Source organism: Lissotriton vulgaris, chromosome 6 (genome assembly GCF_964263255.1).
Source record: "Lissotriton vulgaris chromosome 6, aLisVul1.2, whole genome shotgun sequence".
Lineage (NCBI taxonomy): Eukaryota > Metazoa > Chordata > Amphibia > Caudata > Salamandridae > Lissotriton > Lissotriton vulgaris.
This window is the reverse complement of record NC_141694.1, coordinates 519,663,021-519,735,109: the sequence shown is the minus strand read 5'-3', so window position 1 is coordinate 519,735,109 and position 72,089 is coordinate 519,663,021.

The window sequence follows — 72,089 nt, the reverse complement described above, 5'->3', positions numbered from 1 at the left end:
TATGTGTTAATTAGTTCAATTAAAATTACATCAATTTAATAATATTAATTGTTATTAATTGATTAATTGATATTTATATTAATTGTGTTTTTTTGTATGTGTACTGTGTTGTGTGTTAAAGGGGGAGTAGTGTGTGAAGTAATTTTTACCCCCATGCTATCCAATGCTTTCCCTACAGTTGCACCCTCTGGAATGGGAATAGTAAATTTTACCCCTACGCTATCCAACGCTTTCCCTACTGTTGCATCCTCTGGAGTGGGAATAGTAATTTTTACCCCTACGCTATCCAACGCTTTCCCTACTGTTGCACCCTCTGGAGTGGGAATAGTAATTTTCACCCCTATGCTATCCAACATTGTCCCTACTGTTGCACCCTCTGGAGTGGGAATAGTTATTTAAACCCCTACGCTATCCAACGCTTTCCCTACTGTTGCACCCTCTGGAGTGGGAATAGTAATTTTCACCCCTACGCTATCCAACATTTTCCCTACTGTTGCACCCTCTGGAGTAGGGATAGTAATTTTCACCCCTACGCTATCCAACGCTTTCCCTACTGTTGCACCCTCTGGAGTGGGAATAGTAATTTTTACCCCTACGCTATCCAACCCTTTCCCTATTGTTGCACCCTCTGGAGTGGGAATAGTAATTTAAACCCCTACGCTATCCAACGTTTTTCCTACTGTTGCACCCTCTGGAGTGGGAATAGTAATTTTTACCCCTACGCTATCTAACGCTTTCCCTACTGTTGCACCCTCTGGAGTGGGAATAGTAATTTAAACCCCTACGCTATCCAACGCTTTCCCTACTGTTGCACTCTCTGGAGTGGGAATAGAAATTTTTACCCCTACGCTATCCAACACTTTCCCTACAGTTGCACCCTCTGGAGTGGGAATAGTAATATTTACCCTTACGCTATCCAACATTTTCCCTACTGTTGCACCCTCTGGAGTGGGAATAGTAATTTTAACCCCTACGCTATCCAACGCTTTCCCTACTGTTGCACCCTCTGGAGTGGGAATAGTAATTTAAACCCCTACGCTTTCCAACGCTTTCCCTACTGTTGCACCCTCTGGAGTGGGAATATTAATTTTTACCCCTACGCTATCCCACGCTTTCCCTACTGTTGCACCCTCTGGAGTGGGAATAGTAATTTTTACCCCTACGCTATCCAACGCTTTCCCTACTGTTGCACCCTCTGGAGTGGGAATAGAAATGTTTACCCCTACACTATCCAACGCTTTTCCTACTGTTGCAATATGTGGAGTAAGTATATATATTAATTTATATGTAGACTTTTTAATTAATTTTAAATATATATGTATTAGTTATTATTGTTTAAATATGTTTAAATGTTTTTATTTAATATTTGTAAAATTATATGTATTTTTAAATTATTTTTACATTATTATTAATACATTTAAAAAAACAATATTTTTATTTCGATATTTTTGTACTACGATATTTTTTTTCCGATATTTTTGTACTTACCTTTATAAGATATAACTCCGATATTTTTGATGTCGATATTTTTGTGTCAATATTTTTGTATGTAGATATTTTGTCTGTCGATATTATGTCAGACATTCCTATAGTATATGTTATTCCAATGCCCAGAGCCTATTGGGAATATAGGAACAACACTACAACCTCAAGAGAGGAAAGAGGATTGGCAACACCACCTCCTTAAGGAGAGGAAAGAGGATTGGGAAGAGTACCTCTAGGGATAAAGAAAGCTAGATAACGCCAGAGAAGTAGAACTGCTTGTGGATTTAGAGGACTCTAAATATACACTATGCTCTAAACAGACTCTAATTATGAGGTCAGGCAAAAAAGGGGGCCGCCAGAGGCTGTCATCCGTAAGGCTAAGCAGAAGGTAAAAGTAAGATTAACTCCGGTAATAGCTGAGGAGGAGGGTCACGAAACACAAGACGCCAATAATTCAGTACTAAATCTAGGAAGCTGTCGCCCCTACCTATACCAACTAAAACATCTTCAAAATTCCAGTTTTTAAAAGATCCAGCTTCATCTATATTTTCCACCAGTGACAAAATCCAGTGTCTTCAAGAACCACTCCTCCCTCTTTCTTCACAAAAAACACCACAACAATCACGGACCACACCAGTAATAGAACAAGTCACAGTGGAAACTCTAGCGGCCCAACCTATGGTCACTATGCCATCACCAGAAAAGATCTGCAAGCACAAAACAAAGAAAACAATAGCCCGCCTGCCCTCCAAGAAGGGGAGGTGGAATGGCAAACCAAGGACCATATCACATGCCGACCCCAGTCCACTCCCTCCCCAATGAGCAATGCCACAATTGACTTAACTGATCCTAAAATGTGGAAGGAAGCTCAAAATGTACAAGAGTCTACAACAGAGACCGGCAAACTCACAAACTTAGGGCAGGAGGTCTTAAGTGGACATAAACCAAACACATCACCTGAACTTGATCACCACTTTAAGACCTTGTCTCAAACAGACCCCCACAAATCCCCCCAAGATCTTATATTATATCAGGAGCCATTCAGTCGGCCACATCGCCATTAGGCACTGAAACAGGGGCCCCCAGGTCACTCCTAATGAGCCTTCTGAAACTACATTGTATTCCCCGTCTTCTTGGAGAGATAGGTTGGACCCCCATTCCTACCTAGGTTCACAGGAGTCGGTGGACCTACTATCATCCTACGCACAGGAAACTCCTGGACAACATCCACCGCCCACAGCCAGTATCAGTACAAATAGCGACGAGACACAAGGACACGTCAAAGAAATAGTGCCCAGCAACTCAATTCCACGCAAAAAGTCTCCAATTCCCACTTTGACCTCAGGTTCTTCAATTCAACCGGGGGAACTGGTATCGAACACATGGGACATTCTACTAAACACAATGCAACGGACTGTTGACATACTACATTACCAGTCAGACAAAATGGACCTGCAGTTGTCACTACTAGATACTTTGGCCTTTTTTGTGGGGGGGAATAGACAAAAAATTAGGCCAACTAAACGTCCTATTCAGCAGAGCGTAGCAAGAAGCTGAACTGATCTGCAGCTGCAGACCCATTACAGACAAACTATCAACACTCCCTTCAATCGTCTCTACTCTCATAGATGGCCTGCCAAAGGCTCACCCACAGAGAAACCAAAAGGCAACCTTAAAATAAGCAATGTCCAATGAATCATTGAAAAGGTATCCCATCTGCTATTTTTTGTATTTAAAGTTGCAATAAAAAGTGTCACGCAGGTGGTATAGGTAACATTGTGAACTTCATAATTAGGGCTCCTGGCTTTATGGTATTTTTTTTTTACATTTCTGCTTGCATTTATCCATATTTATTTTTTAAACATCTTATTGATATTTATCCATATTTATTTTGTGTTTTGAGAATAAATGGAGTCATGAGATTGTAAAAAAAAAAAAGGTATCCCACCATTGAAAAAAAAAAAACTTGACATAAGTCTTTCAACTTGTCCGGAAGGCAGTTCGCAGTCTGGGACCATTCTGTTACCTAAGGTGCAAACACCAAAGCAGAATGCCAAGCGACGTCGTTAACTCAGGAGGAGAGGTCGAAATAAAATACCATTGCCTAGCCTCACAAAAGTGTACCTGCTATTCACAGTAAATCGACCACTGCAACAAATGCAAGAACAAACAATAGTTCATGTCCCGGAAGCTGAGGGTATGTTAAATCAGCAAAGGGAAACCCGCCTTATGGAAAATAAGGACAACACAAACAGAACAAAAGAGGAGACATCGCTGTCGGGGGCAGCACGGTCTTCAATCAGTAGTCAAACCGACTCCAGAGGAAAAAGAACACCCAAAGTCAAATTGAAACAGGACGACAGTATCGACGGCAGAACACTGCAACCAATCGGGGCAAGGGAGATTACTTCGCACCTTTGTTCAACCCAAGGTGGAACTCAGCTGCTACACTGCACTTACCACTTAACTTGGGCACCGATCCTAGTACCTCTACCAGGTAAATTGAGCAGCTTGTTCAAACGCCCAGTCATGGTTGTATACGCTGCCTTTTGATTTGCTGTGTATGTGAAGCCACCTACCCGCACCATAAAAACTATTTCTCTTCACCGCTGCTCGAGCGGGGCTAAAACATTCTATTTCCTGTTAGTAGCGCCATCTTGGGTGAGGGAGTATTAGGCACACTGCCATTTCTCTGCACCATTTTGGGAGGCGCTCTAAAGGCTGGGCAGTTTTCATCGGCCTGCATATTTAAGCAGGGAAATGCAAGCGTGCAGCACGCGCGCCAATGGCGCAACGGAGGCATGCCAGAGGCAAGCCTGTCTGCGCCCGGACGTGCTCAGCACCAGTCATGCTGCCCGTTTTGATGGCGACCAAAGCCGCCTGACTTACTCCAGGGAACAGCTTATGAATCTTTGTAAGATAGACTGTAAAGTTATCCACCCTACGGCTCGTATGAGAACTGTGGAAAAGACCCTCATATTCGGACTGATTAACAGCCGGTCACTAGTTAAGCACTATGCAGAGGCCTCAAGCCTGATTGAAGATCTGGGACTGGAGGCACTGTTCTTAATAGAGACGTGGACCAGTGCTGAGTCAGAGGTGGAAATAGGATTTGCCTACCCTAATGGATATAAAATCCTCCATAAGCCTAGAGCTATGGGCAGAGGTGCAGGAGTGGGAGTGATTTTTAAGGAGGAGCTACATTTATGTCTTTACTAGATAGAACTTACGGGATTTTTGCTGCAGGCACCCAGAGGTAGCCTACTACAGGATTGCTATGATACAGGCCTCCAGGGTGTACTACTCAATACCAAAATCTCCTGGACACTATCACTAATTTAACTCTGGCACACTCCAGAATGCTTATACTAGGAGACTTTAATCTTAGGGAGGATGGGAATTTTAGTAGCCATTTGAGAAATTTGAGGCACACATGCGCAAATCTTAATCTTTCACAGTTGGTGGAACACTCCACCCATAAAGGGGGGGCACACTCTTAACTTACTGTTTGCTAAGCAATCTATAACTAAGGTATTAAATATAATTCCTCAGAATTGGACTGACCATTATCTAATTCATTTTAATATTAGGCTGGCATGCCCAAAGGACTGTACTTGTCAGCCAAGAATTCATAGGAGAGGCAGGGAATGGGCAAAATTAGATAAGACCAGAACCCATGTGTCTGCCCCAAAGGCCAATCATTTCATACCCACGGTGACAGTAGAGAAACATGATAGAATCTACACTAGCTATATAACTGACATTTTGGATCAGGCAATTCCAATAAAGAAACTAAAAAATAGGAACAAAACCATGGCTCCCTGGTATAATCAAGATCTGAAACAGCTACATATGTTCCGCAACAAGGAGGAAAGGAAGTGGAGAAAGAGCTACCTTGAGGAAGATAAAAAAGTCTTGAGATTAGTACAACTGAAATACAAAGAGCTCATTCTTAAGTCTAAGCCTGACTTCTACGCTACCTGGATTATACAAGCGTCGAATGGGACAAAAGCTCTCTTTAAAATCATTAAGGACCTTTCCTCCCCTACTTGTCTGAATAATAAAGTGACAGTATCACAAAAACTATGTGATGAGATTTCCTTTTACTTCCAAGATAAGATTGCCAAAATTGTCGGTACTCTCCATGTTAATATGAATGATGGTCAAGATAATTCAGAACAAATGATGGATGAAGACCCACAACAGCTAATGACCTTGGATAATTTTCAGACCCTCACTGATGCTGCTTTTAATAGTTTGGCGCATTGTGTATCCTCGGGCTCTCCCCTTGACACCCTCCCCCATAAAATCTGGAAGTCATTTGGCCGAGAAACCTTTCCTTGGCTAAAACAGATTTGCAATCAGTCTTTAGAAGAAGGAATTGTCCCAGAATGCTAGAAGCAAGCGGTGGTGACTCCACTGGTTAAAAAGCCCTCTCTGGACCCGTCAACTTCAACAAGTTTTAAACCCATCTCTCTCCTGCCATATCCGGTTAAAATCTCAGAAAAAGCAGTCAGTAGGACACTATCGTGCTTTCTGGAGGATAATCACTTGCTCAATAGAGAAAAATTCGGGTTTCACCCTGGCCATGGGACTGAGACGGCTCTGGCCACCATGCTGGACAATTTGTGCATGCGAGCCGACAACGGGAATGCCACTGTTTTAGTGCTTCTCGATATGTCGGCCGCATTCGACACGGTGAGACATCCCATCTTAGTGGAGAGACTTAAGAAGATAGGAGTGAAAGGATGGGCACTGCAATGGCTTCAGTCCTATCTGGCAGCAAGACAGCAGGTAGTAACCTTAGTACAGTTTTCCTCTAGCAAATCCCCGGTAGTCTATGGGGTGCCACAGGGCTCTGCGATCAGTCCTATTCTTTTTAATGTATATCTTCATCCCATGCTCCCATTATCAAGTCCTTTGGAGTCAGCCTAGTCAATTATGCAGACGATATGCAATTGGCATTTTCCCTAGAAGGTGAACATGCAGTATCTCTGGACATGTTCCAGCAATGTATGCGTCGGACGGCTGACTGGCTCAGAAGAAACTCCTTACAATTTAATAGCGGGAAGACTGAGGTGGTGTACTGTTCCTCTGCCAGGATGTCCAAACATCTACCATTTGAGTTTAAACTTACTCCTGAGGCGGAACCAATAATTCCGGTAACCAAGGTACGCAATCTGGGGGTTCTGATTGACGATAGCCTTCAGATGGAGTCATAGGCAAACAAGACCGCCAGCATGTGCTTCAACTTAATGCACATGTTACATAAAATACTTCCGCTCCTACCAAAAAAATTGTGCTTATTGGTGGTAAGAAGCACAGTGATTAACAGGATGGACTTCTCCAATTCCCTGTATTTAGGGGCTCCCCAATACATCATCCAGGGATTGCAGAGAGTCCAGTCGGCAGTTGTAAAACTGGAGCTTAATAGGCAGCGGTGCTCATCTACCACCTTGGCCCTGAACGATCTATGGGGCATATTATCAAGCCTGTGCGCTAAAATTATCGCTGCTTTATCGGCCGAAAACGGCCGATAAAGCGGCGATAATGGGCTTGATAATATGCTCTATGGAATTCCAATCGAAGCACATGTTAGATGTGAAGACATCTAACATGGGCTTTGATTGGAATTCCACAGAGCATATTATCAAGCCCATTATCGCCGCTTTATCGGCCGTTTTCGGCCGATAAAGCGGCGATAATTTTAGCGCACAGGCTTGATAATATGCCCCTATATTGCCTGCCTATTAAGGAAAGGTTCCACTTTAAGTCTCTCTGCCTGGTATTCAGAGCGGTGCACGAGTTGGGTCCAGTCCCACTGCAGGAAAAATTTACATGGTACCAGCCCATGAGGCAGCTTCGCTACTTTAGCCCCAGCCTATTGACGGTTCCCTGGTTCAAACGCTCTAGGTCGGGAGGGAGGGCATTTAATGTGGCTAGTGCACGCCTATGGAAGGAGCTACCCCTGAATCTCAGACAAATTAATTCTTTGACAGAGTTTCGTAAGAGTCTAAAAACTGGGCTCTTTCCTAGGGTTTCACCTCTTGTCTTCCTGTCTTTCTGCTCTGACCTATTCCCTTCTGGTCAATTCTTCCTAGTCTGAATCGCCAGGATACCCGTAGGGTGATAGTATGCGCTATATAAGCACTATAATCAATCAATCATGGTCCAGTAAAGACACCAGGAGGGGAAATCCAACTAAACGATAACACATTCCAATTGCTCAATGAAGCACAGAGTACCCCTATTGTGTCGAGGACTGGCTCAACTGGGTACTTGGGTCTCTCGTTAAATTTTGATCTCGGCCCAGGTTGCCCTCCAGGCCACAGGCGTCAAGAGCCACTAATTCCCGATCTCTCTATTGTACCAACTCAGCACTCTACAATCGACTCTATCGAAAAACACTTGGGGCTGAAGCAGACAGACCAAGCAGGGAACTCTACCACCATTACCTTCACCCAAGAATATGAATCAAAAGGATCTTTCGATATCCTGAGCAGAGGGAATATTCTCCAACTTCTGAATTCAATACCAGCACTGAAAGATATTGTTGCAGGGTTTCCGTTCTCCCACAGAACTGTGCACAGAGATCTAGAACCTGGGTGAGTTAGGGTGACCCAAAACTCACCTTAGTTTCAGAAATCCCCTTACCAAGCTAGCTACAGTGTCTCATAGGGAGTAATAACTTCCCAATGACTTAGACAATCCAGAACATGAACTTAGGGTACCTCAGGTATCGTGGAACACATGAACACTCTTTCGTTATATAATCATTACAAACCGAAACTTGGAGGCAAAGAACACACGTGCAAGTTTGAAATGTTTATTTTTCAATGCAAAGTTCTCAAACGCAGTATCTTATATAATATCAACATACATATTATAAAAACCAGAGTTAGCAGCATAGTCACTAGTCCATAATAGGCGAACGGTGATAGCATATTATAATGCAAAATCTATAGAAATCTGTATCACCTATATTTCGCGCACCCTATTTAGAATATTATATTATATCTAAGAAGGTCTCATTTGGGTTCTAGCAGGGCGGGCCCATACCTCTAATTCTCAGTAGGAGGAGATCACATCAACACCTACCAGCTCTCTGCATGCGAAGCATCAAGTGAGTTGATTCATTCCCTGTAACTCTATCTTAAACCCGCGTAGAGCCCAATGTTGGCAGCAACATTATTTGTGTTATGTCTAATGTAGTGCGAGGATCAGGCTTTCAGCAACCTTGTGTTAGGTTATTCTTAGAGGGTGCAGTTCTCAGTGTGCAGACAGTTGTACCAAGCACGACTGATATCAGAGCAATAACATATTATTCTCAAATAAATCACATCTTTCGTCTAGGTTGAAAGCTACAATAACAATTAGGTGTCGTGTGCAAACTGAAGCCGAAGGAAAATATGTCGTTTAAACATTTAATAAACTCATGCTAACTTAACACAATATATAGAAACGCAGTAACCATATGACACTCCCCCAATGATCCGAGGACGGTTAAAAAAGGAAGAAAATATAAGCCAATACTATATGAGAGGCAAAACATGAAAGCAGAGTTCAACAATATTGAGCCAAGCTAAATGTATGTAAATGTATATATGTTTTCAATAATAAAAAAAAATATGTATGAATGCCTATAGTGGCCACACAAAAATATAAAAATTCGAACTTAAGGCCAACTACAAGCCCACAGGCCTAGAACAAATGAAAGTCGAATGTTCGTAATAAAAAAGGCACCATTCAGAATTACTAAAAAGTCACGTGCCATAATAATGAAAGTCTTCAAAGTCACTCATGGGTTGAATGAATATGCAAAATAGGTAGCTACAGCTTCCAACATGAAATCACTGTCATCATCCGAAAACAGTTCAGCCATCCAATTAAGCAATGGGAAAGAACATACGTGCTCCTCCAGCATTGAATCCTCTAGGAACATCAGAGGACAACTCAGTGGGTTCTCGAGAATGCTATGCGCCAGAAAGTCATGCGCTGATGCGGATATGTCCCACTGACCCATTAGTCCATGCATCGCTGCCACGGCCATAACCCTTTCGCCAGAACAAACCAACTCGTGAGCAACTACGGGGCTCATTAGCTGATCAAAATCGACATCAGGAGAAGTCGGTAAACAGAGACACAAATCAATGGCCCAGTCGAAATCACAGCTCAGGCAATGAAACACAGGCTGGACACATGTGAAATAGAAAAATCTGAACGATAATCCAAAAGCTGTGCTTAAAGTCGCAAACGGCAAGGAGCCATAGTAATCAAGCATCCGGTTGCGAAACTGCATCAGTAGGGGCTGAGCGTTTCCTTGCGCAGGATGGGCATCCATGTTTTATAAAGCAAAATATCACCAGAACGCCTGCAGCCAAAGCCAGCAAAACCGGGAATCCGCCAAACAGGCTTGCGAATATAGAATGAAAAAACGCAGGGATAATAATAAAATACTTTTTCAAAAGTAGTCACGAGACCACTGCTAACCAATTTTAAAAAAAGTGCTAGACCGGTTGTGGAGGAGGCATTGAAGATTTGATGAACCAGCTCGGAGAAATGAAACGGCAAATCAGTATTTAAAAGTGCCTGCACCTCTGTGCGTGTGTTAGCTATGTGAAGGACATACGTTTCGCGGGCCGAGCTCAGGGCCACTTCTTTTTGAGACAAAAGGGCTCTTATTCGGCTCAAACCATTGAACTCCGCTCTCAAGGTTGGTATTCTTGGCCAAATGGAAACATCTGAATTCCCATGCGTGGGTGGATATAACACGTTCTTGCAACACACCACACGTTCTGATACAGTAACCACATATGCGATACCGACCATTAACCCACAACACAGTTCGTTGTTCAAAAGTAAATAACTACCGTTAGACAACAAAGTGAATGTGGGAACTATTGCAGGAACCGGTGTGCCTTTTAAAACACAGGCTAAATTTGGTCTGTCCTGATTACAAGAACCATGTAACTGGATGTGCCTGCATATCAGTGAACGGTCAGGCGACTGTGTGCATTCTTCACCATTCAGATTCACTTCCTTTCCTTCTTTCAGACATCTGTATGTATATGGTAAAGACCATGTCTCATGTAGGAAAACACTTCCCAATGGTTCATATCGCCCTATAGCAATATATCTCATACAATTTGTAAATTTATACAGAGCAAATGGTAAAGTAATAATACCATGGATAAGCCATGCAGCAGCAGCCGCCTCAGCCACAGAGAAGGGCAAAGATTCTAACTTCTCAATGTGTAACATAGAAAATGATGCATCTCGCATGGAAAGCATGCGCTGCTTTTCAGTCAAATTAAATGGGGCAAATAGTGATGAGACGTTCATATAACTCCAAGACACTCGACCAGACTTCAGAGTCTGTAGTGTCCAAGCAAACTGCATTACAGAACGCAATTAATTTTGACCATGATATAACACGGACACTTCATCATGTACAATGTCAACAACAGAAGACACAATATTGTTCAACGTGTAAATTCGGGAAGAAAGCGTGTTAATACTGTTATCGAGAACTGCAAGCACTTTTTCTAAATTTGCTTGATCAATTGCTCTCAGGCGCTTAGCAGCCTCAATTTGAGAAACTTTCCAAATTTCATTGTAAATCGCATAAATCCATCGTTTAGATCTACCTTTAGCTGGGCCTTTTATAAAATCGTTCAAATCCACATTTTCAGTTAAATGAGACAGATGTAGTTTAACTGCAGCTAATGTGGAATGTTGTAACCCATTCTGACACAGCTTCCCCACAGAATAAGTCGTGACAGTATAATCTTCCTCAAAACGGGGATCAGGTCTGACTTCTGTGAACCCTTCAGCCAAACCCAGAAAACGACGTTGGCAAGAATCAGCACTCCTATGCCACATTAGCCAACCCTTGGAATCCAAACAGGAAATGTTAAAGGATGAATTGTGCAACAGAGCTTGCAACTCATGAATGGACAGTTCAGTATAATTACCCCAACCTGAATATTCCTCTAAATCTGGGATGGTTGGTGTATTTAATTTTTTTGAAGTAGCCAATCCAAAGCATGTTGTTTGGAAAATGGATGAATTTAAAAACAACATGTGATTCGGGATGAGACATGCACGGTGCAAAGCCTCAGTGCCTTGTACCTGCCAATCTTTGGTACCCCAAACCGATTTAAGGTCAATTGTTCCTTTCCAAAACTCGTAGCCATCTACAGCCAACCTGTCTAGAAAGGACTTCGAATACAGCAATTTTGTATCGGTAAGTCTAACTTTGGACATGGACTTTTGTGTCATTTTGAAATAAAATGACTCAGGATTTGATTGATTAAAGTCTGTGAAATAAGTGTATTTTTTCAAAAACGTATTGGAGCTGCCACCTAATGGAGCAGGGCAATGTTCCCATTGTGTATAATTTATAGCAACCCTCCTTGAATTTGTCTTATGCAAAAAATGATTACCATAATGTTGAAAACAAAACAAATCACCATAATTAATAGAATCTAAATACAGATCCTCAGCATCGAAGGCAGCATAGTATTTCAAATCAGAGAATAATGCTTCTACGGCCTGAATATCCCAATCATCAGAACGTATATTTTGTTTAATCACATCTCCCATGTTTACTCTAAGCACATTTGGAACATTAATCACTTCAGTAGGCCCATGTATCTGAAACCTAACCGCATCCCACACAATTCCATCAAGGACAGGCCAAGCAGTAATGTTGACTGTATTTAAGTTTCGTTTCAGTCTGTGCGCTGAATGTGAAGAGGAAAGAGGGGCCAATGTTCCATTTAGGTACTGAATTCCTGTTCTTTCTTTAACGTAGTGCCCATCGATCAGGCGGAAAAAATAAAACACAAAACCAATTGACATAAAAAGGTAAAATGAAAATAGGATCAACCAAATGTATGTCCATGGGGGAATTAAAAAATGTTTTTTAAACAACTTGGCATATTTTGCAATAGTTGAAGGTTTCTTTGAAAGTTCCGAAACAGTGTCAAAAGAGAATCTGGATTGGTTGGCCAAACCGGTCTGTAAATCAGGCATCGATAAATCAGCAGGATAGGTGTAGTTCAACTCATCAATGTTAGTAACAGGAATAGTATTTAATAAAGGACTGGATATGGCAGGCATCTCGAGGGACACCTCCTGTTCTGCACCAGATGTAATAGCCAGCACAGAGTACCTCACCATGGAAGGACAGGATACAGCCGGTGTCATGCTCTGAAGAATCGGCCACCCTGTGTGTCTTGACATTGTCAATAGAAATAAATCTGTTTTCCTTACGACCTGGAAGTGGTGGTAAAATAACTGTTCTCGTGCCCTTCACTCCAAGAACCCGAACCGGTGCACGATATGAGGGACCAAACTCTTTCTTGTTATCGATCTTCTCTCGAACCAGTTCTCCAACTTGGGGTAGCCAGCCAACTACCGGGATCTGCAGCGCATCATCCGATGTGGAGGGCAAATGTTCCTTTGCAAGACTGTCTCTGGTCTTTTGTAGATTCTGTAAAACATTGCAATGTTCATCTACGTCAAAGGCCGTGGCCTGAGCCTTGCAGTCTAGCCCATCGAGGTCAGGGACATACATCTTGACACCAAAGAGCATTTCGTACGTGGTCCGCCCACCCAGAGACCTTCTAGGGAGATTATTAAGCGCACATTGCACCCCATTGAGGTGGGCCAGCCAGTTTCTGCAAGTGCCTATAACTCGAGCTGTCAAAGATTGCTTTAAGTCGCGGTTCATTCGTTCAACTACACTATTGCCCTCGGGCCTGTAGGGACTCGAAAACTTGACTTGGACCCCCAACGAAACCATAGCATCCTTATACGCCTTAGAGGCGAAAGCCGGACCCTGATCCGAATGGAAGGTACCACAGGCAAAAATTCCCACAAAGACTCGCAAATCCTTAATGACAGTCCGTGAATCAGCGCTCCGATGTGGCCATACCCACACAAAGCGTGTGCATGAATCAACTGCTACTAAGATGTATTTGTATGCAGTATCAGAAGAAAAAGGACCGCAGTGATCCAAATAAACGCATCCAAGCGGTTTATTAGAGATGTACAACTGTGTCTGAGGCGGACGCGCAGCAGTTGAAGGTTTAATCTGCTGGCAAATGTCACATTGAAGGACATAATCGCGCGTCTGTTTGTACAGTCCCCGCCACCAGAACCTCTGTTCTAGCTGAGTTTAAGCATGAGCGGATTTTGCGGATTGGCAATCCGCGAATTTGCGGATTTGCGAACTCGCAATCCGCAAAATCCGCGAATTCCCGCGAATTTGCGGATTTTTTTTTTTTTTTGTGTTCGCCCGTGTTTCTGCCAGTTCGCGAGGGTTTTTACAATTTCGCAATTTGCGAACTTACCTGTCGGGTCGCAAGTTTTGCGAACTTGTTGTTTCTACGTGTCCAACCTGTTTGGGACACTCTTCTTCATCACTGCCACTCTCTGTCACCACTGCCACTCTCTGACTACTCATGCCACCCTCTGGCCCACCCATGCCACCCTCTGTTTCATCACCACACCCTCTGGTTGTCCAGTGTACATTATTTTCGGCAAAGCAAAGCACACCTTCCCTGCCTCAAGTGACCTGAATTAATTTGGGGCTGATTAATGTGTCACAGAATATTTTTTTAGCTGGCACCTGCTTCCTTAGTGCGCCCTGATTAGTGATCTTTTGCACTTGCTAAGTGCTTTCATTGTTGCAAAATTAGTTACAACACCTGCCCTGCCACAACTGACAATAATGAATTAGGGGCTGATTAATGGATTTTAACTTCCAGCCTGGCTCCTGCTTGTCTCCCTTAGCTGTAATTCATGACCTTTGTGGCATATGTGTAACTATTCTGAGGTTCAGAGCAGGGTCACATAATAGTTTCAACTGGCAACTGAACTCTGGAGGGGCCCCTCAGGAAGCACTACAGGAAATGGCTACTAATGATGTGCCTGAACTTTTGAACCTGGTAAGTAGTTACTTTCAGTTTTGCTTAGAACGTATTTCTGCAATTTCGCACTTATTCGCGGGGCGCGAACTCACGCGAACAGTGCGAGCAGTGCGAGCAAAATCCGCTGCTCGCGGATTTGCGGATTTTGCAGGAAATTCGCAAATCTCGCGGATTGCGGATTTCCCGAAAATCCGCAAAATCCGCGAGCGGAACGGATTTTCCGCCCATGCCTAGCTGAGTTACAGTGGCTGAGACGCCCGCATGCGCAGACGCCACACCTTCATGAGCCGCTGTAATCAAAGCTATTCTGCGATCCGAGTTGGGAACTAGACGCTCGCCAACATCAGGAATTTTCACATAAGGAACCTTATCGGGACTTAAGTGGTATGTGTATTTAGAAGGGAACCCCGTAGGATATTTACTTCCCTTCTCGGTTGCAGCAACAGCTGCCAAGATGTCATTATCTATTTTGCTTTTGGACCTCGTGACTGCTGCAACTAAGTATTTCGATACCGCTGACTTCGCTGCTTCATCAGCAAGCGAATTTCCAACAGCGTGGACCCCCACGCGCTGATGGCCGAGAGTATGAATCACAAACACGAGTGGCAACTTCTCTTTAGTGGAGAAGTGTGGCTCAGGGGTTAGAGGCGGCAGACCTGGAAGCTGAGATCAGCCCTGGACCAGGGTTCAATTCCCCGCCTTGACGGGGCTTGGGCTCAATAATTCCACGGACTCGATAATTCTCGCTCCGGTGCCTACTCGACTCATGGGTTCACACTCTGCGACTCTCGGCAATAGCTTGCTTAATCTCCACAACGGCCCCTCGCGGAGGGATGCCTGGCTTTCACCTTGTGGATATCCTGCCGGGGTTATCTCACAGGGGAATACCAGGACGGGTTCCCTAAGCAAGCGCTTAGATGCCTGCGATGTGGGTGGTTTGCGCTATATAAATACATGTACATTTACATTTACATTTAAGTTCCGCCACTCGGACCCAGATCATTTTATGTTTTATTGTGCTACCTTTGGAATCACGAAATTCATTCTGAATCCAAAAGAACAAGTTTTCATTGTAAGACTGGACACAGTAGTAAGAGTCACTTACGATTAAAGTCGTCACACTATGATCTGCGTACTCCAACGCAAGCATCAGAGCGCGAAGCTCTGCTAATTGTGCGGTGCAGTCCCCAAGCGTCTGCGTGTGCACGACACTGGACTTGAACTCATCGTTCACCATGGCACCGACCACAATGGCGCATGCGGAAACGTAGGCATGTTTAGAGCCATGCGCAACCTGCGCCGAACCATCAGTGTAAATGATGCAATGGAAATCCTCCAACGGCCGCATTGCTAAAGGAGCAGGATGAACAAATTCATACTGTAAATACTCCTGCGATCGTAAAGTGGTGTCAAAAATAAACGTGACATCCTGGGATGTCAAAGATGCAGCCCACTGAATCCACCGAGGGTGCAAAGCTTTGGAATTAGGTACACTGGCTTTCGTAACTGCCTCCAAGGCAGGACACGGGGTAACAACCAACATGCGTTTTCCTTGTGACAGGGCACGTTCTTTAAGAATCGCCATCTGTACAGCCGTTAAAACTTTCTCCACAGTGGAAAAACGCAGTTCAGCCGAAGTGTACAAGTGTGACTTGTAAGCAATAGGTACTGTATCACCTTCATTAAAAGTCAGGTACGTGAAACGCACCGCCCCAGGGATAATTCTTATCACCAGGTTGGTCTGGTTATCACGAGTCTGTAAGTATTCAGAAGCGAGCAAATCAGCCTGCAAAGACTGCAGAATGGCTGAATGCTCAGGCAGCCAGCATGATTTGGAAAAAAAAGGTTGTATCAAAGCATACAAAGGCTTGATACGCTGGGCATATTCCGGAATGTAAGTTCTCCCGAAATTCAAAAAACCCAACAAAGATTGTAATTTTTTCAGTGTTGTCGGAGAGCGCAACTGTGCGCATTTCTCCAGGAAGTGAGGTGCCAAACTCTTTCCCTCGTTGTTTAGCTCGTAGCCGAGAAACAACACTGTGTACTCTGCAATGTGCGACTTTGCAAAGTTAAACTTGTAACCAATGTCTGCAAAGTTACAAATTATGCTATTTACTCGACACAGATGCTCCCGAAGATCGTCGTCTGTCAGATAAATGTCATCCACATACGAACAAGCAACTGGGTTGATGCCCTCCAAAAGAGAGACAATGCGGGTGGAGAATACTCCAGGACTATTCTTATAGCCCATTGGGAGACGCCGAAACATTTTTTGCACACCGCCGCATGTAAAACTGGTCCATTGGGAACTTAGACCGTCTAATCTATGGGCATAAAAACCATTGGAAATGTCAAGCGTGGTTTTGAACCGTTTACGCTCAAGACTATTCACTAACGCAGAGCCATGAGTATTCTGTACTGCGCAGTTACGGCAATGCGAGTTCAAATGCCTATAATCCAAAACCAAACGATATGAGCCGTCCGGCTTGTTTACAGTAAAAAGGGGGTTATTCATCGGTGACACACACGTTTCAATTACACCCTGATATTCCAATTGATCAAGGATAGCCGCGACTGAAGCTTTGGTTTCACGCCGTATGGGATATTGAGGTTGAGGCTGCGGCTGAGACCGCAACGGAATCTCGTGGCTTGGAGACAATTTATCCCAGCCACACTGATTGCGATACACAGCCGGCGCAAGCGCCAGAGCCCACTCTTCTGCAAAATGCAGAGCTTCCACTCTCGATACAGTGTGCGCGAAACTGGGGAGGATCACCTCCTCCCCTCGCGGAGCTGCGAGAACAAAAGGTGGGGGCCAGTCAGTCTCCAAAAGCAAAATGTCATACGTAGACGAGAGATTTTCCCAAAATACCCCTTTTACAGTTCGCTGCATGTCACCTTCTATTAACAGGACAATTTCAAAAAGACGTTCAGGGGGAGCAACATGCGTATCAGCAGTCTCAATCACAACATAAGTGTCAGTCGCTGTCACCTTCAACAGTGGACGGAGGGCCTCTCTCACTATGGTAATCTCTGCTACGCTGTCCAGCAAGGTCAGAGCCCACGTCAGATTCCGAAGCCGCGTTCTCACTATCTGGGGCATATCGATGCGCTGTCAGGGCGGCGACTTTCTTTGTAGCAAACTGTGGCCTCCTGGGCATAGCGCCTTCCAGCTGATCTCCACCGGCTCGTGGGCGGGGCTGACCACGTCCTTGCTGGCCACCCCAGCCCCTGCCGCCCCCTCCGCCACCGGTTGACGGAGCCGATGAGTCTTGAAAGGAACGAGGAGAGCGTTGGTCAGAAGCCTGAAACCTTTCAGGTGACTTAATCATTGCGCGATCGTGCAAATCATAAACCCGATCTGACTGCGCAGGCAACGGAGACGCAGGAGCAGGAACCTGTGTTTGTTGTTGTTGTTGCTTACCCTGATTCTGCTTTTTAGGCCAATTTTGTTTTTTGGACTTTTGTTGACCACTAGTATCCGAAGACTGACCCCAGGGCTTTTTCTCCTTATCAGGAAAAACCTTAAGCCCCTTCGCATTGCGTCCAACCGTTTTATAAGCAGCCACAATAATCCTTGCCAACCTACGGGGTCTCTCGGCCTCGGGAACCCATGCCAGTGCGTTAGCAACCTGAAAGTTCACTGCATCCCCCTTGACATTCGCAAGGATCAGATCGCAAACTATATCAAAGGTGCCACACAGGCGCATAGCCAATTCGACCGCCGACTCCGGTCCTTGTTCGTCCTGAACACGTTTAAGGACCGCACCCAGATTGGTCACAGATGTGGTACCATAGCACCTCGAATAGACCGCCGCAAAAGTCCTACCCCAGGTCTCACAGTCAACAAGTTCAGGTGCCAAATCTTTCAGTAAACTCAGTGTAAGAATCCTGTGCTTATCACCAGGACTCGTGTTGGGAAACACAGCTTCCAGCTGGCCGAATTTCTCAGCCAGCCAGAACGGAAAATCATCCTTGTCTTGGGGCTTTTTGCCCATCACGGAATTCACCATGACAGGATTGATTTTCAAACCAGCCTGTTCTGCACAAAGCTGTGCACCCCTAGGGGCTACGTCTTGAACATTACGGCTAGTGTATTGAACAAGCGCTCTAATCACTTTCACTGCGACTTCATGAAGCCGCCGCAGATCAGCCACGTTACAAGTGACGCGATTAGGGTGAGGAGTGAATCCAGCCAAAGCGGGCCAAGGTGTGCCCGGAATGGACAAAGGACCTAACCTCGGAGCGGTTAAAGCGTGTGGTAGGGCGCCACCAAACCAAACTCCATGCTGCCAAGCATCAATAGGAACTTCCAGTGCCCTGTACGGAGCATACGCAACCGGTACAGCTGAAGCAGTGTATGAATGGAACACTCCAGAATTAGCGTCCACCGCCGGAAATGTCACCCACGAATAAAACAGTTCGTATGGGTAAGCATGTTCCGCACTCACCACCGGAACCACAGCCAAGCCGTCTACAGGGACATTATAAGCCCGCAAGTGGTCACGCACCGCAATGCGACTATGTTGCGGGATGTCCACGGGTTGTGCCATGTCAGCACAGGAAAGTGAAAAAACAAAGACTACTTTGTAGCACAACTGGGTAGTAATTCAAGGAAACCGTTTTAGTAAGAATCAAGCTTGAAAAGACCTATTTCAAAAAATAGGTAGGTTTGTCCGACACCACCGTTTTCCGGAAACGGGAATGAAGGTGTTAAGGTTTGAATGATATACTACTCGAGTGTCATGATATAAGGCCAACAACGTATGTGCGCCATGTTGCAGGGTTTCCGTTCTCCCACAGAACTGTGCACAGAGATCTAGAACCTGGGTGAGTTAGGGTGACCCAAAACTCACCTTAGTTTCAGAAATCCCCTTACCAAGCTAGCTACAGTGTCTCATAGGGAGTAATAACTTCCCAATGACTTAGACAATCCAGAACATGAACTTAGGGTACCTCAGGTATCGTGGAACACATGAACACTCTTTCGTTATATAATCATTACAAACCGAAACTTGGAGGCAAAGAACACACGTGCAAGTTTGAAATGTTTATTTTTCAATGCAAAGTTCTCAAACGCAGTATCTTATATAATAATATAATATCAACATACATATTATAAAAACCAGAGTTAGCAGCATAGTCACTAGTCCATAATAAGCGAACGGTGATAGCATATTATAATGCAAAATCTATAGAAATCTGTATCACCTATATTTCGTGCACCCTATTTAGAATATTATATTATATCTAAGAAGGTCTCATTTGGGTTCTAGCAGGGCGGGCCCATACCTCTAATTCTCAGTAGGAGGAGATCACATCAACAGCTACCAGCTCTCTGCATGCGAAGCATCAAGTGTGTTGATTCATTCCCTGTAACTCTATCTTAAACCCGCGTAGAGCCCAATGTTGGCAGCAACATTATTTGTGTTATGTCTAATGTAGTGCGAGGATCAGGCTTTCAGCAACCTTGTGTTAGGTTATTCTTAGAGGGTGCAGTTCTCAGTGTGCAGACAGTTGTACCAAGCACGACTGATATCAGAGCAATAACATATTATTCTCAAATAAATCACATCTTTCGTCTAGGTTGAAAGCTACAATAACAATTAGGTGTCGTGTGCAAACTGAAGCCGAAGGAAAATATGTAGTTTAAACATTTAATAAACTCATGCTAACTTAACACAATATATAGAAACGCAGTAACCATATGACAATATAAGCTCTGGGGATTTGCTTTCAATAGAATGTATTAAGTTGGATAAAACGCAAAGAGCGAAATCCACCAAAGCCACCTGGAGGACCATCCAAATAAACAGTCACATCCCGGAATGAATCAGCCCGTAACTTGGAAGTCTCCCCATCCACCGATTAAGGTAACACCGCTGCTGCGTTCCCTGTACCCTCACCCAGAACAGCATCCTCGGGCTACATCCTTAACCCGTTGTTCTCCCCTCTTTAGGTGTCCACACTGTTCTCAACCACTTGTGGTTTCATCCATTCTACATAACTTGTGAGTACTCTGTCTGCCGTACTCCAGGCCCACGCATCCTGAGCACATTGTTCTACCGTGTACATATGCTCGCCTGTTGGGTATTTCACAACACAGACCAATCTTTTAATGCGCCCTAATACCAGCACGCTACCATCACAAACAGCACCGCGGCTCTACCCGCGTCTGCCGGCTATCATTCTGCCCACCCACTTCCTATGCGGATCACAACTTGGAGGTTTTCCGTTTATAGTGCCTCTCGTTTCTCAACGAGCACCTCCATCTCACTAGCGTCCTTCTTAACCTCCATCCTGCTTAAACACTGCGGTCATCAGCAAGTAGTTATATATAACACCCAACGCTGCCTGTACCATCGGCAATCTACCTTCAAGCTCCATTTATGAATCGCAATAGGACATTCTCATCACTGCCTATTTCTTTCAGCACTTCACTCGAAATAAGATTGCAATTACTCTCCTCAATTTTTACTCCTTGCACAATTGCTGTCACTTCGCACTTTAGATTAACAAGCCGTGTCACGGACCTGTTTCATCTCAAAATATCTTCCGGTTTCCCTGAACTCACAGCGAGATAAGGACTTTCACATGGCCTTGAAGTAATTAGTGCATGGTCCTCTAAACCAGTTAATTTTTCTCGATAAGCTTCACCCTCTCTCTGATCTCACACTTATTTCTGCCCTTTCTATCCTTTTTTGTCTCTACAGGCAGAATTCTAATTCAGGCATGTGAATACAATCGTCCTAATGATGATCCCAATATACGCTGTGAGGGATCAAAACGCCGTCGACCAGATGTATAGTTTCACACAGTCGACCAACGTGTCCTATTAGTGTGTTAACTATCGTGGATAGCTTACTTATGTATCTTCACTGACCTAAGCGACCGCCCATTTGTTGCCTGAAAAACCTTTTGTCTAACCTATTATTTTTCCATGTTTACTCTTGTGTGATTTTTGTTTGAATCGGATACAGGATTGTGTCCCTTTGCACTTCATGTTTTCTATATGAATTGGATGCAGGATGTGTCCCACTGCAATGTTTGTTTGACCCATTATGATGATTTGCTGAATTTTTCTAAACTGATTAAATTCTGTCCGGCTGGACACCAATGTATATAGGACTCATTGAAGACTATATTTTATCTATATGTCTCTAAAGTTCCTCTTAAGGACCACTGTTGTTATTGAAACTAATACCCACGGTCCTTAACTACCCGCAGACTTCCCTTGTACCCCCTTAAACCATAGAAAATTAACAAGGCATGGTGGAAACTCAAGTATATCGCCTATGAGGATATGTTCATGGAACATCAACGGGCAAAATAACAAGGCGGCTGACAATGAATTCCTTGGTTACATAAAAACATTCGACATTATTCTATTGCAGGAAACATGGCAAGAAGAGCCTCTGAAAATAGAGGGATACACATGTTTCCACACTCCTGCATTAAGGAAAAGCAATTACGGCTGTCTATCATGGGTCTTGCCCACTTACATCAAAATATAAAAAATTCACATTGCGAAGGAATTACCTTCTTTATTCCCATCTGTAAATACCACAAGGATTCAAGTAGACCTCTGTGGGAAAAAGGAGGAGGTTCTGCTGATCAATATATCATCAATCTGAAAAGGAAAAAACAGGACGCAAGCACACTGATCGAGCACCTTTACCAATTGATGAGTATACACACTAATCCAACCCTTATTCTGTCAGGCGATTTTAACCAACATCTATTAGGTATTCCCCCAAATGAAGGCACCCAAGCACACTCCTTCTATTGGAATATTCCAAGTCAACAATTAAGCCCTAATGGGAGAAAAGCAAAGGGTGGGTTGGAATTGTTAAACGATCTAGAGAACATTGGCCTATGAGTGCTAAACAGCAGATTTGTGGATGATTATCCTGCGTCCGCCTCTTTGCTTTCTGGTCATACTACCTCCACAATTGACTACACCCTAGTGACTCTCTCATTTTTTTAATATATAAAAAACTACCATCTAGTAGACAAAGGAGACAGTGACCACTGGCCGCAGGTAATCTCATTTTATGCCACACTGGAAAAAAATCGATTCCAAACCCAGCTGGAATGCATGCATGCTACTCAATAAAACTTAAAAGAGTTAAGTCGTCAATTGCAAATTCCAGAGAAGTACTCATGGAAGCAAAAAAACAATTAAATGAGCTTAATCAAACTATGGAAAATCACATTCATATCTGGGAAACTTTTACGGCCACATTTTCGAATTCCTACTCATCTGTAGTCCGGCACACTGTGCCTAACGATCAAACTTTAGCAGGGATGGCCACAAGTGCGCAAAGGGCGACCCTGAAAAGCATTAAAGAAGCTATCAATAAAACACTAAGGTCACTGAGGGAAAGACCGGGGGACACAGCTCCACACAAACTGCTCTGTGAGAAAAAGGCAGAGCTCAAGAAACTGAAATGGGACATAAGAAAATCACAAGAAAACAAACTTTGGATTACACTCCATCTTCACTGGGAATAACGGTGCAACAACAAACAACATTTTACAACCAGCACATGGTGGTCTAACATCACACATAACAGAAAACAACTGGATATCCTTCCTAGAACACCACTTTAATCAACAGCTTCTTGTATCAAACACTAGCATGGACAAACAACCTGTATTTTAATCTCATACCACAACGACAGGCAAGGCAAAATTTTTGTGATCGATGCTGACCAGATCAGAGAGCAAATACGTAAAGGGAGGAAAGACAGTGCACCTGGGCCGAACGGGATCCCAACAGCTCTTTTCAAGCAAGACCCAGAATATTGGTCAGAATCCCTAGTTCCAATCTTCTATGCAGTCAGGTGAATGGGGTGTATGCCCGCATCATGGAAGGGCTCCATTATATCACCAATCTATAAGGCGGGGGACAAAACACTACCAAAAAACTACCGCCTAATTGCACTAGTGGATGTAGAAGCAAAGTATTATGCAGGGAACTTACTAATCGAAATACAGAAATGGGCAACAGAGCTAAATATTATCCCCCCATCCAAACAGGGTTTTGTAGAGACACTGAAACAACTACAAACCTCTTAGCTATGTCACTACTCATAGATAAAGCGATTTTCAGCAAACGTACTCTTCACTTCTGCTTTGTGGATTTTAAGGTGGCGTTCAACAACGTTAACCGAGCTAACCTTTGGATGAAGTTATCCCACTGGGGGATTCCTTCGTCCCTCTTGAACCCTCTAATAGAATTACATTCCAATACGTGGGTACAGGTCAAGCTCGGCAACAGTTCTCATCTGTCAAGGCACATTCAAAAAACCAAAGGCCTTAAACAGGGATGCGTTCTTGCACCCTTTCTCTTCAACCTTTACACTGCGGCTCTGACAACAGCACTTACAGCTTGCAATGCGCATGCTCCCCGAATAGGAGGAAAAACCATTTGCAGTATGTCTTATGCAGACGATGTCGTTCTAACTAGTCATACTCAAGTTGATCTACAAGGGCTACTCAACATACTTCATAGATATGCTGAGTAGAATTATCTGGAATTCAACATCGAAAAATCCAAGACTCTGACAATAAATGGGAAACAGTCCCATTCTTGGTCACTAGGTAAAATTGCACTCACCAACTGTGAGGTGTATAAATATCCGAGAGTTATGATCGACAAGGGGGGGTCACTTCACGAATCAGCTCAAAGCACTTAAAAGGAAGGGAATGGCGGTTGCGATCACGCTATGACAACTCAAAACAAAACTTACTGGTCCAACATTCGCAGAAGCAAAAATTCCATCATAAATTACATATGGCAGTGAGGTTTAGAGAGTCAGGGATGCTCGATTACTGGACACCATTTTGATAAAAACATATAGAGTAATGTTAAATTTACCGCCTTATGTGTCGCCAGCACAGATTCTGCTCGAGCATTGTCTAACGAAGCAACTCCTCGCAAGGCGAGGCTCATACATCAAGTACTGGCACAAAAATAAGAATTCCGCCACAAACACATTGAATCACCATCTCTGGCAGGAACTGTACAGCACACCTACCTTACTGGCCAAAGCTTACTTGGAGGAATCGCTCATCATAACGGGATTGGCCAACCTATGGGAAATCCCGACAACAAATTTGCACTTTAAACGCATTACTAATAAGGTTGTTAAGAAACTCTCCTTTATAGAAGACAAAGCAGCATTTGCACACAGGAGCCACGCATGGATGACTTTATACAATTAAAAATCATTTGGATCACAGGCATACTTTGTCTTAGGGTATTCAACGAAGTCTAAAGAAGCCTTTTTAAAGCATAGGGTAGGAATCCTGCCAGCCATACCACATCTTCCACCATGGCTAAGAAAGAACTACGGGAACTTATGCCGGCTATGTGGTGCTGGAAAGGAAGACATGGCACACATAATATGCTCCTGTGTCAAGCTTAACAAGGAACGGGTTGACCTGCTAAAAACTAACTTTAACGAACAAGGCATATGCACACGGAGACAAGCAGTACTTGCATGCTTCAATCCACTGGATCCACAACTGAATGGGAAGCTTGTCAAGTTTTTAGTTCTAGAAGCATCCAAGCAAAAGATGCTTGTTACTACAACTAGTGTATAATTCCTCACAGGCCTCTAGCAAAAAGACTCCGCACATTCTGCACTTTTTACTTACGCACGTGTGCACTGATACCTAAAAACCTTTTTAACAGAGCATTGATTGAAAAGCCTTTTTATCAAAACGTTTTATCTGAATGTATTTTGTTTTTTTATTTATTTTTTAATCACAAGCATAACAAAAAACAACAAATCATATATTGCACAGAAATTGATAGAAACCCCAATTGTTGAACATTAGAAAATCCACATGTGTCAAATAAGATAGTCAAATGAATAGTAATCCTAGTCCAGGCCAGATGAAATGAAAGAATTAAGGACAAATATACAAACAAAAATGTAAATGAGACCATCATATAATAGAACACCCAAAATATAACAAAAGACTTTTGAGCAAATAGCAGCAATTAATCCCATTGCAGCCTTGAACATACCTTCCCAAATTTAACCCTTGAACGTAAACCCTGAGCTTTTGGTAACTCCAATTCCATTTAAAAAACTCCCCTAGGTTACAACCAAAGATGAGTAATCTTGGGACTAGCTACCTCAATCTAGGCCCCGGCAATGCAAAGCCGCGCAGAAATAATAATAATTTAGGCTAGTGATTTAGATAAACTGCCTGACTCAATGACCGAGCCCAAAACAATTTCTTTCTCCGTTAGATGAATCCGCGTACCTGACAACCTGCTAAGAACCGAAGTGACCTCAGCCCAGAACGTAGTTAGGCAGGGACACACAACAAACATATATCTAAGGTCAGCAGCCTACAGGTTGCACTTAGGGCAGTATAATTTCGGAGAGCCCTGGGAAGTTGCCCATTTTGAGATTATCTGCGGGGTATAATACAGCATGAACATAATATGATGTTGATGCAGCTTTAAATGAATCAAAGAAACAGCAGAGTTAATAGTAGTCAAGAAGTCAAGAAATGTTTCCGTACTGATCCCCGTTGCAAACATATGAATAATCTTAGCAACCATCGCCAAACCATCATCCACCGTTGCTCGCATAAAGCTCTGGTAAGCTTTACCAATCTGACTCCGAGCAAGAGTGTAATAGATAGCCCAAAATGTATCTGAAGTATGGGGGAGAGCAAACAATCCCTTCCCTTGTAAGAAATAATTCTTAATTTGCAAATACTTAAAAAATGAGTTCTGTGGTATTCCAAGCTCATTTTTTAAAGAAGCAAATGACCTAAAGCCCCCTTCATCATACATCTGCCCCAGCCGTATTATTCCACCCTGTTGCCACCTTCTACAGACGGCATCCGGGAATATGCCCGCGACCCTAGGATCATCCCATATGTAAGTATATTCATGTAGGTCAGGCAGAACAAAAGTTTTACAAATGTCTTGCCATATACGATAAATATGCCTGACTACCTTGAAACGGACTCTCTTGAAATAGTTTGGGTCCGACATATAGTATAGAAGAAACACACTATCAAGACCAGATATAAGCTGATACGATAACCAGGTTTTACCCCCAGTTGGTCCAATGGGTAAACTCTGGATACGATTAAGGAAGGCAGCCCAAAAGTAAGTTTTAAAGTCGGGGAGTTGAAATCCACCTTGCTCATACGTCAGCTTGATATATCTAAGAGCTCTCCTAGCTTCCCGATAGCCCCATATGAAGCTACCAATGACAGAGTCGAGCCGCTTAAAAAATGAAATTGGGCACTTAACCCTTTCGATGCTCATGACGAGCTCAGCTCGTCATGATGCACAGTTGAGCTGTGCTGATGACGAGCTGAGCTCGTCATGACACCAGCAAAATGGCAATTTCCAGCACAGGAGGGGGAAAACGCCTAGCAGCCAAGGTGTTAAAGGTATTGAACGAAATAAATAAAGAAATTTGTGCAAAACATTCATTTTCAATATGTTGCATCTCCCAGAAATAGTCGGAGGCAACCTATGCCATCTACGCAAATCAGCAGTAATTTGTTTAAGCGTAGTTCAAAGACAGCTACTAAGACAAATTCCATGGTAAGTAGCTGTAGTACTAACACCAAACTGAGGTATAGGAGATGCAGAAACATAATTAAGAATAGACTGTGTTTTGTTAAGATTGAGCTTGTAACCAGAGAGGGAGCCAAAATGTTGCGCCTCTTGTGTGATTGCAGCAATCGCCACCTCTGGCCCGGAGGTGAATACAGCAATGTTGTCTACATAAGCCGTGATTTTTAAGGTTATACCATTGAAACAGATAGGCGAGATAGAATTATTATGAAGAAGATGCCTAATATAGGGCTCAATGTAAAGGGAAAATAATAATGGGGAAAGCGGCCCCGCTGGATGGTAACTACCCTAGATGTACAACCATTCAGCTTGATAGCTGCAGAAGGATTGCAATACAATTGCTGGACCACCGAGACAAACCTCCAACCAAGTCCTAATGATTGCATAGAACTCCATAAAAAACCCGAGACAACTCGATCGAAGGCCTTCTCAGCGTCCAGCATTAATATCCCAATCTGCCGACCTAGTTGACCTGCTACATCAAAGGCTGCATAAGCGGTATTTATATGCGCCACTGTATCCCTACCTGGGACAAAGCCATGATGTTCCGCAGATACCAGTAAGTAGATACTTGGAGCAAGACGAGAAGCAAGCAACTTCGAGAAGATTTTAGCATCTGCATTAATAAGTGAAATTGGTTGATAGGACCCCAACTCATCCACAGGTTTACCCTTTTTGAGAAAGACCACAATATTAGTTTTATTCCAGGAAGGGGGAGCATTCCCTCCCTCCAATATGTTGTTGACCAGCTCGAGGAGAACCGTAACAATACTTCCTTAAAAGTTTTGTAAAACTAACGGTTTGGTGTCCTCTCCAAACGCGTTACCGCTGGGGAGGGCCCCTAAAGCCAAATTCAGTTCCTCAAGGTCGGCCATGGTCTCTAAGCTCTGCGACTGAGAAACATCCAAACAAGAGAGAGCACTCTCTTGCCAACAGAGCCCTACAGCTTGTTGATTGCATGTTCTATTTTCTTCATATAAGCTACAATAAAACATCCTGAATTGTTCGGCTATATCTTCTGATTTTGTATATATGATAGAGTCTTCCCACCCTCTCTCCTTATTCTCATATTGCTTTATTCTATAGTAAGGAAGTTGTTAGCCACTTTATCTTTCAACCTTCTATGAAGTTTGGCTTTGACATCAATAATCTGGGCATGCATCTCTTGTCCTTGTCTCTTTCCTTAGACGCTATTGCAGAGGTATGTTGCTGCTCTAGCTGAGTATAATGCTTATGTTCATTGGCAAGCTGAGTACAATTTTGTCTGTTCTGCGTGACTATATACTGGAGAGTTGCCCCTATCACACATGCTTTTAAACAGTCCCAAACCATGGCAGAAGACGATGTGTGGGGATTAATCCGAATGAATTCCTTTAAAACCTTCTGCATGTGAGTGACAAAGTCTGGATTATTTAACATATGCAGAGGAAAAGAAAACTCCCTCGCTTGATGCGGTCTAGAGCCTGCCAGAGTTACATTAATCATGATAGGATTGTGGTCCGACCCATAATTGATGAAAATCATATTGATCCTGGAGTACTGTTTATGGGGATGAGAATAGAATGTAAACCCTGGTGTTGAAGGATACAATGTCTGCCAGGCATAGTCTAATTGATGAATATGCATTAGATCACACATACCAGCCCTTACCTGGACCATTCTGGCCCTAGCACGTGTATTGGTAGTGTCAATTTTTTTATCCAAAATACAATTAAAGTCACCCATTACAACAAGGTCACCCTCCCAGTCCAGGAGTTCGGAGTTCAAATAGGAGACAACCGCAGGACAATCAACATTAGGACCATAGATCATGCAGACTGTAATCTTTTTTCCCGAGATCAAAAACTGCTCAATTGCCCACCTCCCCCGGCTATCAGCAAGGGTTCTAAGTACGGTTATTTTAGAGTATTTATCTTTTAATAACGCAACACCCCTTATAGATGCCGTCTGTGAAGTGCAAATAACCAGATCGCAACCTAATTGTTTAAGGATGCTTCTATCTTTATAGGCGAGATGAGTTTCAGCCAGTCCCACTATTTGAGGCTTGAATCCTTTAAGCTCTTCCGCCACCAATCGCCTTTTACTGGCCGTATTGAGCCCACAGACTTTCCAACTCATAATCTTGACTCTAGACATTATACAAAATCAGTATGGCCACGTAATGCTTTATCAAAACCCACATATACATTTTCATGCACGACAGAAGCTCGTTTTTATTTCCTTAATTTACCTGTGCTATTTTTTGCGATCTGTGACTATTTAACACCCCCTTCCGCCCCACACCTCCAAAACCACTCGAGACCCCCCACCCCATTTCTTAGAAAAGAAATCACCCCCCTTAAAGCTGTCCTGAATGACAGCAAGTGAAAGACAACATGACCACCCCTCCCCAAGAGCCCCCCGGCATGCCCACACACCGCCCCTCTTCCGTCCACCACCCCAGCAGATGAAACGTATTAGACATCTGGCAGCTATTTAAGAGCAGCAAAAAAAAAAATATTAACTAATTACACAGTTATAGGATATAACAGTATTTCCTAAACCGAGTACCTAATAAAAAAGGGGGGGGGGAGAAATGAGAGGAAAATAAAGGGGACCCCAACCAAGAGACCACAGGAGCGCCCCCCTGGACAGATATTAAGCAAAGACCTTAAGCTTATCACAGATTAAGAGAGGTTTGCCCGCTTGCCAGAGCTTTTTTGGCCTCCTGCTCATTTAAAAAAAAGTAGGAACGTTCATCCTTAACAACTTTAAGCCGAGCATGCTCCTGCAAAAAAACCTGAGAACAGACAGACTTAAATGAATCCATAAGCTGCCGTAGTTGTCATCCCTATCCATAGATAACTTGTACAAATAGTATCTCACAAAAATTGACATATCATCTACTTGAACGGGAGCCGTTTGCCGAGCCTTAAAAAAAAAATAGCCTGGCGAAGCAAAAAAATTCCCAGAAAGACCACATTTGGAAGAGAATCGTTTTTATTAGCTTGCATATTAGGTGACAAAAAGAGTGGGAGCCAATGTGCTCATTGGACCTGCGTGTCCATGTCCCAGTCCTCCAAGTCCGGAAAGGCTTTATTTAGCATGTCCACAACAAATGCACGAGGATCAACACCTTCTTTTCCCTCTGGTACCCCAAAAATCCTCAAATTGTGGTGCCGCTAGCGATTTTCAAGGTCATCAATTTTAAGTTGCATTAAAGCGAGCTGTGACTCTTGTGCAGTAATTGATCTGCTCAACGCCTGCCACTCGCTCCTGCAGCTCCGAGACCTCCACAGTCAAGAGTTGGACCTTACTGGTAACCTCAGACAATGCTTTTTTGATTTCACTAGAGTCCAACCTTGCCTGTTGGTAGTATGCTTGTGCTTCCGCTCTATGAGCAACGAGAGCATGCATGATACAAGAGAGTGAGGGCTCATCTCCCCCTTCATTCTCCTCACTCGAATGATTCTGCTCATCCTTAGGTCTTGTTTGCACTACAATGGGGCCCTGAGATGTGGAAGGGGGAAAGGGGATCCAAACACTGTGGATGAGTTGTTAAGTCCAAGAGGTATGACCTCTTTTGAATGAGGCAGGCCACCAGCGACATTTTGGCCTAGAAAGTAAGCATTGCCTGTTTCAGTAGAGTTTGGAAGTTATAAATTATTTGGCCAAGTATCAATAAAAGAAAGATTACAAGTACATTGTTGTACTGGCCAAAGTAGCCAACAAATCAACGCCTCCCTTCAAAGGAGTAGGAGCGATTCCTTCCCCCTGTGACCCTACGATAGAAAATCTGGAGACAATAGATCACACTTCTCCCATTGATGAGACCCATTTTCGAAGAGGACTGATTCCTGGTACGGTCTTAGAAGTGCTGGCTGCACCCTTTAATCGAGTAAGTGCTTCATTAATCTGCACAATGTTGCCAATCCCTCCACAACCTCTTGCACCTTTCAAAGTCCGAACAATCTTAGGACCTTTTTCTTTTCCTTTTGGGGTCTCCTCCACTCAGAGGTATTTCCTTCGAAGCTGCAGTTAACAGTACACAAATTTACGGGGGAAGGGACCTTAGGGAAATCTACATCAATAGCTCTCCCTATTTCTGCAGTGATGATTGCCTGTTCCTTACTCCCTCCAACTCCATCACCAGTACATGGTATAGGGCAGTTGTCGCTCCTGCCTGAGCTACTACCCTGTACTATTACATTTGTCTGACACAGGGGGCTGTTGTTATTTGGGCTTTCTGTTTGAGGGCTTATCGAGCCAGAAGAGATGTTACCAGTCTTACCAGCACCTGCCACAGATAAGAGGGATTCGGCTGGGCCCTGCTCCATAAGCATATACCCCCAGAAGAGAGAGGAGAGACAGGAGAAACATCTGTTCTGCAATCAGAATCCTCCGTACTCCCCCACCCTTCATTAACCGCTGCATTCAAAACTTCTGCCATCTGGGCGAGGGGGGCAGCAGATTCAGACCCGCAGGACCGGAGAAGCGCTGTAGCCTTCCCTGAGCATAATAGTTTAAGAATAGACTTTCCCACCTGCGGGTCCGCATAACAATTTGAAACACTGTTGCCCACTAGGGTTTTCCCAGGCAATAAACCATTGTCTACAGAGGAATTATCTTGCACAGCCATCTCTCCATCTATAACTTCAATTCTTGTAGGAATCGCGTTCTCTGCCTGTGTCTCGATGCATTCACACCGGGTTGAGCGTGGTGGAGCCATCACCCTCCACTTTTCCTTGCGTTTTTTCCTCGCCTGCAGTGAAACCCCCGGTGTCGGAGCTTTCTGATCTTTCTTTGTACCCTCTGCTCCAAAAGCACAGCTGCCACTCGAGTCAGCAGGTTCCAGCCGAGAAAGCCACACTGACGTTTGCAGCTTCCTTCTGGCTGAAATCAACCTCGCAATGCGGGCTGAGCGATACAGGGAGCTAACGCATGTAAGCCGGCACATCCGTTAATAAGCAGGATCCAAACCAAGAGGCTGGCGCAGAAAATCCAAACACACAACTAACTCAAAGCCTTAGTCACCGACGAAGCAGCTTCCAACACGCTAGCGGCAACAGCAGCAGTAAACTGGCAAGAAAGAAAACACGGAGAATGAGTCTGGAGACCTACAGGAGCAGAGCTGCAGTAGCCTCCACAGCTCTCGTCCGACCGTCATCCGGAATAGGCAATTAAATGCATGCATAAGCACAAGAGGATGACAACACTACTAACTCTACACAAGAAGATCTGTCAGAACTAGGGATGAAATATAACCTCAGCAATTTAACCCCCTTTCAACTACCGTCAGAATTTATACCTATCATGCCAAAAGACGCAATTTACATCGTTAGTGACTGTGTTGTGGATGATTCAAAACAACTGAACAGAACTGTGTGGCAAAAAGACAAACAAAGAAAATACAGAGAAAAGCAATACTCTATACTAATGCACAAATTACAAAACAATGGCAACATCATTATAAATAAATCTGACAAAGGGGGCAACATAGTGCTATTGTCTCACAAACTTTACATGCAGGAAGCAGAAAGACACCTAGGTGACTCAGAATGCTAAAGAAAGGCTGCATTCAGTGATCTTAAACACATTAAGGAATCCATTTTTAAAGAGCTCTCACAATTGAAAAGAATGGGGCTCTTGAGTAAAAATTAATTTGGCTTTTTAACAAATGACTATCCTATTACACCAGTACTGTATTTTATCCCTAAAGTGCACAAAAACTATAATTCCAGTACCGGGAAGGCCCATTATATCGGCGCAGATTATCGGAACCAATGTCCAAATATGTTGATTGCTTTCTCCATGACTATGTAGAGACGTTACCATCCTATATATGTGACAATGGCCATTTATTATCCAGTCCATGAGTGATTTAATATGTGACGTCATCAGCAGTGCATTGCAGGCGCGCAAGTTATAGTGAGTCCAACTAACTATAACGTGGGAATTTCAATGGTTTTATGTCAGTACAATTTCTATAACTGGTGTGAAACCTCTGTTTTTTTCAGTGAATTTAACAGGTTTTTTAAATGCTAATTCCTAACTATAACTGGTCTGAAACCTATGGTTTTTTCAGTGAATTTCATAGGTTTTTTAAATGCTAATTCCTAACTATAACTAGTGTGAAACCTATGTTTTTTTCAGTGAATTTCAAAGGTTTTTTAATAGCAAATTTCTATAGCTATGTAATGTAATATTATTTAAAATGAATCCCCACTGCATTCTTAGACACAGGCCTTACCTCACTGGACAGGCTTATCTCCCACTTCACTCTTGAACACAGGCCCCACCTCCTCTGCACCCCTGTGCAAGCCTCACCTCATGTACAACTCTAAACAGGCTTCACCTCATCTGCACCCCTGGACAGGCCTCACCTCATCTACACCCCTGGACATGCCTCACCTCATCTACACTATTTATTCCTTCTAAAAAATGTAAAATTATTCATTTACCCCAAAATCGTGTTTTGCATCACATTTAAGAAACACAGCACAGGTCCTATGTACAAGCATACAATTTCACTACTGAAACCTCACTATTTCACAAAAGACAATTCCTCTATCTTGCATATGTTGATATCAAGCATTTCCAAACAACATGACACAAACCAACAAGAAAGAAGCTCAATCTGCTTCCTAATCTGAGGTAACAAAGGTGACATCATTCTAAAAGGTTCAAATATATTTATTTAATGAGGCAAACACTATTAATTCCTTCTCAAAAATATAAAAGCCATCCATTTACCCCCAAATCGTTTTTTACATAACATTTTAGAAACACAGCACAGGTTCTATGTACAAGCATTCCATGTCACTAGAGAAACTTCTCAATTTTACATAATTCAATTCCTCTATGCTGCAAAACCTATTTACCAAGCATTATCCAAAAACATGGCACAAACCAACAAGAAAGAAACTCAATCTGCATCCTAATCTGAGGTAATGCAGGTGAGATCAGTGTAAAAGGTTCAAATATATTTATTTAATGAGGCAAACACTAATAATTACTTCTCAAAAATATAAAACCCATTCATTTACCCCAAAATCGTTTTTTAAATAACACTTTAGAAACACAGCACAGGTCCTATGTACAAGCATTCCATATCACTAGAGAAACTTCTCAATTTTACATAATGCAATTCCTCTATGCTGCAAAACCTATTTACCAAGCATTATCCAAAAACATGACACAAACCAACAAGAAAGAAATTCAATCTGCATCCTAATCTGAGGTAATGCAGGTGACATCATTGTGAAATGTGCTAATTTAGTTTTTTAATGAGGCAAACACTATTAAATCCTTCTCAGAAATATAAAAGCCATCCATTTACCCCAAAATCGTTTTTTACATAACATTTTAGAAACACAGCACAGGTCCTATGTACAAGCATTCCATGTCACTAGAGAAACTTCTCAATTTTACATAATGCAATTCCTCTATGCTGCAAAACCTATTTACCAAGCATTATCCAAAAACATGACACAAACCAACAAGAAAGAAACTCAATCTGCATCCTAATCTGAGGTAATGCAGGTGACATCATTGTAAAAGGTTCAAATATATTTATTTGATGAGGCAAACACTAATAATTCTTTCTCAAAAATATAAAACCCATTCATTTACCCCCAAATCGTTTTTTAAATAACACTTTAGAAACACAGCACAGGTCCTATGTACAAGCATTCCATGTCACTAGAGATACTTCTCAATTTTACATAATGCAATTCCTCTATGCTGCAAAACCTATTTACCAAGCATTATCCAAAACCATGACACAAACCAACAAGAAAGAAACTCAATCTGCATCCTAATCTGAGGTAATGAAGGTGACATCATTGTGAAATGTGCTAATATATTTTTTTAATGAGCCAAACACTATTAATTCCTTCTCAAAAATATTATGGCCGGGATGCCCGCCACCCCCTCCCAACACCTATCCCCAAGGATGGGAGAAGTCGGACACTGGTTGAACTTTTGGAAGGCGGGAGGGGAGTCACCCTCCCGGCCGTATTTATTAAAATATGAAACAAAATTTTAAACATTAAATAAAATTTCATCATTATGCATTATGTACAATTTTACATTTATTACATTTTGATGAAGATATGTACTTTGGCTAACCATAACAGATCTCTAATACAAAGGTTTCCTAGCCGAGTCTAACATCCTGAAAATGCATACATTCTAAATTAAAATTGTACATCCTAGCATTAAGGGCCAACGGCAAGTTCTTAACCGGTGTCAGATCCCTACTACCAGACTCTCGCCCTTACGGTGTGAGCAGCGCATGCGCAGAGAACTCTACCCTCATTGCCAACTGTAACTTCCCTTGTCGTGGTGGGGGCCCCCCTTTCCACTCGACGCCATCTTAAAGGTCGTCCGAGTTCCCGTGTGAGGTATCTGTAGGAAGGACAGCGTGGACTCCCCCCATCCCACACTCTCTATCCGCCGTCGCGGATATCCGGCCCCCGGGAAATTAGTAGGAGGGGCATCTAACCACCTCCCCCCTTGGGAGGGGCCTATGGCCGTCTCCCCATAGGCGACCCATCCTTAGTGGGTGCCGCCTCCCCGTGGAAGGGGCCAATGGCCGCCTCCCCCCGGGCGCTCCCATTCATTATGGGTGGCGCCCCCCTCTAGGGACCTTGAAATTACTGCTCACCGATCATGACCTTACTGCCCGACCAAAAAATAAATATGACAGTTGTTTACCAACTAAGGAAAGAAAAAATTCTGACATAGCCTTGATGTGTCATCAACTGCTCTCTCCTGGAAAGAACACATTCTGCAATGCAAAAGTCAAATCCTTATCCTAAACATTCCTTTACTCTTCTCAAAAAGGAAAAAAGGGCCTATGCTCCTATTTCTCAGCAACACTTTATTTACACAAACATTTGCCATAAGGGGCTGGTAGGTGGGTCAAAATTGCTGCTTGTTCCGTCGAGGGCTCACAAGCAACGAGTGGGTGCAGCCTTCCGAGCCGAGGAACAAGAGGACGCTTCTTCGGATTCCCGCTCTATTTATTCTTCTGCGGGAGGGCGTGTACCCTCCTCCTGTACGCCTACTGGGCGTGGTCTTCTGTGGAGGTATCTAGGACAACCCCTCTTGGGCGGGAGAAGGCGCGCCCCGGCTACGCCACTTCGGGCATACCAGCCGAGCCACGACCCCCCGCCCAAAATGGTTTCCCGGGGGGATCGAGGCACCCAACCATACGTTCGGGGGGTCCGAGTGGTCGCCCCTTTCCATATGGCCGGGATGCCCGCCACCCCCTCCCAACACCTATCCCCAAGGATGGGAGAAGTCGGACACTGGTTGAACTTTTGGAAGGCGGGAGGGAGTCACCCTCCCGGACGTATTTATTAAAATATGAAACAAAATTTAACACATTAAATAAAAGTTTCATCATTATGCATTATGTACAATTTTACATTTATTACATTTCGATGAAGACATGTACTTTGGCTAACCTTAACAGATCTCTAATACAAAGGTTTCCTAGCCGAGTCTAACATCCTGAAAATGCATACATTCTAAATTAAAATTGTACATCCTAGCATTAAGGGCCAACGGCAAGGTCTTAACCGGTGTCAGATCCCTACTACCAGACTCTCGCCCTCACGGTGTGAGCGGCGCATGCGCAGAGAACTCTACCCTCATTGCCAACTGTAACTTCCCTTGTCGTGGTGGGGGCCCCCCTTTCCACTCGACGCCATCTTAAAGGTCGTCCGAGTTCCCGTGTGAGGTATCTGTAGGAAGGACAGCGTGGACTCCCCCCCATCCCCACACTCTCTATCCACCGTCCCGGATATCCGGCCCCCGGTAAATTAGTAGGAGGGGCATCTAACCACCTCCCCCCCTGGGAGGGGCCTATGGCCGTCTCCCCATAGGCGACCCATCCTTAGTGGGTGCCGCCTCCCGGTGGAAGGGGCCAATGGCCGCCTCCCCCCGGGCGCTCCCATCCATTCTGGGTGGCGCCCCCCTCTAGGGACCTTGAAATTACTGCTCACCGATCATGACCTTACCACCACAGACCGGATAGTTGACCGAATATCCGGTCCCCCCTACTCCTCCTAAAGGTCATGCTTCCTCAAACCCCTTAGCCATGCTATGAAGTCTCCTATGAGTAAGTCATTCCCCTCCCTGGACAGGTGAACCCCATCGTTCAGATACATGTGATCACCCCGAATACACCCATGAGGAATGCTATGTAACTGCGCAGAGCGGAACAATTTACCAATTTTATTATTGACTCTTTTCACTGAATGGTTCAGTGCTGACACCGAAAGGCCCCCCCGCCATACCTTCCTTGGAATCATGTGGGACCAGGCAATCGTGCACCCCGGGACTCTTTTAGCCAACCAGCTAACAGCCGACAAAATGTGTTCCAATAACACTCGTCTACCCAGTGTCACCAAGTCGTTGCCCCCCAGGTGTACTATGACTACAGATGGCGGTGACCTCTGCCGCCCTAAAAGACCCTCAAAAAATTATTCGAATTGGTCAAAACAGAGCCCGCCCTTCCCATGGAAGGCCACTCTGTACCCGTATTCCCCAGGGGCGTGGGTCGCGTCACCTGCCTTGAATACGTCCCCGGCGCGCCTCACGTATGAGTGGCCCACGACCCATACCATCCTCTCTCCAGTCGGTGATCCTTGACCGCTGGTCTCCCGATGTTGGGTCGACTTCAAATTCCGCCCCGCGTGACAGGCTCGCGAAACTGCAAATCAAACAAAAGACAAGAAGCGTGAGTGCATGTCAATTGATCTATACAACATGTGCAATCGCACATACCTTTTGAAGCAATTTGAGGACCAACGGCCCAGCTGTTTCACTTCCTCCGCACTCTGACCCCTGGCTGTAGCCTCAGTAGCAGCCCCTATCCTAAAGGAGTGGGTCCCAAAATCGCACGGGTCCATGCCCGCGGCAGCGATTGACAGTGCTAGCACCCTCTGAAACTGAAATCTCGTCAGTGGGGTGCCATCCTTGTGCCGAAGCAAACTCCCCCCCCATGCAGCCGTCCTTAGCGCCAAATATTCCTCTACACACTTTAATGGGCACATGGGGGACCCACGCGCGCGCTGCACGATAACACTATTTCCCATAGCTCCCTGGTCAGTCTTGGACCTGGCTATCGAGATCACCATCGAATCACCCCTTATCTGGACGTGATCCCTGCACAAGCCTCCCTCCATATCTTTCTTGTTCCTTGCGACAAGTTCGCTCACCCGCATAGCCCCATGGAATGCCAATGCGAAAGCTGCCCGGAACAGAACTGCTTCGAAATGGGAGGAACACGTCTCATCCAGCTTTGCTAAAAGCAGAGACAGTCTGTCCAAGCCAATCGGGCGCCTCGTATCTCGCTTGCGACCCTCGAGGCGCTGCCAGTCGCGAAGGGCTTTCTTAACCAAAAAAGGAACCCGTTTTATGCCATGCACTTGTGCCATGAATGAAATGGCCGCTCTATGCCTACTGGCCGTTGCCGCTGATCGGCCCTCCCTGTGCAGCGCTACCAGGATCCCCAGGAAGGATTCCTCCTGACCCCAGTTCTGACTCCCTGTGGGACCCAAAAATGCGCAATAGGAACGAAACGCTCCTTCGTATGCCTTCCTTGTCCTGGGGGCTAAGCTTGCTGCCACGAGGTCCGGTAATCCGGGGCACCGATTAGCCATAGTGCTTCGGGGAATGGTGCCGCCACTAGGTCCGCTGTAGGTAGATAACCCCTGAATGCCTGCACATGTGAACGAGAGAGTGCATCAGCCGCATGATTCAGTACGCCTGGCACATGTTTCGCCCTGAACTGTACATTCAATCGCATGCAAAGCAGCACAACTTCTTTCAACAATCTCAAGATCCATTTGCAGCGTGCTGCCTGTTGGTTAATGCAGTCGACAACAGTCATATTATCAGACCAAAACACCACTGAGCGGTTCCTGAAGCCGTCAGGCCATGTCATCAGAGCAACCCAAATGGGGAATAACTCCAAGAACCCAATGTTACCTGTGAGACCGCTGGAGTGCCACCACGTCGGCCATGTTTGCGCCGACCATCGATTACCTAAGATGGCGCCAAATCCCACCCTCCCCGCTGAGTCAGTCCATAGACCTAGTTCATCTGAAGATGCTGGCGGCGAGTTCCACACGACTCGACCGTTGAAGTCCGCCAGAAATGCCAACCAAATGTGCATATCCTGGCGAACCTCTGCCGACAGTCTCGTACGGTGGTGACCCTCTTTGAGACCAACCATAGCTTGTGCAATAGAGCGTGAGAAGGGGCGGGCCATTGGTATCACCCTCAAAGCAAAGTTAAGCTGACCCACTGTTTGTTGTAACTGGTGCAGGGTCACTTTCTCCTTGCCCAGGCATTGCGTCAAGGAAGCCCTAAACTTGGCCACCTTTTCCATCGGTAAACGGAAACATCCCTCCACAGAATCGAGCTCAATTCCCAGAAACTCCAGTGAAGTAGATGGTCCCACCATCTTACCTGGTGCCAATGGGACTCCAAACTCCCTCATGAGGATGCAGAAGTCGTGCAGCGCCTGCGCACAGTTCGTATCGCCGGCTGCCCCCAAGAACAGGAAGTCATCCAGATAGTGCATAACATGCCTATGCCCTGTAGCCTCGGTGAATGCCCACTCTAAAAAACTGCTGAACATTTTAAAAAAGGCACAAGAAATGGAGCACCCCATAGGAATGCATTTATCCATGTAGTAACTTCCTTGAAATGCAAAACCTAGCAAACGCTGATCCTGTGGGTGCACCGGGAGCAACCGGAACGCCAATTTGATATCTGATTTCGCCATCAGCGCCCCGGCCCCAGGTGGTTTAACATGACCACGGCATCATCGAATGATGCATACCGCACTGAACAAACTTCTGGGTCAATGGCATCGTTCACCGAGGAACCCCTTGGAGCAGAAAGGTTATGTATAAGTCTAAACTCCCCTGGGTCTTTCTTCGGGACAACCCCCAACGGGGAACAGATGAACTCCGCCACCGGCGGGCGATGAAAAGTCCCTGCCACTCGCCCTAAACTGACTTCTTTTGCTATTTTCTTCTCTGCCACGCCTGGGTTGTGCTGTACCGATAACTGGTTCCTACAAAAGGAGTCCCCCCGAAAAAACCCCGCCGGGATGTGGAAGCCATGTAAGAATCCCTTCCTCAACACCCCAGTGGATACATGATCAGGGTATTTGTTTAACCAAGGAGTCATAGCCATGAGATCAACGGGTGTAGGCAATCGGTCACAACGGTCTACCTCACTCCTGCTTAGACCCTCCTTTTCCTCCCGTCCAGCTATTTTTTGATCTACATGAACTTTCCGGGTGTGAGGAATTCCCACAGCCGGCACACACATGCTTAAACCTACATGTTCCCTGCGGTCTGTTACAGTTGCCTCGATTGAAGCCCCAACAGACCCCACGTTTGCCGCCATTCCCGCTGGTCTTAGGCTGGTAATCCCCACCGGTGCCCGCTCGAAAGGGCACCGTGGGCTTTTGGCGGACAACTCCTGACCCGCTCCCGCCTGGCGAGGACGTACCTGCCGCCCCCCGCAAGAGCTGCTTGTGCCATGACACCGAGTCCAGACAATCCCAAGTCAAAGTAGCATCATATTCTTTTGCTTTTCGGAATTTCATGTCATAACCTTTCCATTCCTCCCCCTCATACATTGAATAAAAATCCATAATGCGATTTTGATAGCACGTCAACTCAGTCATAACCTCGGGTTTACGTTCCCCCATAACTGCAGTAAATATAGAGAAGGCCTTAACCCAGTTCGTTACTGTCTCATCCACCCTAAATTCTGCCATCTTGGCGCGCCAGACGCTCGGGCGCCACAAATCCTTCTGGGTTTTAGCATATTCCATCTCGCGATGGTCAGTTAATAAAGAAAACATGTTGACATTCTTATCTCCCCATATTAACTCTTTCGTGGCCATAGGAATGTGCTGTGCAACCTTTTCCCGCCTTGAGGGTATTGAGCCCTCCCCCGCCTTTGCCAATGCGAGCTTACCCGGATCGGCCGTTGTTCCCGCCGTCTTCTCGTGACCAACTGTTGGTACTACCGATGCCACCTGTGGGGGAACAAGAGGAACACTCGCCTTTGCGACATCTCTCGACTGTCGCAATTGCTTGATTAGTATTCTGGCCTCTTCGGCCGGGTCTCCAGGGGCCACTGTGCCCCCTGCCTTTTTCTTGAGCCATGCTGCCAACTGGATGGCCAATTCGGGAGGCATTTCCTCATCATCGGCAGGAGTGATCACAACCGGGATCGGCTGACCTATATCTGGGTTTTGTACCGGGTTGCCTGCTGGCATGAGGGGGGGCGACTGGGGGTACCCTGGAACCGGGACCTCCCCCGAAAACGCCCTCTGCTTAACCCATTTCCCCCTACCCTCGGGGACGACTCCCGGCAAGGCCGGGCCTATTACATTTTTCGGATGACCCGGGTCGCTCAATGCGGCCAGTTGCTTCTTTACCTCCGCCAAACCTCTACCGATCGATTGGACTTGTCCGAGTTTTCGGTCCATGCAAGCCAACCGGTTCGACAATAGGCGTAACACCTTATCTGTCTCTGAACCCTTTCCTGCTTTCTTGCCGGCCATGGTTTCGAGTATTCTGCCTTTAGTCGATCTACGGGGTCCTGGACTCTTCGAACTCCAGATAACTGAAAGATAAAAAACAAGATTACAAGTTCTCAAAATTGCTGCTTGTTCCGTCGAGGGCTCACGAGCAACGAGTGGGTGCATCCTTCCGAGCCGAGGAACAAGAGGACGCTTCTTTGGATTCCCGCTCTATTTATTCTTCTGCGGGAGGGCGTGTACCCTCCTCCTGTACGCCTACTGGGCGTGGTCTTCTGTGGAGGTATCTAGGACAACCCCTCTTGGGAGGGAGAAAGCGTGCCCCGGCTACGCCACTTCGGGCATACCAGCCGAGCCAAGCCCCCGCCCAAAATGGTTTCCCGGGGGGATCGAGGCACCCAACCATACGTTCGGGGGGTCCGAGTGGTCACCCCTTTCCAAAAAGCCATCCATTTAACCCCAAAATCGTTTTTTACATAATATTTTAGAAACACAGCACAGGTCCTATGTACAAGCATTCCATGTCACTAGAGAAACTTCTCAATTGTACATAATGCACTTCCTCTATGCTGCAAAACCTATTTACCAAGCATTATCCAAAAACATGACACAAACCAACAAGAAAGAAACTCAATCTGCATCCTAATCTGAGGTAATGCAGGTGACATCATTGTAAAAGGTTCAAATATATTTATTTAATGAGGCAAACACTAATAATTCCTTCTCAAAAATATAAAACCCATTCATTTACCCCAACATCGTTTTTTAAATAACACTTTAGAAACACAGCACAGGTCCTATGTACAAGATTTCAATTTCACTACTGAAACTTCACTATTTCACAAAAGACAATTACTCTATGCAGTAAAATGTTTTAACCAAGCATTATCAAAAAACATGACACAAAACAACATTAAAACAAACAATCTGCTTCCAAATCCTCTCCATAGAGCATACAAGTCTCTATCTAAATTAAATGAATCATTTCTTACCTTTCCAAATGCTTTGGGAGATAGAGAACAATGTCAGACACACACGCCAATTTTTCTTTAGCAGAGCAAAAGGTATGCACTCCAGACACTGCAACCATGACTGGCACAAGAAACCTCTAATTCTACACAGATATGCCTCATTTCAACCAATCAAAACTCTTCCCTCACTATTTTCAAACCAACACCCTTCCCCCCTCAGCCCTTTCTATCTGTTACCATAGCAACTCCCTCCTTAATTAACTCTCAGGTTCAAAAGTTTATTCTACAATGTTGCAAATGAAGTCAGCAAGGATGTTTGACCTCTCAATACACCAGCTTATCCGATGCAATCTTTCTTTAATTGACTTTTTCTTAACTATTCAAAGTGCTTCTTTTACAAAACACAACCATGCACCCTAACATTTAGTTTTCAACTATCTGAATCCACCAATCATTGCTTGTGATTCAAGAGCAGTGAAACTCCACAATTATATTTTTGTAAACTCCTACTGTTCCAACTGCCATTTCATCCCCACACTTCATCTAACTACACCAGAACCTTCTCTCTCCATGTATTCTGTCTGGATTATTGGACATAGCTACATCAACTGGGCTCAAAGGTATGCAGCTAACATAAATTTTCACAACCTTGATTTAACAAATGTGGAAATCAAGTGGATTGGCCAGAGAGGATTGAGATGTCACCAATTGATACCATTGGTGAAAACCTTTTTGCATCTGCCAAACCCTGACCTCTTAATAGTGCACTGTGGAGGAAATGACTTGGGCACTTTGACTGGGGTAGGTCTGGAAATGCTTTTAAAGGACACCATTGCTCAATTGATGACACTTTTTCCACAAACTGCTTTGGTATATTCCAATATATGCCAAAGACAGAAATGGAACTGGTCCAACCAATTTTGTCCACAATTTGAGAAAGCACGGAAACATGTGAATAAATGTGTTTCTGCTTACATGAGAGACTATGGAATGGGTTCAATATACAACAATAACTTGCGTTACAACATGCAAGATATCTACAGAGGAGATGGTGTGCATTTCTCAGATGAGGGGAATAGAATATTCCTCCTGAATTTAAGACTGTGCATTGGAACCTACTTGTAGGTATCTAAATCAGACACAGAACCCAAAAGCTCTTTTCAGGGCTACCCTACCTCTGATCACTCAAAATGATTATTTACTCTAAATTTTTTCACCAAAGTACGCTTCCCCGTATGCTCCCCGGTGCGCGTACCGGGCGCTCCCCCCCACGAATTTAAAAAAATAAAAATAAATTGGGCCTATATAGGCCTCCAAAGCCCCCCTCAGAAAACCTAGCGGGTCAGGGGCTGTCTACCGTGTCCCCTTCTACCCATTCCCAACGTTGTTTGTCCTCCATCTTGTGTCTCAATTGTACCGAAACACAAAATGGCGGACTCCCGTAGCGCTCCCGGTGCGCGTACCGGAGCGCGCACCGGTAAGCGCCCCCAAAAAATGTGGGAACTCAATTTACATAAAAACCACAGGACACACTTTCACCAAATATAGAATAGTCCCTACTACATAGCAGTCCCTACCATTTTCCCAAATTTTATGGTATTCCATTGAGCCGTTTAGGCTGTAGCCCTGTCTAAATATCCTGAGGTAAATTACATGACAAAAACACATATGAAACTGTTGGAATTTACAACCAATTAAGATGTAACTTACATTTTGTACTTTTATGTGCTGACATTTGATTGGTTAAGTACATGAATATATATGAAAAATGAGAGGGAAACACAGCCATTTTGACTAATTCTACCTGAGGTACATTTTGAAAGAATTTTGACAGAAAACTTCAACTACTTTGAAAAAGGTAAGTTGTTAATTTGGAAGGGGAACTATGTTGTGCACTTTAAGTTAATTTGGGAAAACGTTTTCTGATAGTTATATACTGTCCCTCTGTAAGAGTTAGAGATTGAGATAGACTTCTCTGTTATAATTATGTATTGAGTTAGGCTTCTCTGGTATAATTATGAATTTACGTAGGCTTCATCACATGCACTTTTTAATAGTTCTACTTCCTGCCTGAAACCATACACTGCCCAAAAATTACTTCACTGTTAACAAATCAGAAGTACCTGTCTGAACTTAAACCCAACAGTACCCTAACTCTACTAATATAGTTAATTTTTATGCAATTTTCAGAAAGAAAATGGAAGGAGAAAAACAATCAACTGTTATTTCTTTTGAAATAAAGGTAGAAAATTCAGAATAACAAAAAGATGAACTTGATTTCATAGATGAATCTTTGGACCAACAGTTAATAGAATATGTGGAACAAATAGAATCATGTACTAATAATTATGAGGAAATTCCAGACAATATTATGTTAGAAGTTTTATTACATTTTGAAAAAGAATCAGAATAAATTTATATTTAATAATTAAAAATTGTTTGAGACAATATTCATTTTTATATGTAATTCATGAAGTAGTACCAAAATGATTATATTATAAAATGAGACTTATAGTATACTGTGCAACTTTTTTGTGTTACATAGTAAGTTTACTCATAGTTACTACCTTTCTCCCACTATATTATCTCCAATGTGTATTTTACATCTCTTTTTTATCATAAGGGAGCAGGATAGACTACCCATGATCCCCTAGGACTTCTCAGGGAGTGCTTAAAGGATCTGTTTCTGCTTTCCTGACAGACTATGTTATGGATTCCATATACCACAATAACTTCTATAAAAACAGGCAAGATATCTACAGAGGAAATGGTGTACATTACATTTAAGTCTCTACATTGGTACCTACATGTAGGTAATTAAATAAAAAAACTACAAAAAGAAAGTTTTTTTAAAACAGCTACTTTTAAAAAAAACTGTCATTCTTTTTTCCCCATGGTACGCTCCCCGGTACGCTCCCCGGTGCGCGTACCGGGCCCTCCCCCCGCGAAAATCGAATGGTTTTTTTTTTTATTTTTCTCCCGCGGAGCCCTTTTATATCCCCCACATCAAACCTAGGGGGTCAGGGGGGTCTACTCTGCCCCCTTATGGTCATTTCCCCCTTTGTTTTTGCCACCTCTTGTGTCTTACCGAGACACAAGATGGCGGTCGCTCCGGACTGTTTTGAATGTTTACAGATACCCGAGAGCCAATCAGCTTTCCGCGCGCAAGTCGCGTAGTGCGCCCGGAGCGCTCCCCGGTGCGCGTACCGGGGCGCGCTTATAGATATATATATTTTTTTAACCTAAATTACTGAAAAACCACTGGAGCACATATCTTAAGACATAGCAAAGGCACATCGGGCTACCAGTCCCTACAATTTTGCCAAGTTTGGTGAAAATCCATTCAGCCGTTCGGGCTAAAAGTGAGGTCGACCGCCCTATGGAAATTAACATGGGGAAAACACGTTTTGGGACCCCCCTTTTATCTCTGCCCCAGCTTGACGAATTCCCCCCAAACTTACAGGGAAGGACCGGAACGCCGCAAGGCAAATTTGAGGAAATTTTCAGGCAGATTCCTCTACCGGCGCCAAAGTTATTCCCAATAGAATGTTGAGATTTTGCATTGAAAATAATCCTAACTATAACTACCTACTGGCGACCGCCAGTAGGTAATATATATATATATATATATATATTATTTTTGACACAAAAGATGCGGCACAACACATTTCAAGTTCAGTTTCAAAGGTGATTTATTGCTCCAAACTCAGACCAACGCGTTTCAGCCTAGAGACAGGCTTTGTTCACAGTAAGTAAGCATACTACTATGTCTACTATTTATCCCACCTGGCTATTAAGGTGCATTGTGGGACAGGTAGTTCATGTAAATTAAAAAAGGATTTTTTTAAAACATAGTAATGACATTTAGCAATTTCAGCACTTAATTCTTATCATTAGGTACTAATACATTGTATAAATTGTATGTACACTGTTATAATAGTAGTCGCAGTTTTAACTAATTTCTGAGAATCACAGTGTTCAAAAAATTATATATATGTTTTGTTTGCATTTGTGGTATAGTACTCTATGTTACCACTATTTCATCGTATGTTCATGACATTTTGCTGGGTATAGTACCCACTTCAATAGTACATGTTTTTTCCTTCCTTCTAGGTTCCCATCGCAATGTTCTATGTTAATCACTGATGTTATTCTAGGTGTACGTAAAGCTCCTTATCAAAGTTCATCCCTCTGGGCATTTTTGTTTTCAGTCTGATGATGAACTTTGATTCAGTTTGTCGTAATTTACGTTTTCTGTTTCCTCCACGTTCGTTCATCTCAATCATGTGTATGCCATAATATGACATGGCCCTCCAGTCACTTTTTTGACAGGTAGCCATATGTTTGGCAGTTGCGTAGGACATGTCTTTATTTTGACCGCTTTGATGTGTTCTAAAATACGTTTTTTTAGGGCACAGGTCGTGCTTCCTATGTATTTTGATCCGCATTTGCATTGTATGATATATATCACATGTGTCGACGAACAGTTTAGTTTTTCAGTGATAGGGAAACTTTTTCCATCAGTTTCTTTAAAGGTTGTTTTATTGAGGCCAATTTTGCAAGCTTTGCAAGCATTACATTTCTTGAACCCTTTTCTTTGGTCAGTTAGCCAGTCACTTTGTTTTTTGGTCTTTTTTTCTGTGAAATGGCTATGTACCAATTTGTCTTTGAGTGAGGAAGTTTTTTTGTAGGTTATTGTTGGTTCCGTATATATATATATATATATATATATATATATATATATATATATATATATATATCATTCGAAGTTGCCCTGTGCACTGAAGACGCCACTCCAACAGGGTTCGGTTAACCAACCTTTATTTACAGCAAACAGTTTTTCACCAGGAGTTGTTCATGAACGCCCTGACGCGTTTCGAGGCGCCTGCCTCTTCCTCATAGGGCTAAGCTGAGTGCGTGGTTGAATGTCTTTAAATCTCCCATAGCATACCGCTCCCACCTGGGTTTCAAAAACGGCATGCTGGACATTGTAGTTCCTTTGTTGCCTTCGGTGGCTTACCAAGCACTTTCCATAATTTACGCTTGCTTTTGTTCTTTCAATTCCTTTCAGTAAGGCTCCGTATTGAAAAACTGTTCAATGAAAGGCCATCCTTATGCTTTCATGCCGGCATGATTCCGACATGCAGACCCGTATATTCATTCCACGGGCGGTGCATCCTCACACGGCCGGGCTGCCGTGACAAACATCATTCGAAGTTGCCCTGTGCACTGAAGACGCCACTCCAACAGGATTCGGTTAACCAACCTTTATTTACAGCAAACAGTTTTTCACCAGGAGTTGTTCATGAACGCCCTGACGCGTTTCGAGGTGCCTGCCTCTTCCTCATAGGGCTAAGCTGAGTGCGTGGTTGAATGTCTTTAAATCTCCCATAGCATACTGCTCCCACCTGGGTTTCAAAAACGGCATGCTGGACATTGTAGTTCCTTTGTTGCCTTCGGTGGCTTACCAAGCACTTTCCATAATTTACGCTTGCTTTTGTTCTTTCAATTCCTTTCAGTAAGGCTCCGTATTGAAAAACTGTTCAATGAAAGGCCATCCTTATGCTTTCATGCCGGCATGATTCCGTTGGAGTGGCGTCTTCAGTGCACAGGGCAACTTCGAATGATGTTTGTCATGGCAGCCCGGCCATGTGAGGATGCACCGCCCGTGGAAAGAATATACGGGTCTGCATGTCGGAATCATGCCGGCATGAAAGCATAAGGATGGCCTTTCATTGAACAGTTTTTCAATACGGAGCCTTACTGAAAGGAATTGAAAGAACAAAAGCAAGCGTAAATTATGGAAAGTGCTTGGTAAGCCACCGAAGGCAACAAAGGAACTACAATGCCCAGCATGCCGTTTTTGAAACCCAGGTGGGAGCGGTATGCTATGGGAGATTTAAAGACATTCAACCACGCACTCAGCTTAGCCCTATGAGGAAGAGGCAGGCGCCTCGAAACGCGTCAGGGCGTTCATGAACAACTCCTGGTGAAAAACTGTTTGCTGTAAATAAAGGTTGGTTAACCGAATCCTGTTGGAGTGGCGTCTTCAGTGCACAGGGCAACTTCGAATGATGATTGTCACGGCAGCCCGGCCGTGTGAGGATGCACCGCCCGTGGAAAGAATATACGGGTCTGCATGTCGGAATCATGCCGGCATGAAAGCATAAGGATGGCCTTTCATTGAACAGTTTTTCAATACGGAGCCTTACTGAAAGGAATTGAAAGAACAAAAGCAAGCGTAAATTATGGAAAGTGCTTGGTAAGCCACCGAAGGCAACAAAGGAACTACAATGCCCAGCATGCCGTTTTTGAAACCCAGGTGGGAGCGGTATGCTATGGGAGATTTAAAGACATTCAACCACGCACTCAGCTTAGCCCTATGAGGAAGAGGCAGGCGCCTCGAAACGCGTCAGGGCGTTCATGAACAACTCCTGGTGAAAAACTGTTTGCTGTAAATAAAGGTTGGTTAACCGAATCCTGTTGGAGTGGCGTCTTCAGTGCACAGGGCAACTTCGAATGATGTTTGTCACGGCAGCCCGGCCGTGTGAGGATGCACCGCCCGTGGAAAGAATATACGGGTCTGCATGTCGGAATCATGCCGGCATGAAAGCATAAGGATGGCCTTTCATTGAACAGTTTTTCAATACGGAGCCTTACTGAAAGGAATTGAAAGAACAAAAGCAAGCGTAAATTATGGAAAGTGCTTGGTAAGCCACCGAAGGCAACAAAGGAACTACAATGCCCAGCATGCCGTTTTTGAAACCCAGGTGGGAGCGGTATGCTATGGGAGATTTAAAGACATTCAACCACGCACTCAGCTTAGCCCTATGAGGAAGAGGCAGGCGCCTCGAAACGCGTCAGGGCGTTCATGAACAATTCCTGGTGAAAAACTGTTTGCTGTAAATAAAGGTTGGTTAACCGAATCCTGTTGGAGTGGCGTCTTCAGTGCACAGGGCAACTTCGAATGATGTTTGTCACGGCAGCCCGGCCGTGTGAGGATGCACCGCCCGTGGAAAGAATATACGGGTCTGCATGTCGGAATCATGCCAGCATGAAAGCATAAGGATGGCCTTTCATTGAACAGTTTTTCAATACGGAGCCTTACTGAAAGGAATTGATAGAACAAAAGCAAGCGTAAATTATGGAAAGTGCTTGGTAAGCCACCGAAGGCAACAAAGGAACTACAATGCCCAGCATGCCGTTTTTGAAACCCAGGTGGGAGCGGTATGCTATGGGAGATTTAAAGACATTCAACCACGCACTCAGCTTAGCCCTATGAGGAAGAGGCAGGCGCCTCGAAACGCGTCAGGGCGTTCATGAACAACTCCTGGTGAAAAACTGTTTGCTGTAAATAAAGGTTGGTTAACCGAACCCTGTTGGAGTGGCGTCTTCAGTGCACAGGGCAACTTCGAATGATATATATATATATATATATATATTTCCCACGTTATAGTTAGTTGTGATGTCACTGACCATGTCATGAGTGGTCTAATATGTGACGTCATCAGCAGTGCATTGCCGGCGCGCAAGTTATAGTGAGTCCAACTAACTATAATGTGGGAATTTCAATGGTTTTATGTCTGTAAAATTTCCAGCTAACTATAACTGGTGTGAAACCTATGGTTTTTTTCAGTGAATTTCATAGGTTTTTAAAATGCTAATTCCTAACTATAACTGGTGTGAAACCGATGGTTTTTTCAGTGAATTTCATAGGTTTTTTAAATGCTAATTCCTAACTATTTTAGGGCGTCAAACCTATGTTTTTTTCTGTGAATTTCAAAGGTTTTTTAATAGCAAATTTCCATAGGTATGAAATGTAATATTTTTTATACTGAATCCTATATTGTATATTTATATAATACTATTTTTTTTATGTATATTGTTCATGTTTTTTATTTATTTGTAATTTTTTTGCCCTGGAGCGCTCCCGGTGAGCGTCCCGATAGCGCTATTGCCGCAAACGAAAACATCATTGTGACGTATCGCGTAGCCGCGTCCGCGTGATACGCACGACGTAAGCGCACCCGGAAGCACTCAAGCGCATAGGATTGTGCTATGTAACCATCCGACGCGCTTACGCGACGCACCCCTGGGCGCGCCCCGGGGCGCGTAGCGTAAGCCTGTTGGGTCATGTGACCTAAAAATAACACTTTTTATTGGTTCAGCACAGTTTTGGTTTCCAAATGATGAAAGCCCTGGTCATGTGACCTGAAAATAACACTTTTCCTTGGTTCAGGACAGTTTTTTTTTACTAATGATTTTTTCCAGAGCTATTACTAATTTGTACTCAGAAATGGCTTCAGTAGCAGCAGCAGCAGGTGCATCTCAGCCACCACCACCACCACCACCACCAAGAGGACCACCACAACACCATAGTGGTGGAGATGAAGAAGAAGAGGAGGAGGAGGAGAGAAGGAGGTTCCTACCAGAAGATAATACCCCATATAGGCCAAAGCAGCACATTATCTGGGAGTTTTTTTCAATCCCAAAGGACCTCAAAAAAGTAAATGCGCCAAGAGTTACTTGCCTAATCGGTGGCACTGAACTTTCAAAAGGGAACCCTAACAAAAAGTACTCTTTTTGCAATAACACCATGATTCGCCACATGCAACACCGGCACCCTAACAACTATGCTGCTGCAGATGTGAGAGAACTGGCCAGAAACCCTCCCCAATCTTCACCCAGCACCTCCAAAAGTAAGCAACCCACTCCATCGGGTCCAGAGACAAGGGAGATGGTCCCAAACATACAACCCCAGTTTGGACAATACAAAATCAGTTGTATATGGCTGAGATGCCCGCCACCCCCTCTCAACACAATCCTCAAGAATGGGAATACGGAAACGGTTCTGAACTTTTGGAAGGCGGGAGGGAGTTACCCTCCCGGCCGTATTTATTAAAATATGAAACAAAAATTAAAACATTAAAATAACAGTTTCATATCATGTACAATTTCATTTCCACATTACGATGTTCTTGGCTAACCTTAACACATCTCTAATACAAAGGTTCTCCTAGCCGATACTAAACATCCTGCAAATGCATTTCTAAAATTGAAATTGTACATCCTAACATTACGGGCCAACGGCAAGGTCGTAACCGGTGTCAGATCCCTAAACCAGAACTCCCCCCTCACTTGTGAGGGGCGGTCGCACAGAGGACTACACCTTTGTGCCTATTTCCAATTTCCCTTGTCTTGACGGGGGCCCCATGTTAACTCGACGCCATCTTAGTGGTCGTCCGAGGACTCGTGTGAGGTGTCTAGAAGGTAGCGTAGACCCCCCTCCCACCCCACACAACTTACCACATCTGCCGTCGCAGATGTCCTGGCCCCGGGAAATTCCCAGGAGAGGCCCTGCAGCCCCTCCTCCCCAGGGAGGGGCCTATGGCCGCCTTCCCTTTCGGCGTCCCCATCCTTAGAGGGGACCGCCTCCCCGTTGAGGGGCCAATGGCCGCCTCCCCCCGGGCGCTCCCATCCGTAATGGGTGACGCCCCCACCTCTAGGGATCTTCCAATTACTGCTCACCGATCATGACCTTACCGCCCGACCAAAATAAATAAGACAGTCTAAGGCTAAAGAAGAGAAAACTATTATACTTAAGCATTCCAAGTATAAACTCTACAGAACATCACTGTTCAACTCTGGGCAACTACCTTTGGATAAACGTGTTGAAAAATAAGGTTATCAACTTTATTGCATATCAAATCACCAACTTTATTCAGAACAACCTGTAAGAAACAATCCCACGTCACACGACTTTATTCAAAACAACTCGCTGTCCTCAGGGGCTGGTGGGTGGGTCAAAATTTGGCTCTTCGTTCCATCTCGAGCTCACGGGCAACGGGGAGGTGCAGCTTCAGAGCATAGGAACAAGAGGATGCTTTCTTGGCTTGTCGTTCCTTTTATCCTTCCTCGGGCGGGCGTGGACCCGCCTCTAATCCGCCTCCGGGCGTGGCTAGCGGCTTCGGTGTCTAGGACAACCCAGTCTTGGGCGGGAAAAGGCGCGCCCTGGCTACGCCGCTTCGGGCATACCAGCCGAGACACGCCTCCCGCCCAAAATGGCTTCCCGGGGGGATCGGGGCACTCCACCATACGTTCGGGGGGACCGAGTGGTCGCCCCTTTCCATATGGCTGAGATGCCCGCCACCCCCTCTCAACACAATCCCCAAGAATGGGAATACGGAAACGGTTCTGAACTTTTGAAAGGCGGGAGGGAGTTACCCTCCCGGCCGTATTTATTAAAATATGAAACAAAAATTAAAACATTAAAATAACAGTTTCATATCATGTACAATTTCATTTCCACATTACGATGTTCTTGGCTAACCTTAACACATCTCTAATACAAAGGTTCTCCTAGCTGATACTAAACATCCTGCAAATGCATTTCTAAAATTGAAATTGTACATCCTAACATTACGGGCCAACGGCAAGGTTGTAACCGGTGTCAGATCCCTAAACCAGAACTCCCCCCTCACTTGTGAGGGGCGGTCGCACAGAGGACTACACCTTTGTGCCTATTTCCAATTTCCCTTGTCTTGACGGGGGCCCCATGTTAACTCGACGCCATCTTAGTGGTCGTCCGAGGACTCGTGTGAGGTGTCTAGAAGGTAGCGTAGACCCCCCTCCCACCCCACACAACTTACCACATCTGCCGTCGCAGATGTCCTGGCCCCGGGAAATTCCCAGGAGAGGCCCTGCAGCCCCTCCTCCCCAGGGAGGGGCCTATGGCCGCCTTCCCTTTCGGCGTCCCCATCCTTAGAGGGGACCGCCTCCCCGTTGAGGGGCCAATGGCCGCCTCCCCCCGGGCGCTCCCATCCGTAATGGGTGACGCCCCAACCTCTAGGGATCTTCCAATTACTGCTCACCGATCATGACCTTACCGCCACAGGCCGGATAGTTGACCGGCTATCCGGACCCCCCACAAAAACTCCTACTTAAAGGTCATGGCTGTAAACTCTTTAACCAGGCTACGAAGTCTCCTATGAGTAAAGAATTCCCCACCCGAGACAAATGGACCCCATCCTCTAGATACATATGGTCCCCCCTGATACATCCATGTGGAATCGAATGCAATGTACTTGTACGAAACAGTCTACCAAGCTTGTTATTCACTTTCTTTACCGAATGATTTATAGCAGACACCGAATTAGCCCCTCGCCACACCTTCCGAGGAATCATATGGGACCAAGCAATCGTGCACCCCGGAACCCTTCTCGCCAACCAACTTACCGTGGATAGCATCAACTCGAGAAGTACCCGTCGACCAGTGGTCACCAGATCATTGCCCCCAAGATGCACTATGACTATAGATGGCGGTGACCTTGTCCGCCCTAACAAGCCCTCCATAAAATTTTGAAACTGGTCAATACAGAGCCCGCCCCTTCCGTAGAAGGTCACCCTGTACCCGTATTCCCCAGCCATGTGAAACATGTCACCTGCTTTGAATACGTCCGCGGCACGCCTCACGTATGAGTGGCCCACGACCCACACCACTCTCTCCTCAGCCGGTGGTCTTTGACCGCTGGTTCCCAGGTGCCGGGTCGACTGCACAGTCCGCCCCGCCTCGTAAGCTTGCGAAACTGTAAACCAAACAAAAACAAGAAGCGTGAGTGCATGATATCAGCTTCACAACATGTGCAACCGCACATACCTTTTGTAACAATTCGAGGACCAACGCCCCAACTGTTTTACTTTTTCCACACTCAGACCCCTGGCTGTAGCCTCTGTAGCAGCCCCTATCCGGAAGGAATGGGTCCCAAACTCGCACGGGTTTAAGCCCGCGGCTGTAATTGCCATTGCAAGCACCCGCTGGAACTGAAACCTAGTCAGTGGGGTGGCGTCTGCGTGCCTCAGCAAGGTTCCCCCCCATGATGCCGCCCTCTGCGCCAAATACTCCTGAACGCATGCAATCGGGCACATGGGAGATCCGGGAATCCGCTGGACTACCACACTGTCCCCGATCGCACCCTGATCGGTCTTGGACCTGGCAAACGAGACCATCATCGTCTCCCCCTTAATTTGTATGTGCTCTCGGCACAGACCTCCCCCCGTATCCTGCTTGTTTTTTGCTACCAGCTCGCTAACCCGCATAGCCCCATGGAATGCCAATGCAAAAGCGGCCCGGAATAGCACCGTCTCTGATTGAGATGAACATGTTGCAGGGAGTACGGACAGTAACAGGGCCAACTTTTCCAGACCTATCGGGTGCCTTTTGTCCACTCTGCGACCCTCAAGGCGTTGCCACCCACGCAGCGCCTTCTGTACCACAAAAGACGCTGTGGGGTCCTGGATACCATGAGCCCGGGCCATAAAAGAGATGGCGGCCCGGTGCCTCTGAGCCGTAGCTACTGATTTGCCTGCCTGACGTAAAGACAACAAAAATTTCAGGACATACTCTTCTTGGCCCCAAAGCTCCCCCCTAGCAGCGCCCAAAAAGGACCAATAGGAACGGAACGCCCCTTCGTATGCCTTCCTTGTCCTGGGTGCTAAACTCTCTCCCACGAGGTTTTGTAGTTCGGGGCACCGAGAGACCAGAGAGCTTCGGGAAATGGTGCCGCCACCGGGTCCGCTGTGGGCAGAAAATCCCAGAAGGCCTGCATACGGGAACGAGAAAGTGCATCAGCTGCTTGATTCAGCACCCCCGGCACATGTCTTGCCCTAAAAAGGACGTTCAGTTGCATACATAGCAAGACAATTTCCTTAAGTAATCTCAAAATCCATTTGCATCGTGCTGCCTGACTATTGATACACTCAACCACGGTCATGTTATCAGACCAGAATACCACAGAGTGATCCCGGAACCCCTCAGGCCATGTTCTCAAGGCCACCAGAATAGGGAACAATTCGAGAAAACCAATGTTACCTGTAAGCCCACTCTCATGCCACCACGATGGCCATGTTTGGGCTGACCAGTGATTACCAAATATGGCGCCAAAACCCATACTCCCTGCAAAGTCCGTCCACAACCCCAGCTCCTCGGAGGACACCGCCGGTTTGTTCCAGACCACACGACCATTGAAATCCGCCAGAAATGCCAACCATATGCGCATGTCCTGGCGAACCTCTGCCGAGAGCCTTGTGCGGTGGTGCTCTTCTTTAAGGCCGCCCATGGCTTGTGCAATCGAGCGGGAAAAAGGGCGAGCCACTGGTATCACTCTAAGGGCAAAATTCAGCTGACCCACAGTCTGTTGCAATTGATGCAAATTTACCTTTGTCTCGCTAATACATGTTTCCAGCGAGGCCCTGAATTTCGTTACCTTTTCTTTGGGCAACCGGAAGCAACCCTCTTCGGAATCGAGCTCTATTCCAAGAAACTCGAGCGAAGTAGACGGTCCCACAGTCTTACCTGGCGCCAAGGGCACACCAAACTGTCTCATGAGACCACAAAATTCATTCAAAGCCTGTGCACATTCCGAGTCCCCGGCTGCCCCCAGGAACAGAAAATCGTCAAGATAATGCATAACATGGGTAAACCCCGTTATTCTTGTGAACGCCCATTGAAGAAAACTACTGAATTTCTCAAAATACGCACAAGATATGGAGCAACCCATTGGCATACATTTATCCATGTAATAGCGTCCCTGAAACATGAAACCAAGGAGACGCTGGTCGTCTGGGTGTACCGGGAGCAACCGGAACGCTGACTCGATGTCCGATTTGGCCATCAGCGCTCCAGGCCCCAGGCGATTCAACATGGCGACGGCCTCGTCAAAAGACGCATACCGCACCGAACATACTCCTGGGTCAATCGCATCGTTCACCGAAAGACTCCTCGGAGCTGACAAGTTATGTATCAACCTAAATTCGCCTGGGTCTCTTTTGGGGACTACTCCCAGGGGCGAACAAACAAAATCAGGAACTGGCGGTCTGTCATATGGTCCAGCAACCCGACCCCGGGTCACCTCTTTCCCAATCTTTGCTTGTACCACCGTTGTATTCTGCAGAACCGACAGTTGGTTCCTACATTGTGTTTTACCCTGAAAATTCCCCGCCGGGATGCGGAAACCATACAAAAAACCATCTCGCAACACCCCAGCGGAGCTATGATCCGGGTATTCGTTGAGCCAAGGAATCATTGCCATGGTATCGACCGGGGTAGGTAAGGGCGCCCCTCGGACTATTTCAGACCTGTTTGGCGCCCCCTCTACTTCCCGTGTCACCCGTTTTGGCTCTGCACATGGTCTCGGGATGCGAGGACTGCCCGCACCCTGTACATTCATGCCTAAACTTGCATGACCCCTGGGGCCTTGTACACTTGCCTCTGTTAAAACTCCAGCATGCCCCCTTTTTACCTGAGTTGCCATTCGACCTTGAGTGCTGATCATTGCCTGATCCCGCCCGAAAGGGCGCCCCAGATGAGTGGCGGGAAGACTCGCCCCCGTTCCCCCCCAACAATGGCGCCTTCGCCATGCCTGATTTCTCCATTTTTTGCCATGAAATGGAGTCGAAAGAATCCCACGTCAGAGATGCATCGAACTCCTTGGACTTACGGAATATGCTATCGTACAAAAACCATTGATTACCTTCATATGTCTGAGAAAACTCCATGATACGTGTCTGATACACAGGTAATTCGGCCAACAATTCGGGCCTTCGTTCCCCCATAATTGCGGTGAACATCCCAAACGCTCTGCCCCAATTACCTATTGTTTCGTCAACTCTGAAAGCGGCCATTTTGGCGCGCCAAACACTCGGGTGCAGAAACTCCTTTTGAATTTTCACATGCTCGATCTCGTAATGATCCGTTACCAAAGAAAACATGTTTACATATTTATCAGCCCATATCCTCTCTTTGACTTCCATCGGGATATGCTGAGCCACCTTTTCCCTTCTTGAGGGTACCAACCCCTCCCCCGCCATCGGCAATAGCTTCTTACCTGAACCGGTAGCTGCGACCGTAGTCGCTGCCGAACTCACGCCCGCTACTGGTTGTTCCACGGGAGCCTGCAGGGGAACAAAGGCACAAGGTGCCTTCGCAGCATCTCTCGATTGCCGCAACTGCTTCATCACTGCTCTGGCATCATCAGCCGTGGCCCCCTCGCTATCCTTCCCCAACCATGCTGCCAACTGTGCAGCCAGTTCGGGAGGCATATCCTCCCCGTTCACAGGGGTAACTACAACCGGAATTGGTTGTCCCTCCTTCGGGACCGGGATCGGGGCCTCAGCCGGTGTATCTGGGTGCGCAGGCGGCGCCTCGGGAACTGGGGCCCCCCCCCCTGACGCTCCCTTCTTGGCCCTTCTACCTCTCCCGTCAGGGATCACTCCCGGCAATGCGGGTCCGACGACTCGCTTGGGTCCCCCCACACCATTCTTTGCCACCATCTGTTTCTTCATCTCGGCCATGTCTTTCACAAGCATGCGGAGCATCTGATCGGTACCGACTCGCTTTCCGACCTTCTTGCCCGGCATCGTCCAACACTGACTTTCTGAAAGAACAAAGACAAAATTAAATCCTTCAAAATTTGGCTCTTCGTTCCGTCTCGAGCTCACGGGCAACGGGGAGGTGCAGCTTCAGAGCATAGGAACAAGAGGATGCTTTCTTGGCTTGTCGTTCCTTTTATCCTTCCTCGGGCGGGCGTGGACCCGCCTCTAATCCGCCTCCGGGCGTGGCTAGCGGCTTTGGTGTCTAGGACAACCCAGTCTTGGGCGGGAAAAGGCGCGCCCCGGCTACGCCGCTTCGGGCATACCAGCCGAGACACGCCTCCCGCCCAAAATGGCTTCCCGGGGGGATCGGGGCACTCCACCATACGTTCGGGGGGACCGAGTGGTCGCCCCTTTCCATTTTTTGTGGTAAAACAATTACCTACGGTGAGCAAAGCATAAAACTCATCAACCGTGCTAGTGACAACCACAATTGCCCCAAAAAAACTTAATTTTTTCCAGATTTTTTTTGTTCCAGTTGAGCCGTTTACAATTCCCTGTTTTTTGTTTCTCCCCATAAGAATAACAAAAAAATATAAAATTGTTCATAAAAGCCAAAAAAAGTAAAAAATGTTCAAAAAAATTATAAAAAAAATATAAAACAACAAAAGGAAGTTAAAAAACAGTTATTTTTAGAACTACCTCCAATTTATAAAAAAAGACAAAATTTTTTAAAAACTCTGTCATTCTTTTTTCCCTATGGTACACTCCCAGTACGCTCCTCGGTGCGCGTACCGGGCGCTCCCCCAGCGCAAATCGAAAAAAAAAATATTTTTTTTGGCCCGAGGGGCCCTTTTATGGCTCCCACATCAAACCTAGGGGGTCAAGGGGGGTCTACCCTGCCCCCTTTTGGTCATTTCCCCCTTTGTTTTTGCCACCTCTTGTGTCTCGATCCTACCGAGACACAAGATGGCGGCCGCTCCGGACTGTTTGGAATGTTGACAGACACCCGAGAGCCAATCAGCTTTCCGCGCGCGAACTCGTGTAGCGCGCTGGTTCGCGCCCCGGTGCGCGTACCGGGGCGCGCTTATAGATATATATATTTTTTTAACCTAAATTACTCAAAATCCACTGGAGCACATATCTTGAGACATAGCAAAGGCACATTGGGCTACCAGTCCCTACAATTTTGCCAAGTTTGGTGGAAATCCATTCAGCCGTTCGGGCTAAAAGTGAGCTCAACCGCCCTAGGGAAATTAACATGGGAAAAATACGTTTTGGGACCCCCCTTTTATCTCGGCCCCCGCTTGACGAATCCCCCCCAAAATTCAGGGAAGGAGCGGAGCGCCGCGAGGCAAATTTGGGGGAGTGTTCAGGCAGATTCCTCAACCGGCGCCAAAGTTATTCCCAATAGAATGTTGAGAATTCCCTATACAAAATAATACTAACTATAACTACCTACTGGGTAATATATATATATATATATATTCACAGAAAAAACCATAGGTTATAGTCCATATATAGTTAGGAATTTGCATTTACAAAACCTTGAAAATTCAATGAAAAAACCATTGGTTATAGAACATATATAGTTAGGAATTTGCATTTACAAAACCTTATTTTACTCGCATAAAACCATTGAAATTCCATATATAGTTAGATGCGCTAACTATATATCGCGCACCCGCAATCCACTGCTGATGATGTCACATATTACATCATTCATGACATGGTCAGTGACATCACTGATGACATCACTGATGACATCTCAAATGACATCACTGATGACATCACTGATGACATCTCATTTGACATTACTGATCACATCACTGATGATATCATTCATGTGATAATACGATGAACCTCTTCAGACTCTAATATAACCTTAGATACAATCAGTGTAAACAGACACTCACAGACTGTCACTCATCCATGGAGTTACTCACACACCTAGTCAGTCATGCAAAGAATCAATCACACCTCCATTTCCTCAACTATACAGTTATACACACCTTACTTAATCAAACATATACTAACACATATTTACTCTCTTATACAATCCCTGATACAAGATCACAATGATCCATACAGCCACTCTCACATTAAGTGGCTCTTATGCACAGTTATTTATATATGTCAACTCTTACATGTACTGTGTTTTACATATGTACTTACTTTGACATGTAGCACTGAGAAATCCAATCACTCACCAATACACTCATGCAGACAGTCAACCGCCCATACATCTGTTTCCACATGCACTTTTGAACCCATACATCTAGTGAATCAACTGCTGACACATCTATGCACAGAGTCACACACCTCCCAGCCACCCCCCACACACACTCACTCTCCCATACAAATACTTGGGCAGCCAATGAATAACCCATACAGTTACTCATATAGCTACTGATCAACATATGCAGCAGTTTGTAGAACAACAGATATAATGATGCACAAATTAAAACCCAGTCACTAACCCATGCACTTAGTGAGACACATTTAATCACTCACTCATACAGTCAGTCATGCACCTACTAAATCATTCATCCAGACACTTATACATCCACTCATTCTTCAAAATGTAAGACATATTTTAACTTTACAGAAACATACAGTCACTGGATGTTGTCATCAGTGATGTCATCAGTGATGTCATTTGAGATGTCATCAGTGATGTCATCAGTGATGTCACTGACCATGTCATGAATGATGTAATATGTGACATCATCAGCAGTGGATTGCGGGTGCGCGATATATAGTTAGCGCATCTAACTATATATGGAATTTCAATGGTTTTATGCGAGTAAAATAAGGTTTTGTAAATGCAAATTCCTAACTATATATGTTCTATAACCAATGTTTTTTTCATTGAATTTTCAAGGTTTTGTAAATGCAAATTCCTAACTATATATGGACTATAACCTATGGTTTTTTCTGTGAATTTCATTGGTTTTTTAAAAGCTAACATCTGTAGCTGTAAAATGTATTCTTCTTTAAATCCCAAAATATATTTTAGATGTTTATTGATAATTTTTATTGAAATATTTTTTTTCTTCGCTTCCGGTAAGCGAACCGGGAAGCTTTCCGTTAGCTCATTTTGATGCCGCGATCTAGTACGCGAACCGGTAAACGTTACGTTAGCGGAACTGTGACGCGTCGCGGAAGCGCGACGTATCATTGTCGTGTAATGCGTCTTATGACGCGCCGCTTTAGCGCTCCCGAAAGTGCTCGGGACCGCGAACCGGAAAGGATGCGGGACGCGGCGCGCACCGCGTAACGTAAGCGGAACAAGTCATGTGACTTGTTTATCAAAGTTTTCATTGGTTCATTTCACTTTTGGTTTCCAAATGATGTATGACTAGGTCATGTGACCTAAAAATAACACTTTTCATTGGTTCAGAACTTTTGCTTTTCCCAAATCATGTAAACCCCTTCTTCTTTCCTCACTCTGACTTTCATCTTGGTGAGAGAAAGACCATTTTCCATTTTGATTGCAATGGCTTCTATCTTTGCTTCAGCTGGTGGACCCCCACCACCACCTCAACCTCCTCATGACAAGAGAGGACCACCATCTCAATTCATCTCCAACAGAGAGGAGGAAGAGGACGACTTAGAAGAAGAGGACACTGATGAACCTGAATTTATTCAGGAGTTGCCCCGTGTTTCCCGAAGGAAAACAAGTTTTATTTGGCAGTTTTTCTCAATTCCTCGAGGGGAGAAGAAGGTTAATGCCAAATATGCCACCTGCCTAATTTGCAAAAAAAAATTATCTCGAGGCACAGAGAAAAAGTATAGTATGGGCAACTATACTATGCATCGCCATATGGTCAGGTGGCATCCATTAAATTACAGCCGGGCAGAGTTAAGGGACCTGCAAGATAATCCCCCGACAACTCCTGTGGCCAAATCAACTTCAAATATATCTTTGACTGTAAGAGAGGCACAGGAAACTGTGCCAAACATACAGCCAAACTTCAAGCACATGAAGTTTACGTGCATACATTGTGGTGCTATGCTCTCATGTGGCAACATGAGCGTAAACTTAATAAACTTGGTGTTTGATAACCATAACTGCCCTAACACACCCAAGTAGTAATTTTTTTCTTTGCTCCTGTTGAGCCCTTTTCAATGCCTGTTTTTTTGTTGTTTCCCCTCCATGAAAATTACAAAAAAAACATAAAACTGTTCTTAAAATACAAAAAAAACAAAAAATGTTCTGAAAATAAAAAATAAAAAAATAAAACAACAAAAACATAAAAAAAAAGTTCTTTTCAGAACTACCTCCCCTTTCAAATAAAATTGCTAGAATGTTTAGCACTCTGGCAAGCTCTATTTCTTTTGGTTCGCTTCAAGTTCGCTGCCCGGTTCGCGAACTTGAAGCGAACCAAAAAAATATTTTTTTTAAAAAAAGAAGAAAAGGGAAACGGTTCAAGAAGAAACACTTTTTCAACAATTTTGACATTTACAGAAGCCTCTGCTTCTCTACGTCCCCTACACAATCCTAAAGATATATATTTTAAATAAACAGTATCTTCATGCTGATGAAATGAGGCCTATTTTGCAACATGGTGCTTCTTTTGCATTGCTGATGTCTCACAATAGTGATGCAATAGCAGAGCAAAAGAGATGTAAAGCCATCATAAAATTGTGTCTAATATTTTAAATGATAGTTTCAGGATGCAAATAAGATGTGTGCTTTGAAGAGCTTTCTTTGAGGTGAGGCCTATTCCTTTTTTTAAAAAAAACAGTACCCAGAAATACAGCACTGTAAGCATTAAAATTGACACTTACAGAAGACTCAGTTTCTCCATATCTACCTCACATTTCTAAATGTATATCATAAGTACAAACAGAAGAACATTAATTATACATGTTATATGGTTTATTTTTGCTGTTCTCAGAATGTATCAAATTTCACTTAAATCAGTGACTTGAAGGTATTCATCATGTAACAGCGGGGGAAAAAAAACACAATCAAAATGACTGTGTTTAAAAAACCCATACAACCTAAGAAATCTGATTTCAAAACTCCTTAAAATTAACTTACTTTCAATGACGTCGAAGGATCTCCTATGAACAGCGTCCACTCTGTTGTGCTATAAATATTTTCAGCCCGCCACTTTCTGAAAGAAAACCTCCATCGATACGAAAAATATGTTACATAGAAGAAAAGACTTCTCTCATTCTATCACATGTTTCCACTAGGCCAAATCATGTTGCCGCGATTCGCAACTCTTGTAATTCTTCCAATCAAATCCCGACATTTTCTATTTTCGCAACTTTCAAAAAGAATACATTTAAGATTATTTTCACAATCCTGGACTACTAATATCTTACCCTTCTTTGTCACTCATGTTCTCCTTTTCCTATGACACTGATACTGCTTACTATGAAGCAGACTTACTTGCATCAGGTTTATATAGTTGGATTTTTAAATTGACATTATAATTAAAAGTTTTGGACCAATAATCTAGACAGCATTGCAGACTTACATTCCCTCTACTTCATGAACCTTTTGCAATTCTTCACAGAAAATCCCGAGATTCTTTCATTAAAATTTTGGTTTTAAAAACACCAGGTAAGAATTTTTAAGGTCAAACGGCAATTTTTTTTTTAAAGTTACAACGGAATCATTGCAGAATGACCAGCCGTTTCGAGACTTTAAATAAGCTGTATAATGTCCTGATGTTGTTGAAGGACCATCGTGATAGATAATTGCTACAGTTACAAAAGTCCTTCCTGATATTGAAAGCTGAGAAGCCACAAAATTTTTTATTAAAGTTGACAATTTTGATCCATCAGGCCTACATCGTTGAATCATTAAAATGACATACTGTCCATATCTACGTAAAAATAATGTTGACATCATTTCAGATTTACATTGGCTACACTCCATGTTGTGATCCGCTGCATTTACTAGCTTATTAAAGGAGACTGATTTACTGTCTGGCAAAGTTAAATATATAAATCTTTCTGAGTCTACACTAGTAGTACTTGATACCCTACAATTCTCGCAGTCATGCTGCCATTGATAAGAAAGCCCAAACAGGTGATCTACATCTACACCCTCATCTTGCAATACATCAAGCATATACATTAAAAACTCCTGACAATCTTGCTGATTATTTTCAGAGAAGTCTGTTTGCCCTGAACATTCATCTAACAGATAACGAACTTCAGACACACTTTCTACTTTTGTTCGATCAGTGCTACATTTCTCGAAAACAAAATTCAACAAACAGCATAAAATTTGTTCTGAATTCAACAGAATCTGTTCTTTTAAACTCTCTAGTGAAAAGAGAACATTAACCACTACATTTGCATAGCAGTTGACACCAGAACTGTTTTCAAATTGAAAACCGACAACATCTTCAACAGAATCCACTTTCTTTCTGCTAACAATTTTCGGTTCATTGACTTTTAGTCTTTTTGCAACAACCTCCCTACTATTACTGATATTTCTACGTTTGTGGCCTACCACACGTTTCTCAAACAAAGGATATTGAGGCAAATGTGGCGCATACTCTCTTCTTAACCTATTGTATTCCTTAACACAATCTAGATCCGCACAAATGTTTGTGACATCACAGTCAATCAAGTACAATCCTGATAAAGTTCTAACTCGTGACAATGCCACATATGCCATACCCTCCTTGAACACAGAACTGCCAATATTCACCAATGCACTGTCTACACTTAAACCTTGCGATTTATGAATTGTTACCGCATATGCCAAGCAAACAGGAAACTGTTTACGGCGAACATATAAGTCTTTAACAAGCAAAAACCTAGCAGAACAACGACCAATTAGCTGTACTTCCTCAATGCCATCAAATTAAATTTTTAAAAATTCTATTCCATCTCTATTTCTGTACTTCTCAAAATCAACAACATTACCCATTGATCCATTTACCAGACCTCTTTCAACATGTAAATTTCTTCTCAAAATGATTCGGCAATTTAAACACACATTCAAAGTCTTTTCAAAACCCGCTGTTTTAGATATAGTCTTCTCTAATGAATCCAATTTTGATTTCAAATTTTCTGACAAAATAATTGTTGATCCCATGTGCTCTATTTTGTCAATAGCTTCAAGTTTCACAATCTCTTGCTTTTCTAAATTCAACATTTTGTTGTTGGAGATGGCACATTCTGCGAGAGTTGGCATCAAACATATTCCGGATTTCTTCTCAGTAATTTTCTGAAAAATATTCTCAGCCACAATCTCTTGTTCGGGATATAAATTTGAAAGTAATCGTGCATTTAAAGCTTCTTTTCCCTGCTCGGTCACTTTTCCAATTCTAATATCTTGTAGAATATTCTTGTAATCTTCATCTTTTGCCTGACGCATATTTTCATGCAGTTCAGCATAATTGAAGTTTAACCATATATTGACATTGCCAATGCTCCCTAAGCACTTCCTGGTATCTTCATGCGTGAGTATTTTGAACACAGGTTCTCCTTTTACTGGTGTCAGCTGCAGAAGATCTCCAAAAACAATGATGTGTTTGCCACCAAATAACACATCATATTCAGTTTTAAGTACTTCTTGCATTCTCAAATGCACAAAGGCAAGCATGACATTGGAAACCATGCTTACTTCGTCAATGATAAGTAGTTTCATTTTCCTCAAGACTCTTGAAACTTCACAGCAAGCATCCCCAGATAACTTGTGATATTGTAATTTGTTGTCGTGCTCCACCGGCAGCATCAGTAGACGATGCAAAGTAATACCTTTAATGTTATGTGCTGCAAGTCCAGTAGGAGCGGTGACAACACAAGACAGCGATGACTCAGTCCTTTCCTGCAGATAGCATGAAATTGCTTTAATGAGGAAACTTTTTCCAGTTCCCGCTTCTCCACTCACATACAGTAGGACAGGCTTCAACGATGTACATGAGCACTCTTTCTTCTCATGACTTAATCCATGCTCAATTTGCTTGGTAACTTCATCATATATTTTCCTCTGCTCAACGTTGAGTTGTTTTTCCAAGTCTTCTAAGTTAACTGAATCCTCCTGAGCATGTGCCATGGCTCTTTCCACTTCATTCATAGCAGTGGCAGCTTCATTTTCGATAATAGGTCCTCCAAGTGGATCTTGACTCAATGAAACAGAACTCTGACTGTCCTGAGAACTGTCTCTGGCAATCTCGGCTGCAATCGTTGCTTCCTGCTCAATTTCCAAAGTTAGCATTTCTTGATATTTGGGAAAAGCAGGACATTCTATGCTATCCTTAGCAGCAGTGAAAGAGTCTTCATAACAGAGGAAATCTCTAAGCAGTTCCTCTTCTGCACGCCAAGGCTTGAAAAGTTGCAAAAGTGCTAAATAGAAAAACTCCTTTTTTTCTGAAGATTCGCCACTCAATTTTCGATGGTTTACTAGTTGGCATTTTCTTTGCTTGACCAGGCATCCCTCACTTCCAATTACAGCATACACTCCTTTCTCAATATCTTCTTTGATGTTCCTCTTGAATATATAATTTTGTAGAACCTCATATAGACAAACATTCTCAAGGTGACTGCTTCGATTTGGATAATATGTATCCAACATGTTGGTCTTCAAAATGTCGGTACTGTTTGGTTCCTTTTCTGCCAAATATTCAATTTCCCGGACAGGTTTTAGAACCCGATTTCGCGTTGCAGCAAGACCAAGACTCGCCCAAACAATACTCCTGGATTTGGCATAGAGACTTGCTGAAGACAATCGATCTGAACATTCGTAAGCTCCGATTTCTCGATGCGACAACATCTTCAGACTGAAACTGTACAACTTCTTGCTGAGGCTCTTTTCATGGGAAATATCCTCCCACATATCCTTCAGTTCTGTCTTTTCTTTTTTGGTGATGTAAGATGTCACATATCGAGCCACAGCCATACAGTTGTCACCCACAAACTGTATATCCATGTTAGCATTCCACATGGACAAAATCACTGGGTTGTAGTCGTTGATGTACTTGGACTCTTCATTCCTTTTCAAATTGTATGTATTTTTGGGTGATTTCCTCGTCACATTATGTCGCAGTGAAGACATCAAACTGTTCACTTTTCCTTTAGAAATCACCGGTCGTGGAAAGTTGAAACGACATTTGGTGTAGAACTTGTCCTTGTTTCTGAATTTACGACGACAATACTTTCCACAACGATGGCTTTGGAAACGTAGAACTTGTTCTCTTAGGCTTTTCTTCTCCGTTGCATTTGGAACAGCACACGTAGAATACTGTTCTATGAAATTCATCACTAAGTCATCCGGATCTGTTCCAAATTTAGGTGCATCCTTGATCCACAACAACATATGTATATGAGGAGCACCTCTTGCTTGGTACTCCTTTCTCCAGAAGAAATCCAACACCTCTCCAAGAGGTGGATTCTTCTTATTTGTGATGAAAGACATCATAGCTTCAAATCTATGATTGAAGTACCTGCATACATTCACAGGATCCAAAGAACACAGTTCTCCAGGTGTCTTGAATTCAATGTTTTCAATATTTCCATTTGCCTCTCGTAGAAATTCAAGTAAGTCTTCCCAGCCATACTCGGCACAGCTGAGAGTGAGGAACCATGTCGGAGTTCCTAAGTTCCTCAGCATACATTTTAAATCACCATGACGACGGTACCAGTACTCATTAGTACCACGCTGACACGACATGAGATTAATTAAGTGAGAATCCAAAATACTGTCTTGGACATTGACTTTATGCATAAAGTCCCTTGCCGAGATATTTCGCATCTGTATACCACTTTTTAAGATGTGGTTCACTGCATATGACAGTCCAGACAGATCGCTTTCAAACAGGAGATGAAACAAATAGGGAATGCATTGACGAAACCTAGGATCTTCTGCATACAATCGTAAAGTCCGGTATTCAGACGCAGGAATTTGATGAGGTCGCTCATCATATCTTCCTCCTCGACCTGTGGGAAATAGCTGTGGGAAACACCGAGCTTCCAAACTTTCCTCCCAAACACTAATGGGACTCCCTTTAGCTTGTTTCATTTGAAACAACTCAATAGCATTCCCCATGACTTCCTTGGAATGCAAAGGATGAACACTATAATGTTCATATATTTCTTCACTTTTAGAGGCCTCTACTTTCTCAATTTGGCCAGCACACAAATCGCTATCCTCTTCATCACTTACTTCCTCTTCTGCAACATATACATTCTTATAGTACTTATTATTTGTCTTCAAATACACTGTTGCCTTTTTGACTTTCCTAACATCCACTAAATCTTGCCATATTTTCTTATTCTTTGTCGGAACCCCATTAACCAAGATAACCAGAGGTTCCTCTTCCACTTTTTCTATTCCAATTGTGTTAATGTTTTTGTTCAAATCTAGAGGCAAATAAACAACTCTTCCCTTTAATCCTCTCTGTAAATCTGCTGGAGGCAACTTCCCTGTCTTTGGCTCCATTCTTACAATAGCCTGAAAGGGATGGATACTTTGAATCAAAATACATTCATAAGTATTTAAATCCTTCAATTCAGAAGGAATCTCAACCAATTCCAGATTATTATGAACTGCCCTAGCAGGCATCTGGTTTTGGTTTAATTTATTACAACAATAAGTACACACACGTTGATCCGATCCTAAATCAAAATAATTTTCTACCATCAAGTATGTGGCAAAATCCTTCCATTCACTATTATTTTCCCTTTCACTTTTTGCATATAAATCCACTACCTTAGTCTGATTCTTATAATAAGTGCGTCGACAACATACACAAGTGAAATTAGGCCTCTCACTTGATTTCATGTGAAAAGTGGCAATTTCCTTCTGAAAATTATCTGTACTGGAAACCTGTACATTATCTTCAACATTACCCTCTACTTCAGGGTCAATTTGAACATTCTCATCTTTACTACTAAAGTAACAAAACTCAATTTCTTCACAAATATTCTTCACATCTATTTCAGAACCATGCAAAAGAGCAGCACATAATTGTTTAAGCATAATTGCTGGACTCTTAGCATAATACAACATTCTCACTAATTTTCTCACTTTATTATGATGCACTGCTAGCATCCTGAAATGATGAAAAACACTCTGGCATACTCTCCTGGAAAGACAAGCCAGTGAATGACCACGCAAACCTGTCATTTGTCTCACTCTGCAAGGATCTAAATCTTGCAACAACTTCATTTTCTGCTTCAAACTTTTCTTATTAAATGTCCGTATAAAATCACAAAGCAAATTGATGGAAACCTGTCGCACACTGCAAATAGAACTACACTTCCAAATGTACACAGGACCCTTAGGACGTCTTCCTAAAACCTCATCACTTAGCACCTCTTCTGTCTCTGTTGTCACAAGTTTTTCTTTTTCAACTGGACAACCATCCTTCACTTCATAAGCTCGACCACTGGTGTCAACTGCAAACATCAAATCATTATCCTGAAAATAACTCTCCTCATTAAAAAATGCCTCAGAACTTGAACTATGCATCCATTCTCCGGAAAAAACTTCACAAAAGTTACTACGATTTACTACTCTCTTCCATCTACTGTTTGTTTTGAAATCAGAAATTACCTTGCTTAGTTTCCTAATTCTATTGATTACCAAAATAAACAACTTTCGCTTAATTTCAAAAGCATGATCAATAATTTTCTCTACATTTTTCTTCTTCTTATAAAATGCCACTTTCTGTTGGCCTTTTTTAATATTTCTTAATAAATTAACTATTATCCTGTTACGGAACATTCGTTTTCGAATGTCCCTAAACTGTTGTTTCCTTCTACTATCATGCACAGAGTTATCTCTTCCTCTACCAGTAACATTTTTGATGGGTCTTTCCTTTCCATTTAAATTACTCTTCTTTTTCTGAACTGAAACATTTTGGCGAAAAATACTTTTTTTACTAAAAATATTTTTTAAGAATGATTTTGTGCTCTTACCCGGAGCTTTCTTGGTGTTTTGATAAGTATTTGGGGAAGAGGACTGCTGCAACAAAACATCATCCTGCTGTCTTTGACGTTTTCTAGCCTTTCTAATTCTATTTTTCGTAGGCATTTTTCAAATTTAAAAAAGATCTGCAGTTGAATCTGTGGAAAAATATAATAAAAAATGTTATTAACCACTATTACCAAACAGTAAATGAATAACAGTCATCAAAAACTTAACGCCCTACTTATTATTTAACATAGAAAATCTTTTGCACCAGCACTGCATCACAAGGACATTTTCAGTCATTTCCTCTTGAATGCAGGTATACAATTGATTTATGTGCTGTGTTTAAAAACGATTTTTTGAAATCAATTACATTTCTGGATATGTACTGCTAGAGCTTTATAGGTTGCTTTGGGTTATATTTATAAGGCATATGAGTGTCTATAATGTTATTTTTCCTTTTTAAATGGAAAGCGTTCTTCATGGTGCAAGTTTCTTATAAATACGCTCCCACCTGCGAAACGGAACTTTGCGATGCGAAGCTGATTGCCTCCCCGGTGTCTGTCAACATTCTAAACAGACCGGAGCGGCCGCCATCTTATCTCTCGGTAGGATCGAGAGAGAAGAAGAGGTGAAAAACGAAGGGGGAATTTAATGAAAGGGGGCAAGGTATACCCCTCTTGACCCCCTAAGAATGTTGTTGGGGTTTTTAAAGGGTCCCGTGGGGAAAATAAAAAAAATATATTTTTCACGGTAGAAGCGCTTTCCGAACACCGAACTGGGCCGCAAACTGCTGGCGAAACGGGAATAGGTATAAGGGGGTGCGGGAGACCATTTTGTGCTTCGTTTTAATTAAATTACTAAGTATAAAGGGGTGCGGGAGACGTATCCTAATCCCTTATATTTTCTGAGGGTGGTGAGAAGGCTCATATATGTTGATACATGTGTTCCAGCGGCTGTGCGTGATCCCTCCCGATTCAGGCGTCAGACTACTGATTTCAGTGCTACTCTCCCGCCTCCCGATTCCTGCAAACAAAAACGCGGGGGCATATTTCCAACCACTAGCGATAACTTGTTTAGAGACAAAAATTATCGCCGCAGATCGGCGATTTTTATCGCAGATAAACCTTGCTATTAGCAAGGTTTATCGCAAATGCGATAAAAAACGGCCGCAATGCATGAATATCGCTGAAAAGTCCGCAATATTCATGCATTATCCAGCAAATGCTCTTAGCCATATTATCCACCTCTCATTGGATAACATGGCTAAGAACTGCTCGCAAATGCGATAAGAAGCGGCCGCAATGCATCAATATTGCTGAAAAGTCAGCGATATTCATGCATTATCCAGCATATGCTTTTAGCCATGTTATCCACCACCCATTGGATAACATGGCTAAGAACTGCTCATGGCCCCATGAGGAACGCTTTCCATTTAAAAAGGAAAAAATAACATTATAGAAAAGAATCGTTTTTAAACACAACATATAAAAAAATTGTATACCTGCATTCAAGAGGAAATGACTGAAAATATCCTTGAGACACATGAAAGCGTTTTCTGGAATGCCCTAGCACCATTTTTTGGACATTATTAACATGGCTATGTAACTCCCATAATAAAAATCTAAATTTGCCAAGCGCAGGTGGGAACGTATTTACAAGACACTTGACCCATGAGGCATGCTTTCCATTTAAAAAGAAAAAAATAACATCAATTACACTCAAATGCCTTATAAATATGACCCAAAACAACCTATGAAGCTCTAGCAGTACATATGCAGAAATGTAATTGATTTCAAAAATTATTTTTATAAACAACATATCTGTTTCAGCTTACATAAGAGTCCATGGAATGGGCTTCATATACAACAATAACTTGTATAACTGCATTCCAGAATGCTACACCGAATATGCAATTACAATTTCTCAAAGTAACAAAATCCATTTCTATATCACTACAGACAAAGCCACAGTTTAAAAACACAGCTTTCTTCATCATTTTCTCCTTAATTCATACTATTCTCTATCTAAAATAAATAAATCTTTTCTCACCTTAGCAAATACTTTTTGAGTTTTGAAAACAGTCTCAGAAATACACCAAATTGTCTTCAGCAGAAGAAAAAGGATGCACTCCAGAGTCTGCAGCTATTGAAAGCACAGAAATACAGATATTCATTTCACATATCTCTCATATTAGCCAATCATAACTCTTCCCTCACTTTTTTCAAATCAAAACCCTTCCCCCCTCTGC